Source organism: Lolium rigidum, chromosome 7 (genome assembly GCF_022539505.1).
Source record: "Lolium rigidum isolate FL_2022 chromosome 7, APGP_CSIRO_Lrig_0.1, whole genome shotgun sequence".
NCBI lineage: Eukaryota > Viridiplantae > Streptophyta > Magnoliopsida > Poales > Poaceae > Lolium > Lolium rigidum.
Genome location: NC_061514.1, coordinates 217,124,559 through 217,196,647, shown reverse-complemented (window position 1 = coordinate 217,196,647; position 72,089 = coordinate 217,124,559). Strand labels below are relative to the sequence as shown.

Below are 72,089 nucleotides of genomic sequence, written 5' to 3'. Positions count from 1 at the left end.
TATTTTGGGGAAACAAAGATACAAGCACAGCCATACATGTGGCAACCTAGGGTTCAGATTGTAAGTGGTCACGACCTCGGCGGCAAGTGCCGGCGTGGGGAGGGCGGCAGCAGCCGGCCCAGTGCGGCAAGTGCCGGCCGTGTAGGGCGGCAGTGCCGGCCCTGGAGCTTCTAGCTCCTCTTCCTCCTTCTCTTCCAAGCTTCCGTGACATCGGCCTTGCGTCCTCGGGTCTCAATGGCATCCTCTCTTCCCTCCGTACTTGTCGTCGAGTTCCTATCATCAATATGTGACGGAGTATGAAGTAGTATATCGTTCCAAGTAGGCGATTCGAGGCACGCGTAAAGTAGAAGATTCACCTTAGCGTGCCGTCTTGGTGATGAAGCACATGATGCGGTGAAGACCGAAGGTCGGGCTGCATCATACTCCCATACATGCAACTATCCGGTTCGCGTACTTAGGTTTCTGTCACTCCGGCAGAACTTCCCCCTTCTAGTATACAAGTACTACCAACCCTATGGTGCTTGATCCATGCACGCACAAATATAATGGGCACCAAGGACGGTAACATATCAACATACAATTCTAATGAACCAAAGAGAAACAACCAATCAATCAAAGAAAAAATAAACTATGGCAACATGACATAGATCATAGGATTACAACTTATAGCATCAAACACCATGTTTACATAGGGCGGTACAGAGGTTTGTGAGAGGATGGACCACTGAATACAATGAGGAGTTGGTGATGGAGATGGCGGTGAAGACGTTGGAGGGCTCAGCGAGGAGCGCCGGGAGGCGGAGGCGTTGGCGGCGCCGGCGGCGGCGCGGGGGACTCATTCCCCGCCGCCGGCATCATGGGGGAGCGCTGCCCCTTAGCCTTCTTCTTCCTTGAGTTGGTACTGGTGTAGATGAGTGTTTCCCCCTCCTTGGCTGCTGCCAAGGAGGAGGATTTTCGTGACAATGCTTGGGGGCCTCCAAAAATAGGGTTTCCCATCAATATATAGTGTTGGAGATGCAATCTAGGCCATGGGATGGATGCCCCTTTGATCCAAGGGCTCTTGGGCACCTCTAGAACCTTCCTAGGACTCCCTCTGTCCTTCATGAGCCTCACAACTTGTGGCTGGGTCGAAATATCCAGGTATGGAAAGAGTTTGTGTCAAATACGTCACCAACTTTCGGAGTCCCGAGACTGCACGAACTTGCGCAGTAATTCTACTCTGCCGGATGCATCGGTTGTCAGTTCTGGATGAATAAGATGTCCAAATTGTTCGGTTTGAAATTCTCTACAACATTGTAGCTTACGACTTTTCCATTGGACGTCATTTTGATGGAGTTTCGAAGCGATCTTTGAAAGTGTTCAGCAGGGACAGATTCCGGGAAATTCCAGATTTCACCATAATGAGCTATTTCCTTCCATATTTGCGTATTTCCTACACAACAAAGTTGAAACCAAGAACTTGTGCACTTTTGCAACTATTAATAGGTTAGTCCCTTAAAACATATAGTAATTGTTGTAAAACAAGCATGGAACATCAAAAATTATAGATACGTTTGCGACGTATCACCTACCACTACAACAACACCAACGTCAAATGAGTCGGACTACCAAGGTAACACCAAAGGTGTTCATGATACCATGATCCTACGAAACCAAGGTTTAATCGACCAGTAGGAGAAAGGCGTGACTTCTGAAGGTGTCGCTGGCTGACTAGTGGCAGGGCGCACTACCGGTGCCAGCAACAATGTGGAACCTGCAATAAACACAACCAAAGTACTTTTCCCCAACTTACAGTGAGGTTGTCAATCTCACCGGTTTGCTGGACACAAAGGATTGGACGTATCGAATGGAAGGAGATGTTTGCAGAAAGTAAACAGAACAGGATTGCAGTTGAATTTATCAGTAAAGGAAATAGGACCGGGGTCCACAGTTCATTAGAGGTGTCTCTCCATAAAGAAATAGCATGTTGGGTGAATAAATTACAGCTGGGCAATTGACAAAATATCGACCATACATGGCAAGATGATTACTATGATATTTAGTATTGGGCATTACAACATAATACATAGACCATAATCCAACTGCGTCTATGACTAATAATCCACCATCAGGTTAGCGTCCGCACCCCTTCCAGTATAAAGTGGCAAACAACAAACTATCACATTAAGCAATGTGTGTAAAGTAAACAATAGAGTTTCTACTAGCAACGGAGAGCATGCAAGATCACAAATAACATATGACATGAATATATAATCAATCTCAACATAGTATTCAGTATTCATCGGATCCCAGCAAAGAAAACATAGAGGATTACATAAATATGATCTTGATCATGTAAGGCAGCTCACAACATCGATACATGAAGCACAAAGTGGAGAAGACAACCATATAGCTACTGCTATGGACCCATAGTCCAGGGATGAACTACTCATGCATCACTTCGGAGGCGGGCATGGCGATGTAGATGCCGCCGGTGATGATTTCCCCCTCCGGCAGGGTGCCGGGAAGAGCTTCAGAACCCCCCGAGATGGGTTCGGTGATGGCGGCCGCGACGAAACTTTTCGTGGACGGAGGCTCGGGTATCCAGGGTTTTCCCGAGAAGATGTATAAATAGGCGGAGTAATTAGGTCGGTGGGGTGCCTGGTGGCCCCACACCTACCTAGGTGTGGGCCAGGCCTAGGCCGCGCCTAGGGGTGGTCTGGGCACCCTGGTGCGTCTCTTCGTCCCCCCTCTGGACTTCGTCTTTGTTTCGGTAAAATATTGACTTCGACTTTTGTTTCGTCCAGTTCTGAGAATATTTCCTGTACAACTTTTCTAAAATACAAAAATAGTAGAAAACACGGAACTGGCACTGTGGCATCTTGTTAATAGGTTAGTGGCGAAAATCATGTAAATGTGCAACGAAGTGTAAGCAAAACACATATGAATTGGTGTAAAACAAGCATGGAGCATAAAAATCATAGATACGTTTGAGACGTATCACGAGGTTCCTTGTTAGTGGTGTCGTTTGTAACGATCCGGAAAAACCCTAATATTAGATTTTTCAACGCTGCTTGTTTTTCTGTGTCGTTCTAAGGTCATCAGCATCATGCATCATATCATCCATGTTTTTACAAAATAAAATTATTTTATAAAACTTAATTATTTTATTTACTCTCTCTGTCGAGGGTACTCCTCGGCAATGCCCTCCGATTGGGGCTTAGGGTTGATGGAATCCTGTAGACTGACACGAGACATCGGTTCGCAGACAAGCGGGGAGAGCAATTTACCCAGGTTCGGGGCCCTCGATGAGGTAAAACCCTTACGTCCTGCTTGTATGATCTTGATTATGAGAATATTGGGTTACAATGGGGTGCCGAAGGTTTCTGCTGAGATCTCGTCGAGAGGCTAAGTGCTGCGGCGACCTAGCTCTAGACTTCTGGTGGCTAAAGTTGCTAAGATTGATCGTGTCCCTCGGTAGCCCCTCTCCTGGCCTTTATATAGGAGGCCAGGTCTCAAGAGGTCCAACCGGGTACGACTAGGTTTACAGGAGTCCTATCTCTAAACTTTCCTTGTTCGGCTCCTTCTTTGTCTTGTCCGTCAAGGAATCTTCTGCTGCATCATCCAAGTGGCCCGCCTTGCCATCGAGTACCTTCATGGGCCTCCAATTAGATTGTACAGGATAGGGCAATGTCGGTTACCCGAAGGTTAATGCCCACGTCAGTAGCCCCGAGTGTCTAGCCGAAGATAATTCTGGTAGAGACTAAAGCATGCCTCCACCTAATGTTCTTCTCTTTGATTGTTCTTGTCCATCTTGTATCAGCATCATCTTGTTCTATCGGGTGCGCGTCCAACGCTCCCGATGGGAGTAGCCCCCGAGTCTAGGTACGGATGCTCGCAATCCGTGCGTAGACTCAAGTTGTACCACTCGAACGTTTTTTACTCTGCCGAAGTTTTTCTGCAAATCTTCATGGGTCATCCGATACATTTGTACCAAGGCTTGTATTCTTCAATAACGCGTAAGGGATAATGCTTAACGTGCCTAACTTTTGCTGGTTAACTGCCGATGGCAAAACAACGGCACCCTACGCAGAATCAAGTCCCCTGGCATGATCTTGGAGTGCAAAAAAGTTCTATCGGGTGCGCGTCCAGCGCTCCCGATGGGAGTATCCCCCGAGTCTGGGCACGGGCGCATGCAACCGGGTGCAAACTCGAGCTGGGCATTCCATCCTTTTCTTCAAATGTTTCTTCACAAGATTATCTTCGAGTTCTCATTTTATCGGGTGCGCGTCCAGCGCTCCCGATGGGAGTACCCCCGAGTCTAGGTGCGGATGCTCGCAATCCGTACGTAGACTCAAGTCCACCATCCGATACTTTTTATATTTCTTCGAATGCTTCGAGCGTTCCTCACGACGTCACTGATGACGTTATTGACACTTTGATTTTGACTGACAAGACGCGACTTGTTGGGCCTATCCTACCTCTGCTTGGCTCTGTTTTTAAGTAATATCCGCCTTTCTCGTACGGTTACCAAGGCGCCTCCTCGATTTCCGCGATCAACGATGGAGAAGGGGTCCTCTTAATGAACTGGAAGCAACGACACGTGCCCACGCAATCCTCAAGTTCTCCCCTACTTAAAATCTCTCAGAACAAAATCCTTAGCATTCTCGCATATCATCGTAGCATCCTCCTGTTCTTCTTCCACCTTCTTCTTTCATAACCGCTGCGCCGCCACCATCGTTTTTAGATCTTCTCCAGATCCCTCGATGGTGAAGAAGAAGAACCTTGCTACCGCCGCCAGTTCCGCGAGTGGTGGCGCCGCCGCCAAGGCCTCCTCGAATCTTCCGAAGAGGAGCAATCCAGATGCTCCTCCCCCACCTCCGGCGCCGCCAGCACCGCCAAGCTCGGCAACCGTGACCAAACCTGGAGATTGGCTAGCGTCCTCCATCACGAAGCGTGATGAAAAGAGGGCCCGAAGCCTTGGTCTAATCTCCTCCGACGAGGGGAATGTGATTCTCCCAGGTGCGATCTCTCGGCCCAATCCCCCTGCTGGTTTTACCGTGATGTTCTTGTCGTTCTTGTATCGGGGTATCTCACTTCCTGCTCACGAGTTCCTTCATCGCCTTCTGCGGACTTACCAAATCCAACTGTGGCAACTTACCCCTAACTCAATCCTTCACGTTGCTATGTTCATCACCCTTTGCGAGGCGTTCTTGGGCATCGAGCCTCACTTTGGGTTGTGGAAGAAAATCTTCTTCGTAAAGAGATACAATAGTAGCAATGGACCCTTTGTCATTGGGGGAGTGGGGTTCGTTGTCCGTTCAGAGGTCAACTATTTCAGTTTCCCAATGAGAGAATCCATGCAAGGATGGAGACTGAAATGGTTTTATGTTAAGGATTCCTCAACAACCGAGTCCCAGCTTCCTCGCTTTGCCGACGTCCTCGAAGCCAAACCTAAGCATTCTTGGAAGAACATCCTGTTATCACCAGAATTTGACCAAGTCAGAGGTGGGCCGCGATCAAGATGGACGTGAAGAATATATATATATAGGAGAAATACGTGAATCGGCCTTTTACTAAGTTGGGCTTAATTGCCCGTGTATCTGTAACATATTAGATCGCATCTTAGTTTAGAAGTTAGAATCTTACTCGTGCACGGTTTGGTGCACGCCCACATTAGAAAGTCCGCCGGACTATAAATATGTACCTAGGGTTTATGGAATAAACAACAACCAACGTTCAACCACAAACAAATCTCGGCGCATCGCCAACTCCTTCGTCTCGAGGGTTTCTACCGGTAGCGTCATGCCGCCTAGATCGCATCTTGCGATCTAGGCAAGCACAAGCCTCGCCTACGTTGTTTATGCGTTGCTCGTACCGAAGCCTTTTTGATGGCGAGCAACGTAGTTATCTTAGACATGTTAGGGTTAGCATTGTTCTTCATATTACATGCTTTCGTAGTGCAACCCTTGCATGTCTAGCCGCCCTTACACCTATCTTAGGTGTAGGGGCGGCACCCCGCTTGATCATAGTTTAGTAGATCTGATCCGTTACGATTGCTCCTTGTTCTACAAGGATTATTTTAATATCTGCAATAGTTAGGCCTTACAATGGGGGGGAGGATCCAGCGGCACGTAGGGTGTCGTTCGTTGGCCCTAAGCAGGATGTTCCGAGGATCAACCTCGTGTTGGTTTTTAGGCCTTGTTTAGGATCGGCTTACGATCGCCGTGCGTGGCCGCGAGGCCCAACCTGGGAGTAGGACGATCCGATTATGCGGTGAAAACCCCACATCGTCGTAGATCTCATTAGCTTTACCTTGATCAAGCAGGACCACCATATATTCGGACACCTCGTCTCGAATCATGGGTGGATCGGCTCTTTGAGCCGATTCACAGATAACCCGAGAGCCGATCGAGGCTCGTATTTAACGTTTACGTGTGTGCCCCCGCAGAAACTAAGCGAGGCATCATCCACACCTTCCCCGACCGGTATAGGTCAGGTGGCACGCCCTTGTGATAAACATCGGTGCGTGCGACCAGGAGGCTTTGCGGGCCGTCGCTCGTAGGGACTAGGGCCAGCCGCAGCCCTAGTTGTTCCCGGCTCTACGGTGCTGCCCGTCTCTCGCCCGCCGTGGGTTTCTCGACGTCAACACATTCTGGCACACCCGGTGGGACTGTCGACGACATCCACGACATCGCCATCTACATCCGAGATGGCGGAAGACACTCCGGTCACGTACGCGGATCTGCCTGATGAGCTCAAGAAGAAGCATGACGAGATCAAGGCGACCCTCGAAGCCGAACTCATCGGCTCCTTCCACCGAACCCGCTCCCATGGCGTCGGTGGAAGGGTTTCGCACCCGAAGGCGCACTCGATGGAGTGGACTTGTCCGCCCCGTCGAAGAACGCACCAGGTCGCCGCGCCAGGAGATCAACTACATGGTGGCTCATTCGCCGCACCGCCACTCCGAGAGCCTCGGTGAACACCTTGGAGCGTGTCGCTCGCGCGTCGTCCAGGAAATCATGAGTCACCGGTACTCCCCGTCGGGACCGGCTCTGGGGACTTTCAAAGGAGAGATGCCGCTCCAGCCTCAGCCGTTCGCATGGGCAGCACCGGAACTGCCGAACTCAGCGGCATACGTCGTCTACAAGATTGGTGGTGATCCTAGTGACTACCAATTCCTTCCTGAGCCACCTAAGGAGGTCCCGCACGGATACGCGTGCGCATACGTGCCGGACGGCAACGCCTGGGCACTCTCGAACCAGGCTGCAATAACAGCGGCCTCCGGAACGGCAGGAGGAACGTCGGGAGCCGATCTCGAGAAGCAGCCGTGGCCGGCTAAGTACGCCGCCCGACAAACCTCCGCAGCCCAGCTCCCGCAGCTTGGCTTAGAACCAGAAAAACAAGCATGGCTTGTTAAGTATGCTACCCCGACGAATCTTCAGGGTTCGACACCTTCAGCCATCACAGCGGATCAGATTTGTACAATTCTAAAAGATCAGTTCGGTATGATGCCGAAAAGGAAAGCGTTCGGCTACACCAAGCCGTACCCCAACAGCTACGAACCGATCCCGCCGCCACCCAAATATCGGCTCCCGGACTTCACAAAGTTCGGTGGGTCGAGGGGTCCAGCTCCATCGAGCATGTGAGCCGATATTTGGCACAGCCGGGCACGATCTCAGCCGTCGATGAGTTGCGCGTGAGGTTCTTCTCACAGTCCCTCACAGATCGGCTTTCGGGTGGTACACATCGCTACCACCGAACTCCATCCAAACTTGGAAGCAGCTTGGAAGAGCAATTCCATGAGCAAGTATCATTCGAAGCTTCCGAGTCTAGCATTGCCGATCTAGCACAACTACGTCGAAGCGCGGAGAAACTGTGACAGAATACATCCAGCGCTTCAGGAATCTTAGGAACCGATGCTATTCGGTTCGTATAACGGAAAAGGAAGCAGGCGAGTTGGCAGTAGCGGGCCTTGCAACACAGCTCAAGGACATGGCCTCCCAAGCGATTATCCCTCGCCGGCGCACGTGGTTCGAAACTTTCAGCATATGAACAGCGCCACCCGGACCTCGTACCAAGACAAGTTCAAGCGTGCAAGAGCCCCGGTCGATGCAGAGGAAGACGAAGTTCCTGCGGGAGACCAAGAAGTAGCAAGTGGCTGAGTGGACTCGGGGAGGAACCCCGTGTCCCGCAAATGGGTAAAGCCACCGGGCCCGCCCGGGGATTTGATTTTGACGTGACCAAGACCGAGCAAATCTTCGACCTCCTACTCAAGGAAAAGCGCTTGAAGATACCCGAAGGTCTCAAATTCCCCACGGCGCAAGAGCTGAATGGAAAGCCATACCGCAAATGGCATAACTCGCTCTCCCATGCTACCAACGACCGCAGGGTGTGGCGTCAGCACATCCAAGCGGCGATAGAGAACGGGCGTCTAATTTTCAACCAAGTACGCCATGAAGGTCGATACCCAGCCCTTCCCCGCCGTAAACATGGTGGAGTATGCTTGCCATGCGGTGGTGCCAGCCGGGTTTCCGTGCAATATCAACATGGTAGATCTTGGACACCACGCCGGCAAGGATGGAGATGAGGGCAGCTGCTCTCATAGCAAAGATACGGAGGAAGCCGCTCCACGCGATCGGCTCCGCCAAGACGCGCAAGCGCTACGTCGCGAGGGAGAAGTGAAGAACATAAGATATCAGCCGACCTCTCTCTCGATCACCTCCTCAACAAGTATGTGGGTCAAGTACGACCAACGCCGACGGTCCAGCGATGATGATGAAAGAGTTCGTCCGGCCGTAGAAGCCGAAGACATCGTCGGCAGAATCGCGATGAGGAGGAGCACGAGCGTTGTGCCAAGGGAAAGGCAAGGGAGCAAGACGACGAGGACAGGCACCGGGATTGTCCTTTCTTCGAGCACCGCTGGGATTCAGGAATGAGCCGATTGCCAACAATCGGCAATTGCCCGTAATGCAACCGGAAGAAGAAGGAGGCAGCCAACGTGTCCGTGTTCGAGCGCTTAGGACCTCTCCCGCCACGTAGCAAACGAGCCGAGTCCCCTCGGTTGGAAGATCTCGAAGATTCGGAAGACGAGGGAGAAGAAGAAGACAGTACCACCGGCCAAGGTGGTGCCCCGACGGACTCAGCCGTTCCCGCAAACGCGAGGTTCAACGATTGCGCGGCCCGGAAGAAGCCGAGAGGTTATACTTGCATACATTGAGGAAGGCAAGGCCTGATCTGGCTGCAAAGGTTCAGCGAACCCTGGATGAAGAGGGTCGTCCACGGGAAATGGAGTGGCGCCCCAAGCAGAGGAAAGCCGATGATGAAGCATCGGCTGGCACAAACATGGTGCTCGTCCTTCCGGCAAAGCTTAGCGCTCCACGATCACACGATGCATTCAAGGTGGGCGACAGCAAGCGTGCCAACATGATAAAATCAGAGATTGGGCTGGTTCTGTCTACCGGCCTGGACGAGTAGCAAGAACACGACAATGAGCAAACATGGCGAGGCTGATCCTTGTGATCGGCCCCAAAAATTTATGAAGGGACATTACAAAACCTTTCGTCGAATAAGCAACATGGAGGCCGATTCCAGCAATCGGCCAAAATTATCCTCACCCACCATTCTGCCTGGGTTCAACATGTTATCCAACAGAGCCGATACCATCAATTCTCTTGACAGAATCGGCTCGGGGGGGCACCCAGGTGGACAGAACACGAGGATATGCAATGGAAGCGTCTCATCCTTTGGTGATGGGTATTGGAGTATAGGGGCCGATGCACAGGTCGGCCGTAAAAAAAAAAATCTGAAAATTCGAAAATTTTCGAGCACAGCCGATGTAGTAGACATCGACTTAAGGATACAAAAGCCGATGCATGGAGGGTCAATGGAGCACGAAGAGGGTTTTTATGAAAGAACTCCTCAATGGAGTAGTTTGAAGGCTCAGATCCTCTCTTCAAGAGCAATGCCAGGAGCAGCCTGGACGTACGGATCAGGTCAAGGATGGATCGCATCAGATCCACCAAAGGAAAGGAGCCGATCTGGCTGGCAAGAACTGAAGAAGGCTCGGGGGGCAGCTCACCCTGAAGGCTCTCTGCTTTGAGAAGCCGATTTATGTTCAAATCGGCTGGCTCTGCATAAGAAGCTCCCTCGTACATGATCAAGCCCAGGTCCATACAGCTAATTCGCGTATCCTCGCCTCTGTTTTGTTTTGGCTGAGACTCGGGGGGCAACAGGCCTATAGGTGCCCTGTGTTTGAGAGCCGATTGGAGTTACCTCGGTTGTTATTGCATCATGATCGTCTCGCGGGAGGAGTCGGACCCGTAGGAAAACTCGGAGGAAGAGGAAGAAGACATGGCGGCACAGAGGGTTTTTGGTGCTAATGCGAGGAGGACGAAGGAGATGCAGGATTGAACTGTGCGGAACGGTTAAATAAAGGGGGTATGAGAGAGATTCAATGCCACAGCAGTTTCCGAGGAGATGTTGCCCAACAGGAAAATTGTACGACCACGTGGAGAAGTGGAAGGGGCAAAGCATCATGATGGGGATTCTGCGGCAGCTCTGCTCTGCCACGACATGACCCGACGAGAGAAAGCGTAATGATTTTGGAAATGTCATTTCCAAAACCAGGGGGGCATGTGTTATCACCAGAATTTGACCAAGTCAGAGGTGGGCCGCGATCAAGATGGACGTGAAGAATATATATATATATATAGGAGAAATACGTGAATCGGCCTTTTACTAAGTTGGGCTTAATTGCCCGTGTATCTGTAACATATTAGATCGCATCTTAGTTTAGAAGTTAGAATCTTACTCGTGCACGGTTTGGTGCACGCCCACATTAGAAAGTCCGCGGGACTATAAATATGTACCTAGGGTTTATGGAATAAACAACAACCAACGTTCAACCACAAACAAATCTCGGCGCATCGCCAACTCCTTCGTCTCGAGGGTTTCTACCGGTAGCGTCATGCTGCCTAGATCGCATCTTGCGATCTAGGCAGCACAAGCCTGCCTACGTTGTTCATGCGTTGCTCGTATCGAAGCCTTTTTGATGGCGAGCAACGTAGTTATCTTAGACATGTTAGGGTTAGCATTGTTCTTCATATTACATGCTTTCGTAGTGCAACCCTTGCATGTCTAGCCGCCCTTACACCTATCTTAGGTGTAGGGGCGGCACCCCGCTTGATCATAGTTTAGTAGATCTGATCCGTTACGATTCCTCCTTGTTCTACAAGGATTAGTTTAATATCCGCAATAGTTAGGCCTTACAAAGGGGGGAGGATCCAGCGGCACGTAGGGTGTCGTTCGTTGGCCCTAAGCGAGGATGTTCCGAGGATCAACCTCGTGTTGGTTTTTAGGCCTTGTTTAGGATCGGCTTACGATCGCCGTGCGTGGCCGCGAGGCCCAACCTGGAGTAGGACGATCCGATTATGCGGTGAAAACCCCACATCGTCGTAGATCTCATTAGCTTTACCTTGATCAAGCAGGACCACCATATATTCGGACACCTCGTCTGAATCATGGGTGGATCGGCTCTTTGAGCCGATTCACAGGATAACCTGAGAGCCGATCGAGGCTCGTATTTAACGTTTACGTGTGTGCCCTCCAGGAAACTAAGCGAGGCATCATCCACACGCCCTTGTGATAAACATCGGTGCGTGCGACCAGGAGGCTTTGCGGGCCGTCGCTCAGAGGGACTAGGGCCAGCCGCAGCCCTAGTTGTTCCCGGCTCTACGGTGTTGCCCGTCTCTGCCCGCCAGTGGGTTTCTGACGTCAACACATTCTCTCTCCCGATGAAAGGATAGCAGCCGATGAGTTATTTGTCAAATTTCTTCGGATCAAAGAAACCGATGGCCAAACCATGATCGGCACAGAGGTGGCTGCGGTGTTTTTGAAACGTCGAGTCCAGCCAGTCATGGCCAGGGTTCGTCCGATGTGGTTGTATTCGGGTCCGAATGATAAGACCAGGATAAATATTGCTGAACTATCTGAAAAGGAGCTGCTTGACGAAGTTTGACGCCTCACTCTCCTCAGCCAGGAAGACTCGATCCCATTGATATCTTCTTATCCACCTCTTGATGTCGATCATCCATTGACAAGGGTAAATTTTCCTTCTCATACTCTTATTACCCTGTTCCACTTGATCGACACAACTATTATTGTTCTTACTTATTTTTTCCTGCGGAAGATCCCCATAGTTTCTGAAAAATTGCATGATCTACCAAATGACACTTTCGAAGGAAGAGGTTCCTCAACCCCTGTTGATTTTCATACTGCCGAGTACATGAGCTCAAAGAATGAACACGATGATCAGATAGATTCTGAAGCTATCTTCACCGATCTTCCTCCCCCAGCCAACGATACTTGCGACACAGCGGGATCAGTGTGTGATGACGACGCTGATCATGATACCTTTGTTAATGCAGCTGTGGAGGAGGTCAGAGCTTCGCCTGCGAAGAGATCAACCGGCGGCTTTGCCGATGAAGACGATCTCTTTGACCTGTAAGTGCCTTTTTCCTAGAATTCGTATTTTGCTTCCATCATTCGCATTTCTTTCATAACTCTTGCCAACCATTCCCTTTCGTAGTGACGAAGGTTTCATCGAGCCTCCGTCTAAGAAGGCCAAATCTAGCGCCATTCTGCCGGATGTCACAGCTTCCGAAGCTTCGGCTCCTACTGCAGCCCCCGCGGCCCAAGTTTCGACAGCTTCCTCCCTTTCTAGGGGGAAGGATATTCCTTCGACTGCTGCCGCCATGACCCCTCCTTCAGGAAAACCTGTAAGTCTTTCTCGATCATAATGCAAACTTTCCTGAATGTGCCTTGATTAATGATTCTTCGTTAAATATCTATTTTCCTCTTTCCTTAAGGATCTGCGAGCCATTATATCTTCTTTGGAGGCCTTCGCCTCCCAATTTACTTCCCTGGAGGCAGACAAGGTTCGGCTGCAGAAGGAAGTTAAATCTTCGTCCTCGAAACTAGAAGGTGCAATCAAGATAGCCGCCGAGGCTCGCCAAGAAGTCGACTCTCTGAAGGAGGAACTCGGTAGGCTAAAGGAAAAGCTGAATGATGAGGATATCTAGGCCTGGTACACTAGGACAGCCATTGATATGATGATTGAGTCTAAGGTTAATGTAGCCAGGTCATGTGGTGGGCCAAATTAGGGTTTTAATAGAGTCTATTTGACTTGGGCCTGTCCAAGTCGAATTAGGGTTAGGCCCATGAGTGGGCGCCCCAACCCAATAGGGGTTGGCCGGCCGGCCACCCTCCCCCTCATATAAGGAGGTGGGGCGGCTAGGGTTAGGGGAGATTAGATTGAATCCGAATATGTAGAACCTTGAGTTCCGAGCTTATCACCGTTCCTATGGGATCGGCGTGTGTGACGGCGTCTCGGACGTTCGTCCAGTTATCTATCAATAAAGGTGTGAGAGTTCTTGAGTCTGTCAAGGGTGATCATGCGTGCGAGAAGGTCCTCGAACTGTCGAGGGTTATCGAGCTTGGCGTGTCTATTCTGCAAGAGGTTCGGCGTTCTTCGTCGAGTTGCTCGCCGGATTGGCGTTCCCCATCTTCAGGCTGCGTGTATTGCACACGTGGTTGGGAGACTTATCGGATCCTATGGATCAAGGAGGTGCACCGTGAAAGATCGGGCCAAGTCACCGTATCATGTGGTATCAGCTTTCTGGGTTGCTCACGGCGAGGCTTGAGGATGAAGACCGGCGATGTTACTTATCTGACGTCACCCTTTTTCTAGCAGACCCACACGCGTTGGGGACAACGCTTCTTGAAGAAGGGGAGGATGATGAGGATATCTAGGCCTGGTACACTAGGACAGCCATTGATATGATGATTGAGTCTAAGGTTGTACCGAGTATGTTATCATAATCTTGTTATTAGGAAATAATAATGTAGCCAGGTCATGTGGTGGGCCAAATTAGGGTTTTAATAGAGTCTATTTGACTTGGGCCTGTCCAAGTCGAATTAGGGTTAGGCCCATGAGTGGGCGCCCCAACCCAATAGGGGTTGGCCAGCCGGCCACCCTCCCCCTCATATAAGGAGGTGGGGCGGCTAGGGTTAGGGGAGATTAGATTGAATCCAGAATATGTAGAACCTTGAGTTCCAGTTATCACCGTTCCTATGGGATCGGCGTGTGTGACGGCGTCTCGGACGTTCGTCCAGTTATCTATCAATAAAGGTGTGAGAGTTCTTGAGTCTGTCAAGGGTGATCATGCGTGCGAGAAGGTCCTCGAACTGTCGAGGGTTATCGAGCTTGGCGTGTCTATTCTGCAAGAGGTTCGGCGTTCTTCGTCGAGTTGCTCGCCGGATTGGCGTTCCCCATCTTCAGGCTGCGTGTATTGCACACGTGGTTGGGAGACTTATCGGATCCTATGGATCAAGGAGGTGCACCGTGAAAGATCGGGCCAAGTCCCCGTATCATCTGATGATGAGGATATCTAGGCCTGGTACACTAGGACAGCCATTGATATGATGATTGAGTCTAAGGTTGTACCAGTATGTTATCATAATCTTGTTATTAGGAAATAATAATGTAGCCAGGTCATGTGGTGGGCCAAATTAGGGTTTTAATAGAGTCTATTTGACTTGGGAACCCTAATTCGACTTGGACAGGCCCAAGTCAAATAGACTCTATTAAAACCCTAATTTGGCCCACCACATGACCTGGCTACATTATTATTTCCTAATAACAAGATTATGATAACATACTGGTACAACCTTAGACTCAATCATCATATCAATGGCTGTCCTAGTGTACCAGGCCTAGATATCCTCATCATCTTGTCTGCGAACCGATGTCTCGTGTCAGCCTACAGGATTCCATCAACCCTAAGCCCCAATCGGAGGGCATTGCCGAGGAGTACCCTCGACAATTGGCGCCGTCTGTGGGAAATCTATCGGCACAAGATCAGTCATCGGCAGATCCAGTCATGTCATCGGCAGCTTCATCGACGCCATCGTCACCAAGTCTAGGAAGCCCGATTCGATTCGGCTCCTATGAATTCACCCCGCAGCGACTCTTCTCGCTCGACCTTTTCTGATCTACAAGGAAACATGGAGATGACCTTCGGCAGCGTCCACTACAACGTCAACTCGGAAGGAGTCCTTCGGCTGCTAGAACCACTCGCCTCCAGATCAACAGGTTCAGGCACGTCGTCATCGGCCGACCTTTCGGCTGGTCCGACGGACTCAACGAACTCGCCTCCGCCATCAACTCCTCATTCGACGTCTTCGATGTCGGTTGGATCCGATAGTCCCACATCTTCGGAGATGACCTCGTACTACTGCTTGAACTGCGATACCAGGCACGGGCTAGGATCAAGCGACACACCGTTCATCTGCAACGCCCAGTATTCATCGGGAGAGGATAGTATCAACATCATCGTCCCAGGTACAACCCGGAAAACGGCACACCACCAGGTTTATGCCGCCAATAACACAGGAAACACAAGGAACAGGGGAGATGGAGATCACACCCCCCGCTCCAGCAGACGAGCAAGTTTTGGAAACAGCGCCAGTAACAACAACAGCGATTACACCATCGCAGAGGAAGAGTGGGCAGCAGCCAAGGCAGCCGTGCTTAACAACACACCGCTCCCCGCAGGAACCTCGGTTGGAACCCTCAACGCTTATCGCTCTATATTGGAGAAAACCGGGAGCGCCTATCGAAAGAGCAAGCCACCCTTGAGAGACGCCGATCCGCTGCAGACCAATCTAGTGAACGACGGAGGGGCTCGCGAGGAAGCGCCTCTCGAAGCACTCAAGGAGCAGTGCAAGCACCGATCAAGGTTATCCGGACTTTCGGAAGATGACGCCGCAGAAATAACGTCGAATCCGACCAAGTCCTTCATGACCACGGACACCGCGGGCATGCCACGGCCAAAAACCGTCGCGGGAGCAACCGCCAATCTCGCAAAGCATACCTCATCAATCAGCGCCCTGAAGGTTCTATGGCCCAAGCCCATCGGGGTGCCCTAGAAAGTCTCGCAATATTAGGAGACAACCTGGTCCCGCAGAAGGAAAGGACCACGTTACAGGCCAGCGGCTCAAAGCATCGTGCGAGAGATGCTCGAGATGAGATCACCCAGAGTAGAATCGACAAAGCAAGACGACGACACGCCGCTAGGGAGGAATATGACAGTGATTCTTCGGATGAAAGCCCGGAGAACGACGGCGAGTTAAGGGGGGCCGATTGCTTAAGCTACAAAATCCGCGAGGCGATGCCACCCAAAAAGTTCAAGCCCACCCCTACTGACGCCGCCAAATACGATGGACAGCAGGAGCCAAGGTCCTGGATAGACGACTACTTGCAGACTGTGATTCTGCACAAGGGAAATCAAATAGCAGCAATGCAATGCTTGCAGCTTTACCTGAAGGATTCAGCACGAGCTTGGCTAAGAGGCCTGCCGAAGGGTTCCATCAAATCATGGGACGACCTAGTAGACGCTTTCGTTGCCAATTTCCAAGCAACATACAAAAGGCCCGTCGGGATTGAGGAATTACGGCATTGCCAGCAAAAGCAGAAGGAATCGATGCGTGCATACATCGGGAGATTCACCAAGCTCTTAAACGCTGCCGAAGATGTCTCTGTCGATAGAGCAATCGATGCTTTCAGCGATGGCATCCGACGTGAAACCTACATAGAGGAACTCGGGTGCAAAAAGCCAAAAACTATAACCAAGTTAATGGAAATCGCCAACAGCTGGGCTGATGGCGAGGACAACGTACGAAGGCTGCGACAGTGCAGTGACGACGAAGACGACGACCAGCCGAAACACGACTCGGGTGGACGAAGGAATCGCCATAAGAAAAGAAAAAACCGCAGTTACGACGATAGTAACCTGGTAGCCGCAGGATACTCTGATCGGCAGGACGATCGGTACGACGACAGACGAGACGATCGGCAGGACGGCAATCGGAACAACTCTGGAAACCGCGGTAACTACAAACCACGACCACAGAGGACTCCCGAGCTACCCTTCGCCGAGCAGATAAACGCGCCATGCTACTTGCATTCGTACGTCGACTCTAAGGACAACAAAACGAAGTCAAGCCACCTGCTCAGAGATTGTAGGCAGTTCATTGAAATGCAGAAACTCATCCAGCAGCAGCCACAGCCACCACCACCACCACCCCCACCGCAGCACCAGGTCCAGCAGGCTCAGCCTCACCAACCCAATGAGGCGTTTCCACCACCACGTGGGCAGATGAGCATGATCCACAGGACGGGTGTTTCAAGAAGAGAAATGAAGAAGCTCACCCGAGAAATCAATCTGGCAGAAAGTATCATGGCGAACATCCCTGAGTATGTCGAGTGGTCGTCTCAGAACATTACGTTCAGCCGAGCAGATCACCCGATGACCATACCAAAACCAGGACACGCTGCCTTAGTAGTCGAGGCGCAAATAGGGGGGGTTCAAGATGAGCAAAGTCTTCATGGATGGTGGAAGCGGACTAAACCTGATATTCGTCGACACAATCAAAAGTATGGGGATCCCCATGAGAATGCTAGAGGATACTAACACCTGTTTTCATGGGATTCTCCCCACTTCACCGGCGTACTCTCTTGGCAAAGTTTACCTGAACGTCGTCTTCGGCAAACCCGACAACTTCAGGAAGGAAAAGATCGAGTTTGAAGTCGTGAACTCGGGAATCACAAGTACCACGCTATACTCGGAAGACCAGCTTATGCCAAGTTCATGGTTGTACCGCACTACGCATACCTCAAGCTGAAAATGCCTGGGAGCAACGGGACAAACATCACAGTCTATGGAAGTTTCTCACGCTCAGACAATTGTGATCGCGACTTTCAGAGGATTGCTGCAAAGTTTGGGTTAAAACAGGAAATCACCGATCTCCCTTCCAAGTCATCGTCACGCGATAATAAGGAAGAAAAACACGTCAGGGAAACGAAGAAGAAGCAAGCCGAACTTGCCCCATAAGTTTCGGCAGTTGATGGCACATCAGTCATAGGAGAAAGCAAGACACTGGCAATCGCCGTCGAGACCCCTAGTGAAATCAACGACGCTTCGAAAACCGCTAGCGTGGTGGACAAGCCGGAAGATAAGAAGAACCCTTTTCTTGCTTAAGCAGATGAATAGTGTTTAGTTTCCTTTTCTTTTCAACAGGGCCCTCATTTTTTCGCCCTTCAGTCCCGTGCTTACTTTATTAATGAGAACTTAAGTTTTGATTCCTTGAAAAGCATTGCAGTAATTCGGAGCACCCAAACCGCATCATCGTAAACCTTGCTTACGCCCCTCGGCGAACGATGGTGCAACGTAGTACGCGGCAAAAGATTGTGCTCCGAAAAAGCCTCTGAAACTACGAGTGCTAAAGGATGCAAAACAAACAAGGACGCTGACCTTTCCCTCTGCTACAGATGCCTCTACGAGCGCCGTAAATAGCAAGAGTCTGGAAATACATATAAAACAACCCACGTTCGATATTTTACTTATGGAAATATCAAAGAACAACGGGCTCATCGGCAGAGTTAGTGCTTCCGATACATTCGGGAGCTGCTGTCGTAACATACATCGGTTGAAAGCAAAGTTGCACATACAACGGGTTTAGCAAGACCTGCAACACGAGCTGATCACTCAAACAATTTGCTGACCAACGAATACACATACGCTTAAACGGGCAATTAAGATTTGCTCCTTCAAAATTTGCCAACGGCATTGACACGGTAAAAGTACATATATATGTACCTACCGAAAAATAAGTTTCAACTACACAATCCAAACGCTTGGATGAAGTAGCCAAATTACCTATTTACAATAAGAACTTGACCCTGAATTACTCTTGCAAAGTATCTTTTTCTTTAGGTACCTTCGAGTCCTTTTCCAGCCTGTCGACAATTATATTGGACGACAGTATCACCTTCGGGTACAGAAATTCCAAATCGCCCATTGCATTGGCAATGGATAGCAAGTCTGCCAAAGGATAACGCGCAAGGACGAGGGCAAGCGTAAATCTAGCTCCCGCAAACACGTGAGCTCGCACCAAGTCCCGGATCTTCTTGGTGTTTCTAAATTCAGACATCAGAGTCAACAGTGTAGGAGGGACCGCATTCAAAGGGAACATCGTCCTCCAAATTACTCTTAGGACTTTGTAGCACTTGTCGAAGAAGTGGTGGACTTGCTGGACCCGATCTTGGAACTGTGCGACAGCCGAAGCTTTCGAGTGCTCCCTCCAGAAAATCTCATCGGCTGATGACAGCTGGGTCAATGCGTTCACGCGCTCGTGAATCCGCTTGTTCTCTTCAGCACGGTTCAGAGCTATGACTAGCAAAGGAATCAACGGAAGATCAGACAATGCATTTTTGACAAAGAGTAATGAGCACAAGGACCAGGGAACTTACAGTTCAAACTTTCGGTGGCCTTATGCAGTTCAGTAAGAGCATAGCGCTCTATGTCGGCTGCAATCTCGCTCTTCTTCTTGATAATCGCAGCCAAGGCATAGGTATTGCGCAAATCCTTTTCCATATGCGCGATCCGATCCTTCATACGCTGGATCCGATCACCTTCAGAAAGAGCACCCGAAGAATCATCGACAAACGCAGGCACTGGGAAAACCTGCAAAAACAGCGTCAAGGGTATGACGGATCGCATCGCTTCAGCATTGGAAGTAACTCCCATCGGGAGAGTGCAAGTAAAAATGTCATAACAAGAGTGTACTAGCAACATTGCTAGCATGGAATTTATTACAACCACAAGTTTTGCGACAGAACATTGTTTCACATCAATTTAAAACAGAAGTTTGTTACAAGAATCAAGGGGCTTGGGTCTGGGTCGATAAACTTGGGCTAGCCGATGTTTTCTTTGATGAAACCAGCTCAAGGAGCTGGCGTGCACACTTAAGAGCTGACGTTTTGAAGATGCTTAAATCGACAAACTTCCCATCTTGTTCGTTCTGCAGCTCCCTAGACATCTCTTCGATATCGGCCTTGAAGCCATGACCCATCATAAGTTGGAAGGCTAGGAGGGCACCATAGGTACGTGAAGTACGTTTGAATACCTCGATAACCTCCTTGGTGTGGACTGCGAAAGCATCAATCAGCTGCCCCAGAGTCCTGTCTTGATTAATCTTGGGAAGATCATCGAGTGCATCCGCGCCATGGCACCTTTGCCCTTTTCAAGGAGCTCCCGTGTAAGTTGGTGTGCGGCAAGAGTCATTGACACACCGTTTGCCGGAGAGTTGTTTGGAAACTTATCCAAGGCATCGGCAGGGATGTCAGCGGCCTCTGCAAGAGGATGAAATGGGAAATATTACTAACAAAGGATCAAACTCGCAAAGTAATAATCGACAAGGAAGCATAAATGGAATTACCAAGCAAAGCCAAGGAAGACTGGCGAAGAAGATCATCTTTTTCAGCCGCCCAAGCTTCAGCGACCAGCCTGGACGCTTCCTCCTCCTTCAGTGATGAGGATATCTAGGCCTGGTACACTAGGACAGCCATTGATATGATGATTGAGTCTAAGGTTGTACCAGTATGTTATCACAATCTTGTTATTAGGAAATAATAATGTAGCCGAGGTCATGTGGTGGGCCAAATTAGGGTTTTAATAGAGTCTATTTGACTTGGGCCTGTCCAAGTCGAATTAGGGTTGGCCCAAGTCAAATAGACTCTATTAAAACCCTAATTTGGCCCACCACATGACCTGGCTACATATTATTTCCTAATAACAAGATTATGATAACATACTGGTACAACCTTAGACTCAATCATCATATCAATGGCTGTCCTAGTGTACCGTGCCTAGATATCCTCATCATCGATGATACGGGGACTTGGCCCGATCTTTCACGGTGCACCTCCTTGATCCATAGGATCCGATAAGTCTCCCAACCACGTGTGCAATACACGCAGCTCCGAAGATGGGGAACGCCAATCCGGCGAGCAACTCGACGAAGAACGCTCGAACCTCTTGCGTGAATAGACACGCCAAGCTCGATAACCCTCGACGGTTCGAGGACCTTCTCGCACGCATGATCACCCTTGACGGACTCAAGAACTCTCACACCTTTATTGATAGATAACCGGACGAACGTCCGAGACGCCGTCACACACGCCGATCCCATAGGAACGGTGATAATCGGAACTCAAGGTTCTACATATTAAGGATTCAATCTAATCTCCCTAACCCTAGCCGCCCCACCTCCTTATATGAGGGGAGGGTGGCCGGCTGGCCAACCCCTATTGGGTTGGAGGCGCCCACTCATGGGCCTAACCCTAATTCGACTTGGACAGGCCCAAGTCAAATAGACTCTATTAAAACCTAATTTGGCCCACCACATGACCTGGCTACATTATTATTTCCTAATAACAAGATTATGATAACATACTGGTACAACCTTAGACTCAATCATCATATCAATGGCTGTCCTAGTGTACCAGGCCTAGATATCCTCATCACAAGCGGGGAGAGCAATTTACCCAGGTTCGGGGCCCTCGATGAGGTAAAACCCTTACGTCCTGCTTGTCTGATCTTGATTATGAGAATATTGGGTTACAATGGGCTGCCGAAGGTTTCGGCTGAGATCTCGTCGAGAGGCTAAGTGCTGCGGCGACCTAGCTCTAGACTTCAGGTGGCTAAAGTTGCTAAGATTGATCGTGTCCCTCGGTAGCCCCTCTCCTGGCCTTTATATAGGAGGCCATGTCTCAAAAGGTCCAACCGGGTACCACTAGGTTTACAGGAGTCCTATCTCTAAACATTCCTTGTTCGGCTCCTTCTTTGTCTTGTGCGTCAAGGAATCTTCTGCTGCATTGTCCAAGTGGCCCGCCTTGCCATTGAGTACCTTCATGGGCCTCCAATTAGATTGTACAAGATAGGGCAATGTCGGTTACCCGAAGGGTAATGCCCACGTCACTCTCTCACCACTTTTTTTTAATTCGAATTGTATTTGAGTTTAAACTCTGGTTTCAATTATTTTGCAAAAAAAATTTGAAAAAAGAAAAAGGTTTAAAACAAAATAAAAATAAAAATAAAAACCCTAAACCCTCCTCTTTCCCTGGGCCTCTCCCTGCTTCCCTGGGCCTTCTTTTCTCTTGTTCCCGAGCAACCCAGCCCATCCACCGCTGCGGCCCAAATCTCTTCTCAAGTCCATACCGTTTCAATCCTGCCTTTTCCTTTTCTCTGTTTGTTCTCGTCAACGATGGACAACGGAAGCAGTGGACAGCGACCGCGCCGTGCTCGCCACCATCCCCTCTACGCGCGTGGGCTCCCCTCGCCCTCACTTTATCTGCAGCTGCAATCACCTTCCGTCCCCATCTAGCTTCCCCCCTCCTTTTCTTCACTCCCACGAAAGGAAACGAAATGCACTATTTACTTCCTGTTGCCTTCCGGTGTTTATATTCTGTACTATACTGCATATTTGCTAGACGACATGTCTAGTCCTTGGCCATTAGTGCCCGCATAGACGCCTACGCAACCCTGAGTCCGCTTTGAAGTGCGGTCGAACTTCATTACGGGTAGCTTAGTGGGGTGGCCCACCTAGACTTTCTTGTTGAACTGGGAACGGTCTTGTTGTGAGACATCCGCCTGTCGTAAGTGGGTCTAGCATGCGTATGGTTACATTTGGGCAACCCCTGCAGGATGTACATTTTTTCGAAAAGTCGTGTCCACGGTTATGGACGACTTGAAATTGTGTAGCTCGATCATAGAACAACTTACACCTTTGTGTTTATGTTAATAACTTGCTAATAACTTTCATAGTAGTTTTGAATTACTACAACGGTTACTAAATAAAACTTGTCCACCGTTTGAGTGCCTTTGTAAGTACTTCCTTTGCGAAGGGGGGAACACATCGGTCGGGTTATGTTTGCAGAGTATAGAACTGTTAGCTTATGCGCTCTCTCAAATTTTTTGATTAGACCAATGTTGTAGCGTGTCTCTATTGGTTAGTACAAGCTTTGTTGCCGCTAAACTCCACCATATAGCCGAGCAATGTTTATACCGCCCACCAGCGAGCACAGCTGGTCTTGTCTCGCAAGTACGTGCTATTGGTACTTACCCTCGCCTTTCTTTCTCTTTTGTCTCTCCTCTTCCTTTTATCAGCAACCCTTGGCCCGACTTTTGCAGGTTTAAGATGATGATGTTAGCAAGGTTACCCTTTCGGCTTGGCATGGGCAGGGTTATGGACACCACTGGTTATCTTCAGGACTCTTAGGTCTATTTGTATCTTGTCCGTACTCGAACGTATTCGATCTTCTGTATAACTTGGATCTTCGTGTTGTAAATTTGTATTCTTGACTCGTTGGAGTCGTTCTTGTAATATATGTTTTCTTGTGGGATATATTGTAAACATGTTGTAATGTTACTGCTCGTGGTAATCCTCCTGCATCACATGTGTGATTCGTCGCGCACGTCGTGTAGAGGGCGTCTCAGAATCGATACTGTGCGGATTTTCGCTGCGAAGAAACAACACTCGACGTGTTCAATCGTCCTCCTCATCCTTGTCGCCGTGGTAGTGCCAGCGGCAGCGCGTGTCGTCGAACACCTTGATGCTCATATCCGTGTCGCCAAGGTAGGAGAATGTGAGCACGAAGCCGGCTTAGAGGTCGTGGTAGCGCACGAACTTCTCTCAGCCGGTGTGGAGGTACATCTTGTCGCTCTCGTCGAAGAGCACGTCCACCAGCCATCGGCAGCAGTCGCAATCAGCCTCCCGCAGATGCAGCGCGGCCGGCTCGTTGCCGGTGAAAAAGTCGGCGAACTTGTTCAGCAACTTCTGGATGCCGAGTGGGTCGCCCTTGAGGACGACGACGAACTCGAACATCACTTGGTCCTCCTCCTGCAGGTCCAACGATGAAGATGACGACGTCGCAGGCGGCAACGACCGTGCAGCTCTGACGCGGCCACGACCACGACCATGGTCGCGACCTCGGCCTCTGCCTTTACCAGCCATGGCGTCGACTCTTGAGATGGTGGCCGCTAGGGTTGGGGAGAGAGACGCTAGGGTTTTTGTGTGTGAGGGACGATGCGAGAGCATCCTTTTTATAGGCCGGAGGGAGGCGAGGGAGCGATGGCGCTCATTAACGCCAGCACGCAGAGCTAGGCGCGATGAGACACTTCATTGCGCCTCTTCGAAAACTACACCGTCGCTGTGCGCCAATAACTTCCATCGCGAGGCAGGCGACAGTTAGGTTAAACATGAATGTGCTGCTGACGCGTCGGGCCCGCGTCTCCTCGCCTTGTTTTTCGTTGTGTCTAGCGTGCCCGGAGCGTCCCCTGTGTAGCGGGGTTGGGCTCGGGGCGGCGGACACCATATTGGGCCACGCCGGACAGAAGGAGGCTTTGGGGCGCGCGGCTGGGACGAGATTTTGTTCGGCGTGCCTTAAATCCCTATGGGGGCCGCTTTTGGGGACGCGGCTCGAGATGCTCTTAGGGCATCTCCAACGCGGTGACCCAAACCGGATGCGTTGGCCCGTCCAGATGGGGTCGTTTGGGTGGCCGCGCGGACACGCGGACCTGCCCGATGGTCCGTTTGGATCGCGCAGTGCGCCCAACGCACGGACGCACCGCAAAAGTCAAAGACACCAAAAAAATAAGAAAAAAATGAAAACAATTAAACCTAAAACATAGTTCGTTAAACATATGCCCTATTTTGGGCAAATTTATACTACAAAAGAAAGCCCTCTATATGGGATTTAAACTAAAAAATATACAAAATCCTAGCCTAGGGTTTGAGGAGGACGAGGTGGTCGCCGGTGTGCCGCCTAATCCATATGGACCTCATCGTCGTGTGCGTCGATGACGTCCCCGGGCGGCGATGCGCTGTTGTGGCTCGAGAGCGTCGGGGACTCTGGCCACGACGACCACTAGGCCTCTTCCCAGGCCGAGTGGGGGTCCGGAGCCGCCCGCAGCAGCCCGCAGCTCCGCCTCCTCCCTAAGGCGGAGCTGCCTCTCCTGCTCTGCCAGGCGCCTGGCCTCCTGGCGCATGTCCTACTCGTGTCGGCTCCTGGCCTCCTGGCGCATGGCCACCTCCTGCTGGAGCCTGGCCTCGTCGCGCCGGCGCCAGGCCTCCTCCTCCCGGCAGGCCTAGCCGAGCAACGCCTAGGCCTCGGCATCCTCGACCGTCTGCCGGGCCTCCTCCTCCATCACGGAGGTGCGGATCACCGCCGTGAGCTGCGGCAAATTGGCCTCCTCCGTGATGGACAGCGCCAGAGCAGCGCACATGTCCGGGTCGTCGCCCTCCTCCGGCTTCGGCACCAGCGGCCCGGGTTGTGCCAATGCCGCGCCGACACGGCCCGCATCCCCGATGTAGAGACCGCCGCGGTGGCCGGCAACCCTCAACGCCGACGATCCGCCGGCTGCAGCCGACCTTGTCGTCGTTGGTGCCGGGAGCGAAAGCTCTCTTCGAGGCCATGGCGGCGGAGTGGGGCGTGTGGGGTGGAGTGTGCTAGTGGGGAAGTAGACTAGATAGGAAAAGTCCCCTCCCAGTCCACATTTAACAAGACAAGCACCCACATCGACAGCTGGGCGCAGGGATGCAAGCAAGCGAGCATGCGGACGCGCGAGGACACCGCGTGCCATCCGCGGCCACACAAAACCTGGCCCATGTTTAGGCCGGGTTTGGGTCGTCCCGGACACCGTGGCCATCCGCATTTGGGATGCGTGGCCGCGTTGGGCCGCGACTTTGTCCGCCGCGACCCATCCGGACGCGCGGCCACGGGATGGGTCGCCGCGTTGGAGATGGCCTTAGAGCATCTCCAGTCGCATCCCCCAAAGCGTCCCCAAAGGGATTTGGGGCGCACCGAACCAAAAAACATTCCCAGCCGCGTGCCCCAAAGCCTCTTTTTGTCCGGCGTGGCCCAATACGGTTTCCGACGCCCCGAGCCCGTCCCCGCTACACAGGGGACGCTCCGGGCACGCCGGACACCACGAAAAGCGATGCGGGGAGACGCGGGCCTGATGCTTCAGCGGCTCGGAAGTCTAAAACCCCGTCGCCTACCTTTGGTCAAGCAACGATAATGGCGTCCCAGATTTCCTAGGTGACGCAGGGACGCGTCTCGTCGTGCATGACCATGTGGCCGTCCGCGCCGACGTTATTGCGTCCAACGACCCGCTGCCGCTTCGCCTACCTGCCGTCGCTATACATTAAGAGCGCCCCTGCGGTTCTTGTTGATCCCAATCTCTCGCCACTCCCAACCTCTATCCAATGTTGTCGTCCTCCCGCAAGATCGCCGCGGCGAAATGCTTCGGTCGCGGCAGCCTCACCGTGGCGGAGGCGTGGGCGCTGTACCGCGCGGGATATCCCATCCCGCTGGACATGCGCCTGCCAAGTAGAGGCGGGTGGAGGATGGCCGTCAATGGCATAGGTGTCCCGTCGCCACCGTCGCCAGGCACGGATCGCTGGAGGGATGCCATCAGGGCCGACTGTCTGGCCTCACCGTCGACGAGCGGGCCGATCCGACCTGGGCGGCCACCGGCAACGACGCCTGGTGGGTCGCCTACTTTCAGGCGCAGTACGACATGGAGATGAACAACACCACCGGCCTCGTCGGCCGACAGGCGCGTCCTCTTCTGGGGCGTTCTGACCGCACCCTGGATAATGTCGTCGACGACATCCACAATGGCCCTCCAAGGTTGGAGACGCCGTCGCCGCCACCACCATCTCCCGCAGCACGTTGGCAGCCAAGGAGGACGTACTCGTCCTCCTCCAACTCTTCCTCACCAGGGCCGGTGAGATCGGCGTCGTCCTCATCGCACCACGCCGCGCCCTACACCGTCCCCAAGCGCGAGGTGAAGAAGGAGGAGCCGCAGTTCACGATGCCGCCACTCATCCCGAGGCGCGGCGGCGACGCCCTCCTCATCCCGAAGCCGGATGTGAAGGAGGAGCAGGACGACGAGGCAATCGGGAACATTGCCTCATCACGAGCAGCGACGATCCCGAGGACTGCCCAGGGCTGCGAGCGGCGTGCTTGGCGTCGCTGAACGACAAGGACGCCTGGAGGGCCGACCTCGACGCGGCGATCGCCATGTACATCCGCGACACTGAGAAGCCGCTCGTGGAACTCACCGACGATGGTGAGGCTGGACCAAGCGGCGCGGTGAAGGACGAGCCCGACGAGCGCGGCAAGGAGGAGGTCGTCACTGGTGACATGTATAACTTTCACCAGTACTACGACGGCCCCGGCCGCCGCAAGTACTACTAGATTAGATTTAGTTTAAATTTCATCGAATTTTATTCAAATCTATGTAATATATAGCAAGTTTAAATAAATTTGCTTAAATTTTAAATATATAAAATTTTACTTGGAGACGGGGCTAGAGAGCGACCTCCCAAACACGTCGCAAACAAAAACAGGTCCCAAATGCTCGGCACCCCGTGGACACGTGGGGTCTGCAGGACCACCCAGCTCCACCGTCGCACGCGGGCCAGGTCCAGCGCCACACCACTGCCCCCTTTCTCCCTCGTTCGTCGTTCATCGCCCCGAGGACTCCGCGCCGCACACAAAATGGCTAACGACACGTTAATTAGCAAGTTCAACCTTCGGGATGTTTCTCTCTTCCGTCTTTTCTCCTGTTCTCTCTCCCTTCCCGCGCGCGGACGCGTTCAGCTTCACCCAGCTGGCTTTGTCTCTCTCTGGTGCGTCTCCTGCCTTCGATGCGGTAATGTTTCTCTCTCCTCCTTTTCACATTGTTCCTCTAGCCACATCAAATACAAGGTCTTGGCTAGATTATTGCTTGAATTAGTTAAACACACCTACTATCTTCTAGCCTTTTTTCATATGAAATTGAATGTTTTCACGAAATGAAAATCTGATAGAGTATTTGAAATTTTTGCCCGCTACCCCGTTGATATTTCCGGTATAACCACGAATCTTGGCGAGCCCATTTTTTGTTGTTGAAGTTTAATCTATTTTTCGCCATTGTCTTGATTGAACAAAAATGAATAGCCTGGATTTAATCTTTTATCAAATTAATAGATTGTGAGCACACGACATCAATCGAACAAAAAATTCGACTGGGCAAATTTTCATTTTATACAAACGGGGCATGGCGAGAGCGCTTACATGAGGGTGTTGGTTTTGTTGAAGCTTGTGAATTTTCAAGTATAACTTACTATGGTGTCATATCCAGTGGATCTTCTAGCAAGCTACAAAGTAATTCTACAAGAGACAAAAATTGCATAATGAGCCCATGTACTCCTAAGGGTATGTACAATGGGGTGACGTCAGCCTTCCCTTACGGATGACACATCAGATTTTTGCCTAGTTGGAGGAGAGAGATTGAAGAAAAGAGAAGGCTTCCTTCCCTTAGCTAAGGGATGATCCCTAAGAGAAGGCTATTTTCTCCATTGTATCATTTGTCTTCCCTTAGCAATCCAATTTCCTTCTTAAATTTAATTGATTCTTAATTATTGCTAGGGATGACAATAAGAGATACTTCCCCGTTCCTTTCTATAGTGCCTATAGATTTTTGGCATTTGTTTCACAATATAAGGTTGTAGCTTGCCTTTTTTCAATTGCCCCCTCCACCGGTCAACTCCCGCACGACATGCATGAAAAAAATCCATACAAAATAGGAAATAATTAATTGAGATTCCTAATGCATGGCCTTAAGGATTGCTTAGATTTAGGAAGAAATGTTTTTTCTTTCCTTAATTAAACCTGACTGCACATATATGGAGAGTCAACCAGACAGATTTGTGGGATTTGTTATGGTAAGTTAGGAAGTTACTGATTTCCAGTCTGATCTCAAATCGTTCAGCTAGGGGTCTTGTGTAAAAAAAACTCTTGCGCTAATTTCCGTGCCAAAAAACTATAAGCACTATAGAATGAACGGAGAGAGTAATACATTGTACCACTTATATTTAGTGTTTTCTCTAGATAAGACATGCTTTCCCTACCGTTGTACATGCCCTAACGGTACTTGAATCCAAAATAGACACATCTTTTTATTTGAAGTAGAGAATAATTGACTATCATTACCCAAACAAGGGATTCCGGAGTATTGTTGTGAACATTAGGGCATCTCTAGCCAATCTGATTTAGCCCTGATTTAGCCCCCTATCTGGGCGGACATCTTTTAACTCCTTAGAGCATCTCTAGCCGATCCCCTAAAATATAGAGGAGCAAACGCCGCCGCAAAATAGACGAGCAAAAATTTGCTCCTCTAAATGGTGGCCACCAGATCCGATTCCCTGTATTTCGATGTATTTCGATGCCGCATTTCACAAATTTCATAGAAATGAACTAAAACTTGCACATAATTCATACATTTCACACATACTTCATACAAACAAACTAAACTTAACCGAAAATTTAAACTAAAACTTAAATGTAGCGGCCGCCGTCGTCGTCGAAGACGGAAAAGTCGAGGTCGTCGTCGGCCCCGCCGCCTCCTCCATTGCAGCGCAGCTCCTCGTACCTCGTGAAGTCCGCCACCTCCTCGGCGACGCGCTCGGGGTTGTTGCAGCAGAGGTTCGCCATGTACACCTCGAGGCGTTCCTGGGCCTCGTGGTCCTCCCATGCGAGCTGCACCACGTGGCCGGGGGCAGGAGGCGCGACGAGCTCCGGAATGGGCTCGTCGGTGCCGAGGGGGAAGTTTAGCTCCCCACAGCCGCCACCGTGGAGGCGGACATTCTCAATGTCGTGCCTCCACACCGCCTACATCGCCAACTGGAACGTCCCCAGCCAGATCCGGCGGCTGGTGTTCCGGTCGGTGATCTCGGAAACCCACGTCCCCAACTCGCGCTGCCGCACGCCGTGGTAGCGGCTGTGCGGTGGCGGCGGGAGGTCGATGGGGTGGTGAGTACGGCGCATCTGCGCGCCGCGGTTGCCGCCGGCGCTGTGGATGAGCGGAGGGGAACGACGGCGGGAAGAACCTGCCATTTTTCGCGGCGGCCGAGAGGTGAATCGCAGCGGCGATGCGGATGGGGGAGGATATGCGAGTCGCACGGCCACCGAGCAAATCGGGGCGGGGGGGGAGCTCGCTCGGCTGTACTAACCGTTTCAGGGTTTCGGCTAGAGGTGGCCCAAACAGGTAGTGCCGCATATTTCCTCCTCTAAGTCTTTTTTGCACTTCTGCTACAGATGCTCTTATATCTGCTCCTCTAAATAAAATGGGCTCCTAGCTGATCCCCTAAACTTAACTCCTTAAAAAAATTGTGCATACAAATCAATAGCAGAGTAATACAATCTACAGCATAGTCAACAAATCAATAGCTAAGTCTTATATTGCATAGATCATAAAACAAATCGATGGCATAGATCATAGTGCTCTAAACTCCAACATTGGAACGCACAACAAGAATATGCCACCTATTTAAGAGTGATGCTAGTGATCTACCTTCTCCACTTGTGTTGGACTTGAAATGGTCATGAAGTTGTTGCCAAAATTCCTCGAACGGTTGCTTTCCAGTTTTCTCGTACAATGCCTCTTCAAGAAGATTTTGATCATTCCATGCGAAATACAATGCATTGTCCTCATCCTCGGTCCATTCAAGTTGTCTCCTTCTGGACTTCACGGGATTACGGATTTCAAATGAAAATTTATAAAAACGTCTGCATATATCCCCTAGCTCATTCACAAGAAGAAAAAAAGGCAAACAATACCTTGTAGGCATTGTGCCAAACGCCAGTGGTGTGGGCTCGGGATGAGAAGGGAAGGACACCGCTGACGCCAGATCCGGTGCTCCAATGATGGCGAGAGCTTTTTACTGCAACCGGCTCGGCCTCCTCCATATCCATATAACGGAACAAGCGGCTGATGGGTATAATTTTTACTCCTCTAAACCGTATAGGGGTTTGACTATGTGCACTGCTAGGTGCAGTTTAGAAGAGTAAAACCGCAATTTTACTCTAACCGTTTATAGGGATCGTCTAGAAATGCTCTTTTATAATTTATTCATAATTTTTATGCCTTATTATGAAATTGTTTTCTCAAAGATTCATGTCCCTCTCCAGGTATTTTTTGGATCATCCAATAATGTGATTTGGATTGCAAAGGATGTCCTCTTCAGGAGAATGGTAGTATAGCTTCTGGTTCACCTTATTGTGGTGTTTTTTTCTCATCCCTCATACAATGGGGAAACATGCTGCTGAATCAGGGACTAGTTTGCTCCTACATGGAGACTTGGACATACAGATAGTGGAAGCAAAATGTCTTCCCAATATGGATCTCATGACCGAAAGGATGCGGAAATGCTTCACTGGCTATGGTGCTTGCAGGACTGACTGCGGGAACTCTGATGCACATCCAGACGTGAGGAAGATCATCACTAGTGATCCCTATGTTTCGGTTTGCCTCTCGGGGGCAACAGTGGCACAAACTAGAGTCATTGCGAATTCAGAGAATCCTAAATGGGATGAACACTTCTATGTTCAGGTTGCTCATTCAGTTAGCAGACTCGAGTTTCATGTAAAGGACAATGATGTCTTCGGGGCTGAGCTTATCGGTGTTGCTTCAATACCGGTTGAACAGATCACACCAGGGGATATGGTCAGTGGCTGGTTTCCAATCTCTGGTCACTATAGTAATCATATGAAGGCATCCCCTGAACTGCATCTGTCTATCCAGTATAAGCCATTTGACCAGAATCCATTGTACAAGGATGGAGTTGGTGCTGATGGTACTGAGAATATTGGCGTGCCAAATGCTTATTTTCCTCTTCGCAAGGGTGGTAGGGTTAGTCTTTATCAAGATGCCCATGTTCCTGATGAATTTCGTCCTAACATTGAAATTGAAGGTGGGAGGGCGTATGAACAAAATAGATGCTGGGAAGACATTTGTCATGCCATTGTTGAGGCACATCACCTTATTTATGTAATCGGGTGGTCTTTATATCACCCTATCAAGCTTCTAAGAGAATCAACAAAGCCTTTGCCCAATGGAGTCCCGCAGACCGTTGGGGAGGTTTTGAAGAGCAAAGTTCAGGAGGGAGTCCGTGTTATCGTGTTGCTTTGGGATGACAAAACATCACATGACAAATTTCTCTTGAAAACGGTAGGCTTTATTCCGCATTGTCTATTTTCTCACCCTTGAACCTCTTCATTTGCTGCTTGCCTGAAATGGCTATGTTTCAAAATCATGTTACTGCTTTGAACTGTTTGGCATTACATTTGTAGTTAAAATAACAAGAATGAACTGAACGATCTTTTCTAATATGTCGTTACTGGTTTGGGAGTTCTGAAGAATTGGGTGAATGATGCGTAGTTTCTGTTGTGTGTGGGTAATCTCTTGGTAGCCTCCGGCGTAGGGGTTACAAAGGACTCAGCTTTGGCATGTATTGTGCTTGGCAACATGCCATGAAATGTTCCTTTTCCTTTTCTTCCCGTGTTTATCGAATTTGTGCCGGAATCTTAGTTAACTTGTTTTTTTTTGTCTCTCCTTGTTTTTTTTCCTTATGTTTCCATTGGGTTTCATATCTAGCCTACCCCAATTTGCGTGGCAAAAAGGATTTGATGTTGTTGTTGTTGTTGTCATCGAATTTGTAATAATATGGTTGTATGCATTCTTAGTTTGTGCAGAGGCTGGTGGTAATGAAAGCTTTCAATTTCTAAAACTGATAATTAATAACTTAGAAGATAGAATTTTTTTATACGCAACTATCTTCCCTCTTGTTTGATGTATCTGGTGTAAGTATAATCACTTGAACTTAGATAAGATTATTGTCAACATAAATATTTAGGGAGCAAGAACCTGCAAATGCCTGTTGTCATTGTAGCTCTATACTTAAATAAGTTTTTTGACTAGGCAAATATCCAATTCGGGAACAAAATCCGTATGTCCAGATTGTTATGTCATTCTGAATACATGAACTTGTTGTTTTCTTCAGAAAAAGAATAGTCTGATAGAAATGGTGTAGGCTGCATGCAGGATGGACTCATGCATACACATGATGAGGAAGCTCGGAAGTTTTTCAGGCATTCAGGTGTCCATTGTGTGTTGGCTCCTCGGTATGCTAGCAACAAAATGAGCATTTTCAAGCAGCAGGTGTGGATGTTGCGTCTCCCTTCCCTTTTCACATAAATAAACTGTATCTGGAATCTGCATTTTTGCATATGAAGCTGTCACTTTAATTTACTGTCATGTGCGTTGACATATTAGACAGTCAAATAAATAAAACATCTTATTTGAGGTTGATGTAAGTTTCTATATTCTTTTGCAAACAAAGGGAATTGTATTGATTAAATCATGGGAGTACAATCTGGCAGCAGAGGTCCAGGACTTCATCGGGTCTTGAATGAGGCCAACACATAGTTCTAGTCGATGAACTGCCAAAGTTTCTCTATATAAGGGGACACACATCGCATGTATCAATATATCAAGCTAATCAACTAGAACATATCCTCCCTTGTTCATCGCCCTAACCTCTGTGCTACCACATTCCCTTACTTGTGATGTTCGGCTATTCCGATGGTGGTAGTTATTCCGTTATGGCTTAACCACCCATGGATGCATACATTTACTATGTGGGATATTTATTTTCTTCTTATATATTTATCTTGAAAGTCCTAAACATCTTGCATGTTATCCTATTGAGAAAGTTGCAGAACATCCCTACTTACCAAGAATATGCATTGCCATGCATCACAAGTGTAATGAATTCTTTTTTTTTTGCTCGATTCGGAGAGGCCTATATTAGACTCATTGCATGTAAAATTATTTTCATATTATGTTCATAATTCAAAAAATGAGAGTTGAACCTTGAAATATGTTGTCACTTTGAAAAATACTCAAATAGATGTTTCAGAATATTCTGTACAAAACATAGGGTAGAGTGATCACAGTAAAATCTATCTCCAAACTATCTCCACAAGGCCAGATTATCTATGCACGGTGGACTTGATTTGATGTGACCATATGAACAGGCTGCATAGGTACCACTGGTATGTCTTCATAACTGAATTTGACAAAATGAACATTCATAATGTAGTTGTTGGTTCGGACACAGAAAATGTGTGGGCGCATTTTGGTGTGTCCTCATTCCCAACTTTTGAAAATTTCGAAGAATAATCATATGCTTATGTTGGATGAACTGGGAATTTTAAAATTATGTGTTTCATGTCTGGTCAGTTTGTTGCTCTATGGCGCATCTGTTTATTTGCTAAAAAAATAAAAAATATATATACCAATGTAGTCAGTTTACTTGCTCGGAAATGGTAACAGAATGTGGAAATGATAAAAAAATAACCAAGGGGAAGCGAGTTGATAGAGAAAAGTTTGGATTGAGATAGTGGTAGATTCAGACTAACAAGAGAAAGGCGTACTGTGGGAGAAAATAATAAGGTTGGGCAAATAGTTGATGAGAGCAGAGAGATGAAACATCTGAGATAAGGATTGAAGGAACATATCTGCCTAACAAAGAGGAATGGTAGGATATACCTGAATACACAAGCCTAAATCAGTTCTGGGTCCACTCTCAATGGTTGAGCAAAGTGTCTTCAACTCTCTTGATCTCACATAGGCCCCATCATTTATAGGTTCACATATCATCCAACAATTCATATAAAAAATCTTCGAAATATCTCTGAACTTCGGTGTATGCTTTTTTGCTTTGTTCTCGAAGCACCTAGGTGCATGTGCACAGTTTGCGCTTGTTCAGAGTTATAATTCATGATACAACTTATCTACAACGAACCTTATGTATTCTGGGTTTCTAAAGCAAATTGTGTTATCCAGGTTGTAGGAACTTTATTTACGCACCATCAGAAATGTGTCATAGTAGACACTCAAGCCACAGGAAACAATCGAAAAATAACAGCTTTTATTGGTGGTCTTGACTTGTGTGACGGCAGATATGATACACCAGAACACAGGATTTTCAAGGATCTTAACACTGTCTTCAAGGATGATTTCCATAACCCCACATTCCCTGTAATTTCTCTAACATCTGACTCATGTTTGTTCCCTCACTATGTTTCCAATTCTTCTAAGCATAAACCCTAGCCGCAGCTAAGAAAACATCCTTTTGACATGCCTAATATAAAACATCCTTCTTTCCACATTTGCAGGTGAGTAAGTCTGATGGACCGAGACAGCCATGGCATGATTTACATTGCAAAATCGAGGGTCCAGCTGCATATGACATACTTACAAACTTCGAACAGCGATGGAGAAAATCTGCAAAATGGAAAGTCAGTGTCAGAAGAGCTGTAAGTTGGCATCATGATACCTTGGTCAAAATAAACCGGATGTCATGGATTGTTTCGCCCTCCGCAGATGAGTTAAATGCGCATGTTTGTGATGAAAAGGACCCAGAAAACTGGCATGTACAGGTATTATTCGTTATGCATACGTAAAAATCATAGATGAATCACCTTTGTGCAATTACTCCTTTCTATTAGTCTATTAGATAAATCTCTACAACTTCATTTATTTTGGCTAGATTTTCCGATCCATTGATTCAGGATCAGTGAAGGGATTTCCTAAACTTGTTCAAGAAGCCGAGTCACAGGTAGTGCCTATTTTACCGGCCAGAATAGCTATGTAATATGATATGTTCATTTTCTTTAAAAAAAAGCTTGGATTTTCAACTTATCTAAACTTCAAGCTTTTTGTCAGAAGGTGTCTTAGCACTTGGGTTGCTCATTTATCCTGTGTTATGCAGAACCTTGTCTGTGCAAAGAATCTGCAGATAGACAAGAGCATACACAATGCATATGTAAAAGCCATCAGATCTGCACAGCACTTTATTTACATTGAAAACCAGTATTTTATTGGATCTTCATACTACTGGTCTTCACATAGAAGCGCAGGTAATGAAGTTGTTTCAGTTATATTAATCGCATTCAAATGTTAAATACTTGAGTCACCATTCTTTCTGCATTGTTACATGATTTGGGTTGTGGAATCTTCCAGGCTTCACATGTTGCAGTACTAGAAGCATTGTTTAGTTCTATGATGAGGCTTAAGCCTCTAGTTGTTGTCCCAAATCACGAATTGACCCAAGATTAGTGGATGAGGGGATGGGAAAAGAGGGGAAATAAAACTCCAAAAGCAAAACACACTCACACAACCCAGATACAAGCCAAATTGAACTCCCTTAGCTGGTTAGACTACGCCAATAGAATCATCCCATGAAAAGACACAAAGGTAGAATTCATGGGGTGAGAGATTGGTGTAGGAATCAAACCCTAGAACATGAATGAAAGAGTGGATGCACTAGAATCATTCATGCAGAAAGTTGGATCCACAAGAGTAGCCTTGATTACATAGGATTTAGGGATCCCAGAGGTATGTGAGACAAAGCTCAAGAGTAATCTCAAATCTTAGTCTAGCCCTAGGAAATGGGGATACATGAGCACATATAGCCCAGATTCAGTCAAGGGTAGTTTGGTAAAAGTGCTACTTAAGTTACAGCCACTCAGATGACGATCAACGGTCCAGATCTGAGCTCGAAATGCATGGAGCGGTAGTCTCGGTGGTACTACTAGTGAGAGTACCGGTAAACAACAACTCCTCGCGAAAACATACTCTGGGCTTGGTGGCCGGTAGTACCGGTCTTGCTCAGCGCGCGCGGGCGACGTGGAGGCTTGGTGGAGTCTGGCCGGTAGTACCGGTCCTTGGTGGCTCCTGGCTTGCTACCGGCCACCCTCTTCCCTCCTCCTCCTCCTCCTCTTCTTGTCTTCTTCTCTTCTCTTCATGTCTTCTTCTCTTCTCTTCTTCTTCCTTGAGAATGGTGAGTTCCTCCTTTGCTGAATCTTGTCGAAGCTTGTACCTAACCACACATAGCACATCGGCATGAGGTAGTATACCATTCAAGTTTGTGTCGAGGTCGAGTGTAGAGAGGATTGAGTTCACCTTGTCGTGTATAGCTTTCACTCGGGCTCGTGTCACCGATCCACTTGGCATTGGTGTAGTGTCGTCCTTGGTGGGGCTACATCATCCCCCCCCCCCTTGGGAAAGAGTCGTCCTGGACTCTAGTTCCTCCTCATCTCCATGATAAGGTAAGAGATCCGATATGTTGAAGGCGTTCCTCACCAAATACTTTGACGTTGGTATGTCGATGACGTAGGCGTTGTTGTTGATGCGCTTGAGCACCTTGAAGGGATCATCTCCTCATGGCTTGAGCTTGGAGTTGCGTTCATGTGAGAACCTTTCCTTCCGCAGGTGTATCCAAATGAGGTCATCTTCTTCGAATGTCCTTTCTTTCTTGTTGGTGTTGAGTCTTGTCGCTTTGCAAAGTACATGTTCTTGTATTGTTGCGCTTGTATCTTCATGGAGTTTCTTCATGTTCAGGGTGCGCTTGTCGAAGTCCATGTTGGTTCTCTCATGAAGTGGTAGAGGATGTCGAGTGTCGTTGATGGTTCGAAGCCATAGACGATAATGAATGGACTCCTTAATGTTGTTGAATGCTTTGCTCGGTTGTATGCAAACTCCGCATGAGGGAGACATTCTTCCCAAGTCTTCAAGTTCTTCTTCACGAGCGCTCAGGGTAGAGTGGAGAGGTTACGGTTGACAACTTCCGTTTGTCCATCCGTTTGTGGGTGTGAGGATTATGAAAACAAGAGCTTGATTCCGAACTTGGCCATGAGAGACTTCCAAAGATAGCTCATGAACTTGACGTCTCTGATCCGAGACGATGCTTGCGGGTATCCCATGTACAGGAACAACTTCCCTAAAAAACAAAGTAGCAACATGTGAAGCATCGTCGGTCTTATTGCATGGTATAAAGTGAGCCATCTTAGAGAAACGATCAACGACAACAAAAATGGAGTCATGACCATATCTAGTGCGTGGTAAGCCTAGTACGAAATCCATGCTAGTATCGGACCAAGGAGCATATAGAATTGGTAAAGGGGTGTAAAGGCCATAGCAGTTTGTGGTAGACTTAGCTTGTAGGCACGTGGTGCAACGGTTGCAAGTCGTTCCACGCCTCGCTTCGTCTTGGGCCAATAGTAATGGGTGGAGAGCATGGAAAGAGTCTTGTGGCGCCCGAAGTGTCCCATGAGTCCATCTCCATGTGACTCTTGCAAAAACAACTTTCGAAGAGAAGACTCGGGTATGCAAATTTTATTAGCTTTGGACAAGAAACCATCATGCAAATATAAATCATCAAATCATTTTTCAATGTAACACTTGGCAACAATGGGGCCAAAGAATGTGTCGGCGGGGTAAAGTTCCTTTATCTCATCAAGCCCAACACATGAAAATCCAAACGAGTAAGCAAAAGGTTATTCTTGGGGGAAAGAGCATTCACCACTACATTGTTTTTTTCCTTTTTGTATTTGGTTACATAAGAGAAAGACTCAATGAATTCAATCCATTTAGCATGCCTTTTGTTCAAATTGGCTTGGCTTTTCAAATATTTCAAAGATTAATGGTCGGAGTGAATAACAAATTCTTTTGTCAAAGATAATGTTGCCAAACTTCAAGGACACGAACTAGTGCATAAAGCTCCTTGTCATATATAGGGTACTTTAGACGAGCACCGTCTAACTTTTCGCTATGATATGAAACGAGTTTGCCATCTTGCATAAGCACACCACCAATTCCAAGTCCACTTGCATCACATTCAATCTCAAAGGTTTATGCAAAATTTGGTAGAACAAGGAGTGGTGCCTCGGTAAGTCTCTTTTTCAATTCATCAAAAGCGTGTTGTTGAGCCTTGCTCCAAACAAACGGAACATTCTTCTTAGTTAGTTCATTCAAGGGGAAAGCAGTGGTGCTAAAGTCTTTCACAAAGCGACGATAGAAATCGGCAAGGCCATGGAAACTTCAAACTTGGCCAATGGTGGTTGGCGTAGGCCAATTATGAATAGCCTCAACTTTTGAAGAATCCACTTCAATGCCATTGGAGGAAACAACAAATCCAAGGAAGATCAACTTGTTTTGTGTAAAAATGCTTTTAGGAAGATTGGCATAGAGTTTCTCATTGCGTAAGATGCATAAGACTGCTCTCACATGTTGAACATGGTCCTCAAGATTCTTGCTATAAATGAGGATATTATCAAAATACACAACACCACTCTTGCAAAATGAGGTCTCAAGATATGGTTCATAAGACGCATAAAGGTTGAAGGAGCATTGGAAAGATCGAAGGGCATGACAAGCCATTCATAGAGACCAAGCTTGGTCTTGAATGCCGTCTTTCATTCGTCACCAATGGCCATTGATGTCTACGCACGCTTCTATTCTTGTAGACAGTGTTGGGCCTCCAAGTGCAGAGGTTTGTAGAACAGCAGCAAGTTTCCTTTAAGTGGATCACCCAAGGTTTATCGAACAAAGATATCCCCCTCAAGCAACCCTGCAATTACGATACAAAAGTCTCTTGTGTCCCCAACACACCCAATACACTTGTCAGGTGTATATGTGCACTAGTTCGGCGAAGAGATAGTGAAATACAAATAATATGGATGATAATAAGTAGTAATTGCAATCTGAAATAAAAATGGCAGCAAGCAAACATGTAGCAAAGCTGGTTGTAAACGGTGTTTCGATGCTTGGAAACAAGGTCTAGGGATCATACTTTCACTGGTGGACACTCCCAACAATGATACCATAATTGAATACATAGATATTATCACTTTACTATGCTACTCTGAACCACTCTCCAAACACAAATTCACTGCGTAGGTCTGCATAAGCATTCTTTAAAGTTCGCATTCCCAATATATAGACGTCCCACGCTGTCACTTTGAGCATACAAAGATGGTACTAACTAGTCACCACAATTCATAAGTATTTCTATAAATTAAGCTTAAGAAGCAAATACGGTGTGCACACTGTCACCTTCACATCATTGGACAAGGTGTTCCCGAAGATCGCATAATAAAACCACTTGAGTAGCACACTAGTTGAAGAATAACATCTACTTATTCAACTAGATTACAATGCTCATGATCATATAAAGATCATACATGGAAAGGTAGATAGACCACATAGCTACCGGTAAAGCCCTCAGCCTCGGGGGAGAACTACTCACTCCCCATCATGGGAGTCAGCAATGGCGATGAAGATGGCGGTGGAGTCGATGGAGATGGCTCCGGGAGCAATTCCCCATCCCGGCAGGGTGCCGGAACAGAGACTTCTATCCCCCGGATCTTGTCTTCGGCGACGACGGAGCTACATAATCTTTCGTGGACGAAGGTTGATTGATTTAGGGTTCACGCGGTCGGGAGGCTTCTTATAGGCGGAAGGGAGAGGTCGGTGGAGGCCAGGTGGCCCCACACCACCCCTAGGCGCGGACAGAGGCTAGGCCGCGCCTAGGGTAGGTCTGGCCGCCTTGTTGCCTTTCTCCGTCTCCCCTGTGGACTTTGTCTTTGTTACGGAAAAATATTGACTTCGGCTTTTGTTTCTTCCAATTCCGAGAATATTTCATGTACAACTTTTCTGAAATACAAAACAGCAGAAAACAGGAACTGGCGCTGTGGCATCTTGTTAATATGTTAGTGCCGAAAAATGTATAAATATGCAACGAAGTGTGAGTAAAATATATATGAATTGGTGCAAAACAAACATGGAGCATAAAAAATTATAGATACGTTTGCGACGTATTAGCATCCCCAAACTTAACTCCTACTCGCCCTTGAGTAGGTAAGTGATAATAAAATAATTTTTGAGGTGACATGAAGCCAACACAATCTTGATCAAGTTATTGTAAAAGCATTGTGAGAAAGTACTCTAAACATAAACATGATAGATACAATTCTAATAATAGAACTTTGCAATTATGTTACAACATGAGAAGTAACTCAAACAAAGGATCGTGAATAATTATGCATTGAAAGCAACTGTTTGTTTATGAGCATAGAGAAAACATAGAAAAGTGGTACTCAACATGTCCTTTATGAAGTAGCAAAACAGAAATGCTAGGACACCTTCAAGTTCAAAGGGTGACTAGATACAAGTAATTTAAGAACAAGCAATAGCATAATCATGAATCAATCAATAATAATTTTGGAACTATGCACATTGCACTAAGAATAACAACTATGCTCTCTTAATTGGTGCATAAGAATAAACCTTTCAAAAAGTATGATACTTATTAGCTTTGAGCTCTCATTGCCCCTATCATAAGCATCTTGAATGGTTAAAGTTAATGTGATGGCAAATATGAGCTATATGCTTGATAAATCAGTGCCCCTTGAATACGAGTACGTAAACCTCATGCTACTCAACTTAGGTCCCAAATATTCTTGTCATTGTAAGTATACATGTACATCGAGAACCGCCAACGGGGTACCTCTTGCCCCATGATATGGAAGTGCTTTTGTAGGAGCAATCCCATGCCAAAATGACAAACAAATAATGAGCATCTCAGCAATCTTTTTATTTAAAATGCTTCATAGAATGCTCACTATGGTTCGCTGTAAATTACCACCATGAATGATGCAATGGCTTAGATTAGCGGCCCAGGCGTTGCTCTAACACATATACAAACTCCATGGATGTACATGTTTCCATTTTGTTTCGTACCGCTAGGCATCCATAAACAAAAGAACCCGACGTCAACTAAATATGAATAAGTACAATGTTGAAAGTGTTCCCCATGAAAGCATGGTTGTGCTAACTCCCAACTTGCAATTTGCAAACATATAAATGTCATAAGATAGTCACAATGATCAAGTTTATTAAGTGCAAGAAAGTATATGTGACATCAAGTTCATGAGAGCTTTACTAACTTATTTTCTCATGACAAAATTTAATTTGAAGATAAATAAAAACATGATGAATATACTTGAAATAGCAATAATGCTAGTAGGTAGATATGGTGAACATATTTGGCAAAATTTGGTTTTTGGGAGTTGGATGCACGAGTAGAGCTCACACTCAGTATAGACGAAGGCTAGCAAAAGACTGGGAGCGACCAACTAAGAGAGCAATAATGGCCATAATCATGCATAGCGACAAACCATTATTACTCAAAGCATAAAGTGATATTACAAGTCAAAAACTAAATGATCATAGAGGCTTTAGTTGACTGGTTTGTAGTCATAACATGGTATAAGCATGTGCCAAGTCAACCCAATAAAGCATCAAAGGAGAATACCATAATATTATGCTTTGTATGATGGAAACAACACATGATTCTTTCAATAGCACATTATGCACTCAGCTATTTGAGACAAGTCATGCTACAACAATAAATACTAAGCATATAATAAGAATAACATCCAACATGACATGCCAAAGTCTATGCCACAGTCTAGACAAGCTTCCTTTTGCATCACTATAAACATGAAACATTTTACTCGTCTCTAACACCAATCAAATTATTTGAAATAACTCTCAGAGATGAAAATCAATATGGACCAGAGAGATAATCATACATAAATAAAGAAAACTAACGAGCTCTGAACATAATTTGAGTGAAAGAACAAGAGCTAAACGCAGTAGTAGAAAACTAGAATACTCGCAGAACAATACGAGCGAAAACTAGAGCGTTCTATGCAATTAAAACGGAGCGTGTCTCTCTCCAAAATAAATATGCCGGGATCCAACCATATGATACAGCAAAAAAAAAACAAAACTGAACAAAAACAAAAATAAAGACGCTTCACGAACAACACATAGTGTATGAAGCAATAAAAATATAGCGCATGGAGAGATGACCTGTTGCTTTGTTGATGAAGAGGGGGCATCCCCAAGCTTTGACGCTTGTACCTCTTGGATATTTCTTGGGGTGACATGGGCATCCCCAAGATTGAGCTTTTGTCCATTCTTCATCACATTACATCAATCTTCTCTCCCTACACTTGAAAACTTCCTTTATACAAAACTTCACACAATTCTTTATTAGCAGAATTAGTACAATCAAAATAAACGAATCCACTTGGGTTCAGTTCTAACATATATCAAACATCTATTAAAGCACTAGCTACTGTAGCAACCTCTTCAAAAAGCCCTTTGCTCCAAAGAACTCAAAAAGGAAGAGATTAAGAGGCAAATGCAAATAGTGGCAGAAATCTGTCAAAACAGAACAGCAGGTAAAGATCGATTTTTTCGAAAATCTTCTGTTCCTCAGCTCGAAAAGTGTACAACTGACGAAAGTTAGATAATAACCTGGGGCATATTCAAAAAAATTGGCAGCTTAAAATTCCGGTCTGGCTGTTCATACGAATTTTTATGGTGATAGCACGGAATCTGTTTTCAGGACAGCAACTTCCCCAAATCATACTTTCTTCCAATTAGAGGCTATTGTTGGCACAAAAACGAAAAAAAAATGATAAGAAGAGGTTATTACAGAGGTAAAAACTTCCAAGACTCAAAAAAAGAAAAATTACAGAAATTAAACATGGGTTATCTCCCAAGAGTGCTTTTCTTTTATTCCTTTTAGCTAGGCTTGTAGTTTGAGAAGATGCTCACATAAGAATAGAAAATGAAGCAAAAGGGAGCATAAAGGAGCAAATATGAAACACATTTAAATCTAACCCACTTCCTATGCATATGAATCTTGTACATAAATAAATTCACAAAGAACAAAGTGACAAGCATAAGAAGATAAAACAAGAGTAACTTCAAAACTTTCAGCATATAGAGAGGTGTTTTAGTACCATTAAAACTTCTACAACCATATTTTCCTCTCATAATAACTTTCAGTAGCATCATGAATAAACTCAACAATATAACTATCACATAAAACATTCTTATCATGAGCCACATGCATAAAATAATTATTACTCCCCACATAAGCATAATCATTCCTGTTAATTTTAGTGGGAGCAAATTCAACAAAATAGCTATCATTATTATTCTCATCACCATAATTATCAAAGGAGCCATATTGTAATCATAATTAATTTTCTCCTCAATAGTAGGTGGACTGAAAATAACATAATCATCATTGTAATCATCATATATTCGAGGCATAGTATCATCATAGCAAATTTCCTCCTCTAAAGTTGGGGAACTAAAAAGATCATTTTCATAAAAACTAGCTTCCCCAAGCTTAGACTTTCCATAGCATTAGCAATAATGGTGTTCAAAGAATTCATACTAATAACATTGCTACTAGCATGCAAGTAAAGTTCTATAGGTTTTTTAATTTTCTCTTCAAACACCTCATGTCCTAACTCAAGATAAATACTATAAAGCTCTCTATTTTTTGTTGTTGTTTTCCATTAAGCCTAACTAGTGAAAATAAAAACAAGAAACAAAAAGATGTAATTGCGGAATCTAAAGGAAATAACTTCGAGCACTCACCAGCAACTAAAAGACTTAGTAGTCAGAGGATGCGAGTATCTTTTACCTTACCTCCCCGGCAACAACGCCAGAAAAGAGCTTGATGTCTACGCACGCTTCTATTCTTGTAGACGGTGTTGGGCCTCCAAGTGCAGAGGTTTGTAGAACAGCAGCAATTTTCCCTTAAGTCGACCACCCAAGGTTTATCGAACTCAGGGAGGTAGAGGTCAAAGATATCCCTCTCAAGCAACCCTACAATTACGATACAAGAAGTCTCTTGTGTCCCCAACACACCCAATACACTTTTCAGGTGCATAGGTGCACTAGTTCGGCGAAGAGAGGATAGATCGCAAAAGGAAGAGGGGCTACAAGGAATTGCAAGTTATACCTAGATGGTTAGTAGGCGGTGATGATCGCACAACTTGCGAAGATGGTGGTGGTGTCCAGAGTACGGTTGCAAATCCGGGGTGCCGAGGTCGTCTTCGCCTTTGCGTCGTCGCTGCGGGTTAGTTTCACGAACAAGGCACTCAAACCAAACAAACAACCACAAAAGCAAATTTGGCAGAAAGTTGGTGCAGTCAACAGGAATTCCGGTGATGCCGGTTCTGTGGCCGGATATTTCCGGTGGCGGTTCCGATGATGCCGGTTCTGTCGCCGGTTCATTCCGTTGGGAGTTCCGGTTTGCCGGTTCTCTTGCTGGTTTGTTCCGCCGGTTTCACCACTAGATCTGAGTTCGTGATGAACTTGACGAAAGTTAAAACGTCGGATTCGAAGGGAAATGACCAAATTGAAGAAGGGGAGGGTTAGGGATGGGTAAATCAACACCAAAGACAAGTTTCTATTGGATCATCCATCCAAGGCAAATTTAGGCTTATTTTTTGGGATTTTTTTTGGAAATTTTCTAGAAACGAAATTGGGGGGTGGGGGTCAAATTCGTGGTTGCTGAAACCATATGATGAGACTTGAGCCTCTAGATGTGGTCCCAATTCAGGAATTGACCCAACAATTCGTGGATGAGTGGATGGAAAAAGAGGGAAAACAAAACTCCAAAAGCAAAATACACCCACACAACCCAATACAAACCGAATTTGAACTCACTTAGTTGGTTAGACTAAGCCAATAGAGTCATCCCACGGAGAGACAAAGCTAGAATCCATGGGGTGGAAGATTGGTGTTGGAAAGCAAACCCTAGAGCATGAGCGAGAGAGTGGAAACACTAGAATCACTCATGAACAAAGTTGAATCCAGTAGCCTTGTTACATAGGATTTGGGGGTCCTAGTAGTAGATGAGACAAAGCTCAAGAATAAACTCAAATCTTGGTCTAACTCTAGATCTGGCTGACCCAGCAGTATATATAGTACGGAGGGGCAAATAGGTAAAACACAAGGTAGAATCGTAGTTTGAATCACAGGAATCGACGAGTTCCGGTGTTAAAACCGGCACAGCCGGGCTGTGCGCTGAAATGGTTGCGGTGAGGTGCCAGTGGAGGTTCCGGTTTACTGGAACGGGCTACTGTAAGCCGTTCCGGCTAATCCGGCTTGATTCCGGCAGACCGGTCTGGTTCCGACGCAGGGGCCGGTGCTGCCGGTTCTGGCGCCGGTTTGCTTCATCTCTTCTTTTCCTCGTTCTTCTCCTCTATTGATGGCTCGGCTTTTTCTTGGGGGTCTTCTGATTACACATAAGGTATTTGTATGAGGTAGCAAGCCATTTAAAGGGAGATTAGGATCAAGCATGGTAAGAAGCGAATTCACCTCTTGTTATTGGTGCGTGCTCGCGTCATAGGTCCACTTGAAGGACTAGTTGGTCTTGGTGTAGTCTTGACCTTAGGAGGGGCTACATCAAGAAGTAATGTCCATTAAACACACCGTGTGCAGCATTCATAAATTAACTGCATGTACGAATGTACCAGATTTCTGACATTGCACAGCCTCGTGGTCATGTATTTCATCTCGTATCCAACCAGAACCAAAAAGGTAATTCAACCATATTAACTACATGCTATATTATGTGCTAATTGTAGAGCAGACTTCAACGCCAGTGATATCAACCTCGCGCGTTTCCATGTTCGAAAAGTCCGCGTCGCAAACTAATAAGCTTATATTAACATGTATGAAAATCGGCAAACGAATAGTTGAACATTTCACAACTTTTATGATGAAAAAGAAAACTATCTCCTTAGTTTATTTGTTGCGGGTAAGTAGCGTTTCAGTATGCATTATCTGATGATATCTCATTAGGCCAATATGGGAATCCAGCTCATGTTTGAATACTCTTGTGGGAACAGGTGCAGAGAACCTAATACCAATTGAATTGGCCATAAAGATTGCAAGAAAGATCAAGGCAAGGGAGCCGTTTACAGCTTATATTATTATACCAATGTGGCCTGAAGGCAATCCGACAACAGCTGCTATGCAGGAGATCCTGTTTTGGCAGGTTTGTGCCGCTTCGTCATATTTCAGTTTTGTCATGAACTCAATCTCACTGACCTGATATGTTGGTCGTTTTATACCTTCAAGGGGCAAACCATGTCCATGATGTACAAGATTATCGCAGACGCTCTCCGAAAGGAAGGGTTAGATGATGCCCATCCACAGGAATACCTGAACTTCTACTGCCTTGGTAAACGTGAAATCACAAGTGATTCTTCGACGACAAGCCATTCTAATGAGAATTCCCCCATGGTAATTGTCTTCTCCTTGATAAGTCGCTCAAAATATATCTAACAGATGAGCTTAGTATGAAACGGTGGTTTTTTTCCGGTCCAGCGTCTGGCTCAGAAGTTCAGGAGGTTCATGATCTACGTGCACTCGAAAGGGATGATCATCGATGATGAGTTTGTGCTTATTGGCTCAGCCAATATAAACCAGAGGTCCATGGATGGGTTGCGGGACACCGAGATAGCCATGGGCGCCTATCAGCCTCACTACAGCTGGGCAGGAAGCAGAGGCCCTCCACGAGGACAGGCAGGCCTCACCTATGAAACTCTGCAAAATTATGGTTAGAGTTGTTGAATCTCTTTTAGCTATTGTTTTCTATCTGCAGGTGTATGGGTACCGAATGTCGCTGTGGGCAGAGCACCTGGGCACGGTAGAGGAGTGCTTCCGCCGGCCACAATCCATGGAGTGCGTCCAATTGGTGAACCAGATGGCAGAGGATAACTGGGCGTGCTATGTGTCGCCCCAGATGGTGGATATGAAGGGGCACCTCATGAGGTACCCCATCAAGGTCGAGAAAGACGGACGGGTGGGGCCGCTGCCTGGGCATGAGAGCTTCCCGGACGTCGGCGGCAAGGTGCTCGGCACTCACTCCTCGCTTCCCAACGCTCTAACAACGTAACAGATGATCCTTGGCATGGGAAAGAATAATATAACTAATCGCTGGAGCTTGAAGAAGCCCTTCAAACGTGGCTACCGACCTTCAGAAGAGGGAGACGAAGTTGTTTGTGAGAAACTCACAATTAGTTTAACTGTTGCATATACCGCCTGACTTTTAGCGCTGACCATTGTATTATGGGCATGTTTAGAGAGCGCCCGGGCGCTCGTTCATAAAGTTGAGCAGACCCTCTGTATTAGGAGGGCTGCTCCGGTGCTCCCCCCTAAATGAAGTTGGAGGATCATAGTTAGTTATTTTTTCATGTGTTGGATCTGCCGAAACTCATATTCAGTCCATGTATACTCATCTGTATTGATACAATATGTGTATATCGCGTAAGAAAAAAAAAGTCACGTGAGCAAGATCTTTATAGGACTTTTATACTTCGGCACACGCACGTGACCGTAGATACGTACAAAAACGAGGTACAACACAACACGTGCCATACAGGTCTATATAGGGTTGTACGGACGGTGGACATATAATGAAATTACGATCGTGCCCCCGCTTACGAACATGTATGAGAAAATCTCCACCGTTGTTGTGTTTGACGCGCCAAAAGAATTCCAGGGGAGGAGCACCGGAGCAGAAGTGCTGTATTAGAAAATTCATCTTCCCCACTAACGAAAACGCGCACACACGCCGGTTTTTCTTCCTAAGCGCGCAGCGCATGCGTCGATTTGGCCAGCTATTAAACATGGTAGGCCAGCTAGATGTTATGGAACATTTTCAAAAATTCAAAAGGCTATAACTTTCAAACTGTGCGTTAAAATTACGATCCGTTTACATTTCTGAAATCCTTGCGATAAGTTTCGACTAAAGTTTCTAAGAACCAACTTTAGTGCGCGATAGAGCAATTTTGATTCGCGACTAAGCAACTTTGGTGCGCGACGAAAAAATGATAATTTCATGGGTTGGAGAGAGGAGACAACTTCACCGCAACATAGATAACAACAAATTCGGTGACATGCAACTATACACCGACGATCGACAACTTAGAAAACAACCACAAAAGCAAAAAGCAACTTCACAACAATAGACAAGTTTACAACAACCGATGGTACTACATCAGAAACAACAGTAGGCAACTTCGTAGCAGCGGCAGGCAATTTTAAAGCTGCGTGAAGCAACTTCAAAGCAGAGGTAAACAACTTTGCAGCAACATGAGGCAACTTCATGAGGCAACTTCAGTGCAGTAGTATGCAAATTTGGATAATAATAGACAAGCTCACAACAACAATCATTGGTATTGAAACAACAATAGGAAACTCCCATGGCAGCAGTAACTAAAGTTGCTTTGCAGGGTATCAAAATGAGAAAATTCCTTCTATGACACTGCCTTAAAATCACATGCCTTATTTGACACTGGCCAACATTTTCTTCCCTACATGACATGTTTCCTTAAGTTTTTGCCTCTTATGACACTGCCGTCACTCCCGTCATGTTTTTCCATTAGTTTCCTCATGTGTAGACCAAAATATCCCTCTATGTAGAAGAACAAATTTCAGTAGCGTCCAGGAAACCCCTCCATCCAGTTCCTCTCCCAGGTGCGACTGAACCCTAGCCCTGGCGGCGGAGACTGGAGGTTAGGGTGGCCATGGGTCGTATTGCAACAGAGGGTGTTGCACCAATCGCCGTGGCTCCGAGCGGCCATGCCACGGCGTCGGGCGGCCAGGACGCGGAGGCGGGAAGCCATGGCGCGGCGTCGGGCGGCCAGGACACGGAGGCGGGCGGCCATGGTGCGGCGTCGAGCGGGCAGGACGCGGCGGCGGGCGGCCATGGCGCGGTGGCGGGTGCCCACATGCAGATCAAAATCCGACCCAAATACTGCTGTGAAGGTGGGAAAAGGCAAAAAGAAAAGGTGTGCTGAAAATATTATTGTGGTGCCACCTCACAGCCCAGCTATGTGCACTAGAAGCAAGTTTCTAAACCTTCTGAGCCCTGCAATGAACACAAGGAGCAAAAGAAAGCTCAGCTTTTGATTCTCATATTCTTAAAATAAAACGTACTAGTAATTGGGAGAGGTTCTTTGGTGCTGATCGGTTGCATGTATATTTGACCTCACGCATGTGTGAACCGCTTCAGGTTTTACAAAGAGTGTCTTGACTACAAAGTGCACTTGGTGCTATTCACGGCGCTAGACAATCTTGGTGGCGGTTGTTGTGGAAGCAGTTGGGAAACCCCAAGAGGAAGGTGACAAGGAATTAACTTGTCAATGCCTACGGATTGTAGACTTAGGGTTTCGTAGAAAGTAGAGGGCAAGTAGATCTTGAAGGTTCAGCCGAAAAGGTGCTCGACTAAGAAAACTAGGGTGTATGTTGACAATAGATTCGATCCTTTCTCCTCCCCTCGGCTCCCCTTTATATAGGAGGAAGAGCCGGGGGATTTCGTGCCGTACAAGTTACAAGCTCTCGGAAACTATCTGAGTCTTTCCCATATGATTACATGATTCAAGATTCCTGATATAACTCTATATTTCTTATCGATATTCGCCGGGATTCTGGGCCCTGAAAGTTTCGAGTCGTGGTCCTCCAGATAACCTCGGGTACTTTATTCGGTAGGCCCATTCGGGATGCCTATGTCAGTAGCTCCCAAGATTTTGTTTGAATCGTAGAATCAAGCAAAATCTCCATCGTAGAATTGAGTCGCATCTTTATATATCATCGAGCCGAATATTTTTACTTAACATTTATTTTGTACATGGATATTGGTAGATGGGGCTGGTTCATCTGACGGATCAGGTACTAGTTAACTGTTCTTGCCGCAAACCCGCATAAACCTACTTCCAGCTCAAGTCCCTGGACTTGAACCCGGTATACTGGCGTAATTCGACACACACCGCTTAAGGACTTATCGTGAATCGAATCCCAATTATGTTTTATCGAGTACCTAACGCGTCCGCTAGGATTTTTCTTCGTATATGTTGATACGGATGAAGTGGTAGAGCGCATTCGGGTGCGATACCACACCACACAGGACGGATCCTGGGGACTTACCTTCGTAAAATTTTACGGCATTCAGAGTTTTTACCGCGGTGGAGGTGCTCTTAGAATATATTATCGAGTGACTTTGTTGGCTGTTGGAATTGTGAATTTCTTCGAGTTATCTGATGACAATATCTTGATCTCCCGATGGGAGTACATGACAAGTTATTTGTAATTCAAAGATGTACGATAAAAATACTTCGTCTGCAACTCTATATTGTCTTGTCATTCTCTTCTTTCTTTTTCCTCATATTTCATCGGGTGCGCGACCAGCGCTCCTGATGGGAGTAGCCCCCGAGGCTACAGCCGAGTGTTTGCACTTGGCTGTAGGCTCAACTTTTGCTACTTTGGTCAACTCTGTACTTTTTCTTTCGCCTCATCCTCTTATCAGAAGTATAAATAATACTTCTGATAAGAGTAGCCCCCGAGCATATGAACATATGCTTGCATTTGATCATAGCCTCTCGAAGTTTCTCTTTTTAACCATACACCTTTTTACAACTCGAAGTTTTCTGGTCACTATATTTTTGTGATACCACTCGAAGCTTTCTTGAATGACGTCGCTGCTGACGATAGCCACGTTTGCCCACCTTGGAAGCCACGTCTCCTGTCAACCCACTGGGTCGTGGGTCCAAAACTTGCGCCATCGACACGTCGCGCAAGTGGGGGACACACGTCCTCCGTAATTTCCGGCACGCGCGAAGTAACTTCCTTTCGGTAAATTTGGAGCGGTAAGACCCTTTTACCCTTTGGACACGCGTAGGGTTTGGAACACTTCCCCTTTTCATCCAACGGCCGGACGCATCATCTTCTCCCTATAAATCCACTTCTTACTCCTCATTCATCCCCTTTGTTGCGCTGCGCATCTGCTCTTTCTCTCTCTCAGCCATTGCTGTTTCTCGAGCTCCTTGCACACACGCTCTCTTTCCCCTTGTTTCTCCACCACAGTGTCCGCCATGGCTCCGTGCACCAAGCAGTGCAAGAACCGTGCCCCGGGCACCGACGAGGTCGTGGAGAAGGTCAAGGTCTCAGGTTGGGAGTGGTCTAAGATCTCCGCTCAAGACCAAAAGCTGCTGAAGAAGATGGGCCTGCTCTAGAAGGAGGGCCTGAAGATCGGAGATGAGAGCTCTCCTCATCCTCCCATTGGATTCCGGTTAACTTTCGTTGACTTCCTCGTTCGCGGCCTTTCCGTTCCTGTCCACGAATTCCTTCGTGGCTTGCTTTTCATCTACGGGATCCAGCTGCATCAGCTGACCCCAAACTCTCTTCTCAACATTTCTGTTTTTATCACTCTTTGCGAGTGTTTCCTACGCATCCATCCTCACTAAGGCCTTTGGAAACACATCTTTTATCTCCGGTGCAACAATTCGAAGAACATCATCTACAACGTAGGTGGCGTTTGCATCTGGGTCCGTCCTGATGTCGACTATTTCAATGTGAAATTTGCCGACTCCGTTCAAGGCTGCGCAAGAAGTGGTTGGTACATCCAGGACGAGTCTTCTGTCACCCAAGATTATGGTCTTGCGCCTTTGATCCTACCGAAGAAATTTAGAGGCGCAACTCCTGGGACGCGGAGGCCACAGCCGAAGAAAAAGCGGCCACTAACGCCCTGATTACCTGCATCCACGAGCTTCAAAACACCGACGAGGCAGAACTTTTGGGTGTGCAGATCATTGCGTACTTCCTTCGGATTTGAGTGCGGCCCTTGCAGGCTCGCAAAAATCCTTTCTAGTTGTATTCGGGATCTGAAGACGCCGACCGTATTTCCAAGGATCTCTCTGTGAAGGACTTGGAGAAACTCATCTGCCGCTTCACCTCCTTGAACAAAAACCATGAAGTTCCATCATCCTGTTGCGTGGAGCCATATAGTGGTAGCCACGCCCTTCCAGAAGTAAGTACTTTCTTTCGAGTTGTACTTTCTATTTTTCTACTGCTTTTGTTCTCCCTTTTGTGTATTTATTTTCTTGTCTTTCCTTGCGTTATACCTTGCAGAGCCGCCAAACCCTCTCTTCTCTTCCCCCATTACCTGAAGGTGGGGAAGTGGATGAGCGAGTCGTTGCTACCGACGACTCGCAAGAATCCTCCCTTCCTGAGAGTGAACCCGCGGGATCTCATAGATTTGCGGGTTCTTCTGACAAAGACACAGAATCAGAACAACGTTCTGAGTCTACTCACTCCGTCTCTCCTCCTTCTGCCACTTCTCCAGATGGGCGCAAGTGGAAGAGAAATGATGTCGAAGATTCCGACGCATCCAAGCTTGCCGAACCAGCTGCCGAAGAATCTTCTCCAGATGACCAAGATGCCTTCGAACCTTTCACCATGACTGGCGCTATTAGCTCGTAAGTTTCTCCCCTTTTTGTCTTTTTCTATCTCCTTTTCTTCTGGTTCTCTCATATTTTTTTTATTTTGCTGCTATGTCGATAGAGCTAACGAGGGGGAACAAGAAGAACCCGCAGCTCATGGGCCAGCTCCTAGGAGCACCTCCAACATGTTGGTTCTTTCCGAAGAACACCGTGTTGTTTCAGAAACCTCGCCTCCCCCGCAGCATAACTCAGAAGCACCAACTCCCGTGCCCAGCCCCCAAGCGACGAAGTCGAAGAAAGCTAGAACCGGGGCAGGGAGCACACATGAGCTTGCCGCTGGGAGTACGTCGGGTCCTCTTCTTGAAGATGTATGTTCCTTTTTTGTTGCTTGTTGATACGTCTCCGACGTATCGATAATTTCTTATGGTCCATGCCACATTATTGATGATATCTACATGTTTTATGCACACTTTATGTCATATTCGTGCATTTTCTAGAACTAACCTATTAACAAGATGCCGAAGAGCCGCTTCGTTGTTTTCGTTGTTTTTGGTTTCGTAAATCCTAGTAACGAAATATTCTCGGAATTGGACGAAATCAACGCCCGAGGTCCTATTTTGCCACGAAGCTTCCGGAAGACCGAAGAGGAGTCGAGTGGGGCCACGAGGCGCCGCCACCATAGGGCGGCGCGGCCCGGCCCTGGCCGCGCCGACCTATGGTGTGGGGCCCTCGTGTGGCCCCCCACGTTGCCCTTCCGCCTACTTAAAGCCTCCGTCGCGAAACCCCCAGCATCGAGAGCCACGATACGGAAAACCTTCCGGAGACGCCGCTGCCGCCAATCCCATCTCGGGGGATTCTGGAGATCTCCTCCGGCACCCTGCCGGAGAGGGGATTCATCTGCCGGAGGACTCTTCACCGCCATGGTCGCCTACGGAGTGATGAATGAGTAGTTCACCCCTGGACTATGGGTCCATAGCAGTAGCTAGATGGTTGTCTTCTCCTCATTGTGCTTCATTGCTGGATCTTGTGAGCTGCCTAACATGATCAAGATCATCTATCTGTAATGCTATATGTTGTGTTTGTCGGGATCCGATGGATAGAGAATACCATGTTATGTTAATTATCAAGTTATTACCTATGTGTTGTTTATGATCTTGCATGCTCTCCGTTATTAGTAGAGGCTCTGGCCAAGTTGATGCTAGTAACTCCAAGAGGGAGTATTTATGCTCGATAGTGGGTTCATGTCTCCGTGAATCTGGGGAGTGACAGAAACCCATAAGGTTATGGATGTGCTGTTGCCACTAGGGATAAAACATTGATGCTATGTCCGAGGATGTAGTTATTGATTACATTACGCGCAATACTTAATGCAATTGTCTGTTGTTTTGCAACTTAATACTGGAGGGGGTTCGGATGTTAACCTGAAGGTGGACTTTTTAGGCATAGATGCAGTTGGATGGCGGTCTATGTACTTTGTCGTAATGCCCAATTAAATCTCACTGTACTTATCATGACATGTATGTGCATTGTTATGCCCGACTGTAATTTGTTCACCCAACATGCTTTTATCTTATGGGAGAGACACCTCTAGTGAACTGTGGACCCCGGTCCATTCTTTTATACTGAAATACAAATCTGCTGCAATACTTGTTCTTTACTGTTTTCTTGCAAACAATCATCTTCCACACAATACGGTTAATCCTTTGTTACAGCAAGCCGGTGAGATTGACAACCTCACTGTTTTGTTGGGGCAAAGTACTTTGGTTGTGTTGTGCAAGTTCCACGTTGGCGCCGGAATCTCCGGTGTTGCGCCGCACTACATCCCGCCGCCATCAACCTTCAACGTGCTTATTGACTCCTACTGGTTCGATTAAACCTTGGTTTCTAACTGAGGGAAACTTGCCGCTGTGCGCATCACACCTTCCTCTTGGGGTTCCCAACGGACGTGTCAATTACACGCATCACTTGTCGCCTTTTTTGCTTGTCGCCTTTTTTGCTTATCGAATTTTCTCCCCTCACATTATTTTTCTACCTTGTCAACTTTTGTGCAGCCTTTAATGAAAGAGCTAGTCAACCTGGGCTCTCAATTTATCGGGTTCTGCGACAAGGCCGCCACTTTAAGAGGTAAAGCTTTGACTCTCTTAACGTGTTACACATCCTCATCTTGATTCTGCATACTCTTAACATTTTCCTTTCAGATGCACTCCGCCGTGCCGAGCAACGTGCCGACGATTTGGAGGCCAAGCTCAAAGCCAGCGAGACAGCTCGCAAAAAGGCTAAAAAGGATGCCACTACTATCGAAGGTCTTCCCCAGACGCGTCAAGCCACTGAAGACGCTTTGAGCGAGAAAGAGGCCCAGCAAGTCGAGCGCGAGAATGCTATAGTGGAGCGCTTAGAAACGCAGAACCGAAGATTTTTTAGTAAGCCGTGCTTCCATTTACCTTCTGCTTTTGCCTGTTTTGGTTTATCTCTAGTGTTGACGAACTCCTGTTTTTGTCCAGCAGGGAAGATGGGTGAGCAGTATACGTTGAACCAAGAATCTGATGATCGTCTTATTGACGCTCTCGATATTCTTGAACTGAAATGTGACTTGGCGCGCACATGCATTTCTTCTGCACGGGCCGCCCTGAAGCGCATCTTCCAACACTTCTTCCCAAAGGATACCTAGCCGGAGATCTTCTCCCAGCTCACTCAATATTTCTTGGCGAAGGAAGATCCGGCTTTGGCCTATGGTCAGGCTAGCCTGAAGATTGGAGTCGAAGGGACCATCGCCATTGTCGCGGCCAGCGGCCGAGAAGTTGACTGGGTGAAAGCTGGCACTCCCAAGGGCTTGAACTAGCGAAGTGGAAGGTTCTGGTGAAGGACGCCAAGGCCTTCTCGAAGAAAGTCATCGCCTTCCTTGACCCGACGTCCTCCGCTTCTGCTAGCACTGCTCGGACGGAGGTCAAGTAGACCAACCTGCGTCTTTTTTTACTTTTCTCTTTTGTAGCTATTTCTGCCTTTTGTTGGTCCCGACAATTTGTATGGGCTCTCTAGGAGCCATATTTTGTAAGGTACAGGGCGGTACATTCAGCGACACAGTTGTGTCCGTTTGAGGTGGTGTATTGATGAGGACATCCCATTTTTTGATACAACCGTTGTACCTACAACCACACAAATACAAGTACCAATCACTCGAGCTCGTGCCAAACAACTTAACTATCAGGTACTTTCATTTCTTGGAACTATTCCTCACATACATGAGAATATGATGCTACCTAAATCAGATGTGTTTCTTACTCTTAGGAATGATGGACCTAGCATGGATGAGAAGGACAAGCATTGGAGCATGATCACACATGGAGGAGATGGCAGCAAACATACGAGGATTGAAGAGGACGATGCAAGTGGAGATTTCAGAACTTTGAAGCCACCATAATAAGAGATGAAGACATGGACAAAATATAGAGATTTCCACTTCATAATTTCGTCCATATAGTTACATGGTGCAGCGTCACTTTTAAAGTTTGGGCTAGGCCCATGCAATTCTAGCAGGAATTAAGTCGGCCCCCATTTAGAGTCAGTATTGAAGGGGGAAAGGTCTTCTAGGGTTTGGTTTGGCCACCATATGCATGGCTGGTCGAAACCCCACCTTTACCTCCGTTAAATACCCCCATAGTCGTCACATTTAGACTCGGATTTTGATTAGACTAAAATTTAGCCATTGCTGCAACTCTTCGTGTACTTCTTTTGAGGCCAAGGCCCAGAACAAGACTGACTATTCGGAATCCCACCTTTTCAATAAAGCTTTCATCTATATCCGCAATAATTCTGATTGCATTATTAGTTCTTACTTGTTCTCGATTTCAGGAAGGAATTAAGACCTTTTGGTCAGGCTGATCATGCACCCGCAAGATCAGTAACTCCCAGAGATTGTCCTAGCGATTGCATTGGCGCACGAGCTTTGCACGTGTAGTCGGATCATCAACCATGAACTCCACCAACAAATCGATGCTATCATACTCTCATCAAAATATTGGACACTTTGCCCTATCAAGTGGTATCAGATTTCAGGTTGCTCAGTGATATTTCACAGCTTTTAGTGTAGATTGCATCTGCCATCATACCGATAAACCCACGAAAAAGCCAGAAATATATTAGGTTTAGATCATCCGTCCCATAGCCCCTGCCACGCCTTGCATTGTCTTTTCAGTTTTGCATAGTTGAATTTGTGTCTGCATCTTCGTGTCGAGTTGCTGGTCTTAGCGTCTAGTTCCTTTAGAGTTTCGAGTTCTGGTCATAGTAGTTACGCCACCGCCGCATACTCGCATCGCTCGCAGATCATCACCACCATATACTGCCGCCACTGCCATATACACCCACCATATTGATACTTCCGCCACTGCCATATACACCCACCATCATATACATCTGCCATATACCATGTTTCCTACCGCGACATAGATTCGTGTTGTTTCTCTACCATGACAGAGTCCGAGTAGAATTAGGTTTTCTTGTTTTTCCTTATTAGTTGTTGCCTTCTAATTTCGTCCATAATGTAGAAAAAATTTCCGTGAGATAAGTTTCGGCCGCTGGTAAAGAATTGTGGAGAGCTAATAAAAAGTCTGGAAATGCCTCCGAAATTTTTTTCTTCCTACACTAGTTTTCGACCTTGGAGATCACTTTTCGCTACTGTAGCGACATTTTTTTGGCGCCTGTGCGCTTTCCGGAGCACCTTTCAGAAATTTTGACAAAAACATTTCTGAGGCTATACTGTTTTTAGACCTTGGGAATCATTCTAAGACACTCGCCATCATAGTGATTTTTCGCTTTTTGGTCGCCACCTCATCGCTGCTGGTTGCTTGTGTGCCACGCCGTGACCTTGTTAGTGTTCTAGGCTCGTGTCTCTAGTACGGTCTTGCCTAGGACCAGCACAGTACCGTTGTTGAGCATACTATCAATATTGCATTGCTGTTTTGACGATTGTTGTTTGTTACCATATTAGCCTTCCTACAACTCTACATATTGTCTCCACGTGCTCTGTATCAATACCTGGTAATCGCTTTGGCAATCTTTCGTGCAACACTAATCCTTCCTCCTGTTTGGTAAGAACTTGTAAGAGCTTCGTATTTTCCTTGACGGATTTGTTGGAGATATGCCCGAGAGGCAATAATAAAATAGTTATTGTTATATGTTAGTGTTCATGATAAATGTTTACACTCCATGCTATAATTGTATTAACCGAAACATTAATACATGTGTGTTGTGTAAACAACTAGAGTCTCTAGTAAGCCTCTCATTTAAATAGCTTGTTGATTAATAGATGATCATGGTTTCCTGATCATGAACATCGGATGTTATTAATAACAAGATCATATCAATGGGTGAATGATGTGATGGACACACCCATAGTAAGCATAGCATGAGATCAAGTCATTAAGTTCAACTTGCTATAAGCTTTCGATACATAGTTACCTAGTCCTTCGACCATGAGATCATGTAAATCACTTACACCGGAAGGATGCTTTGATTGCATCAAACGCCATTGCGTAAATGGGTGGTTATAAAGATTGGATTGAGTATTCGGAAAGTGTGAGTTGAGGCATATGGATCAAGAGTGGGATTTGTCCATCCCCATGACGGATAGATATACTCTGGGCCCTCTCGGTGGAATGTCGTCTAATTAGCTTGCAAGCATGTGACTAGGTCACAAGAGATGACATACCATGGTACGAGTAAAGATTACTTGTCGGAAACGAGGTTGAACTAGGTATGGAGATACCGATGATCGAACCTCGGACAAGTAAAGTATCGCGTGACAAAAGGAATCGGTATCGTATGTGAATGGTTCAATCGATCACTAAGTTATCACTGAATGTGTGGGAGCCATGATGGTTCTCCAGGTCCCGCTAATGGTTATTGGTCAGAGAGGAGTCTCGATCATGTCCGCATAGTTCACGAACCGTAGGGTGACGCGCTTAAGGTTCGATGTCGCATAAGTAGATTCGGAATATGAGATGGAGACCGAAGTTTGTTCGGAGTCTCGGATGGGATCCAGGACATCACGAGGAGGTCCGGAATGGTCCGGAGAATAAGATTCACATAAGGGAAGTTGATTTCTAATTTTCGGAAAAGTTCAGGATTTTTCCGGTGGAAGACTGGGAAGGTTCTAGAAGGTTCCAGGGTCCCACCAGTGGGCCCACGACCCTAGGAGGCCTAGCATGGGCCGAGGGGATGCACCCTAGCCTAATGGGCCATGGGCACATGCCCCTCAAGGCCCAAGTCGGCCAGCCCACTAGGGTTCCCCAAAACCCTAGGGGGGATCAACTTGGGGGGGAAAAAACTTCCCCCCCTCCTTGGCCGCCGGCCCTAGATGGATCTAGGGGGTTGGGGGGTCACCCAAACCGACCCTCCCCCCTATATAAAGAGGGGAGGGGGCAGGGGGGCGCACACCCTTGAAATCCTTGCCCTGGCGCCCCCTCTCTCCTCCATTACACATCTGCTCCGGCTTGGCGAAGCCCTGCAGATTTTCTCCTCCACCACCACCACCACGTCATCGTGCTGCTGGGATTCCGAGGGGATCTACGACACCTCTGTTGCCCGCTAGAACGGGGAGAGGACGGGCTTCATCGACACCGTACGCACGACCGAGTACGGAAGTGCTGCCGGGTTGCAGCACAGGATGATCGACTACATCAACAACGAGATCTAATCTCGTAGGCTTTGGAATCTTCGAGGGTTAGTCTCACATACATCTCGTTGCTTCGATCTTGGTAGAGTAGATCTTGCTTCTTCCAAGATTGGATCTTGGTTTTTTTTCATGTTCACGGTAGAAATTTTTTGTTTTCCATGCAACGAACCCATCAGTGGTATCAGAGCCTTGTCTATGCATAGATCTGTTGCACGAGTAGAACACAATGGTTTTGTGGGCGATGCTCTTGTTGTTTTTAGTTAGTGTACTTTTCATCTTGCGGGATGGTGGGATGAAGTGGTCCGGGCTAACTTTACATGACCGCGTCTCATGAGACTTGCTCCACGCTTGGCATGCAACTTGTATTGCATAAGTGGCTTTGCGGGTGTCTGTCTCTCCCACCATAGTTAAGATTCAATTTACTCTTTCAATTGAAAACATTAGTATCACCGTTGTGGTTCATGTTCGTAGGTAGATTGGATCTTACTCGAAAACCCTAAACCACGTAAAATATGCAAACCAAATTAGAGGCGTCTAACTTGTTTTTTAGGGTTTGGTGATGTGATATGGCCATGATGTGATGATTATATTTGATGTATGAGATGTTCATTATTGTATTGTGGCAACTGGCAGGAGCCTAATGGTTGTCTTTAATTTTGTTAAGACCTGCATGTCTATTCACCATGTAATAGCTTTATTCCATTACTACGAGTTAGTAGTTGTAATAGTTGCTATGGATGGTGGACAACCATGAAGCGGCACCATGGACCTTGGTGCAATGCTTGTGATGATGGAGATCATGCTTGTGTGCTTTGGAGATGGAGATCAAAAGCACAAGAAGAAAGACCATATCATATCACATATTATGAATTGCATGTGATGTTAATCCTTTATGCATCTTATCTTGCTTAGATCGCGACGGTAGCATTATAAGATGATACCTCACATTAATATCAAGATAATAAAGTGTTCTCCCCTCGTATGTACCGTTGCTAAAGTTCATCGTTTTGAAGTATCTCGTGATGATCAGATGTGATAGATTCTACGTTCACATACAACGGGTGTAAGACATGTTGCACACACGGAAATACTTAGGTTTGCTTGACGAGCCTAGCATGTACAGACATGGCCTCGAAACACAGGTTGAACACGAGTCATATGGATGATATGATCAACATGTTGATGTTCAGCATTGAAGCTACATCATCTCACGTGATGATCGGTTTTGGTGTAGTGGATATGGATCGTGTGCCACTAAACAACTATGAGGGATGTTGTATTAAGTGGGAGTTCATTAGTAATTAGATTAAAACATGAACTAATTATCATGAACATTGTCTGAATAGTATTTTGAATTAAATTTGTAGAATTGGCATCCGTTATCTACCATGCGCTAGTCTTATAATTGAGATAGAAATACTGTTAAGTCTGACAAGAAACTTTACGGACTAGTACCGTATTGTTAAAGAATCAAGAAATGATTAAGTCCTATTGCAAACTTTTAGTAAACCTCACATTGCTGATTCAAAGAGCAATGGTTTCAATTAGTACCTAAAATCATCTTGTCTCCGTGAAACTTGAAGTTCAAATCCGTTTGAAAAGTAAGGAGCTGGAAATTTTGTTTTCGGAAATAAGCAAGGTATGAGATATATGTGATACCTAAGACCTTATTGAAAGTTGATAGAATATAATCTAGTGAGACTACATAAACTCATAAGTTTTATGGGAATGTACGAAGGTTGAAGACGCCAGGCGTCCCAGTCCTCCAACTAGTTGGGCACTAACGATATTCGCATATCCATGAAGTGATCGTCCTTAGTATGCACCGTTGCTAAGACTCGTCGTTTCGAAGCATCGTGTGATGATCGGGTGTTATAGATTCTACTTGTGCATACAACGAGTGTAAGCCAGATTTGCACATACGAGTACTAAGGTTAAACTTTACGAGCCTAGCATGTACAGACATGGTCTCGGACAGTCGTCATGATTTGATGGATAAAAATTATGAGTGAAATTGTTCATCACATTAAAAGGTTACTAATAGTGAAATCTGGAACACTTGTCATGTGATGATCCACTTCAAAGTAAGAACCTCAAGGTTATTAGTATTTGACCAATGGACCTAGAAGTTATTGAAGGTGAAGTGTTTTCTGAGAATGAGGAAAGCTAAAAGATAAACTACAAAAGATTTTGGCAGAAAGAAAGAAAAGACTAGAAAGTCTAGCTCAGGTGTATATAGATGATATACATGTTATGAATGTATTCCTTCTTTGGTCACACAATGAAATTCTTGGGTATTTATACCATATTGGTTGGTATGAGGTGTCATACAAAACAACGCAATACAAGAATACAATGGCCTAAATGACTGACAAGGAATATGGTAGGAATGCACGTCTCGAACAAATTAAAGTGTTATTGTGTTCTTCGTTGGCATTCTACCTAGCCCTTCAGATTTATAATAAAGAACTTCATAATTGTTATTTTTTTCTGGTCAAATGAAAACAATGAGTTGTTCAAATTATGACAGTATTCCATGTACGATGGATAAGTTATTATAAATCTTTATGGTGAAGCACACATGCATAACACTGACGCTAAAATGCCATAAGGAAAATGATGTGAATTCCACTTATTAGTGGAACCGCCATTTAGGTCATGTTAGAAAGGAATGCATGAAGGAACTCCATGCAAATAGATTTTTGGAGTCATTTGATTTTTGAATCGTTTGGCGCTAGCAAATCTCTTCTAAAGAGAATGACTGAAATACCGTTCATAGGCCAAGAGTTGAACGGGCAACTAACTTAGTGGAAACATACATGATGATGTATGTGGTTCACTGGGCATAGTTGTGTGCGGGAGATTCTTCTACTTCATGAAAACTTCCAACAATGAATTGAGTATATATATGTGGATGTCTTTATTCGATAAGGAAGAAGTTTAAAACATTTGAATGGATTCAAATAAATTTCAGCATGAAGTGGAAATCATCGTAATAGATAAGTCAAATATCTATGATTGGAACATGGTGGAAATATTGGAATTACGAGTTTTAGTGAACATCTAAGAGAGTTATGAAATTGTTCTACAACTCATGTTTCTTGGAGTATCATAGTGATGATGGAGTATCCGAGAGACGTATCCAAACCTTGTTGGATTAATGATGAGATAAAATAAAATGACGCCATTATATTTTTGTGGATTATGCTTTAGAGACTACCGCTTTTACACTGAATAGAGCATCATCATAATCCGTTGAAATGACACCATACGAGTTATGGCATGGGTATAAACCCTAATAGTATTTTCTTAAATTTTGGTATGCGTAGCATAAGTAAATGAGTTTACAACCAAAACCGGATGAATGTCTTTGTTGTTGTCCCAGAGAACAAATTGGGAATTCTTTCCACTATGAAGTAAAAGACAAAAGTGTTTGTTAATGTTACTTGCTTATTTCCAAGAATTTTTTTTCTAGCGAAGTATTTGAGTGGGAGGACAATGTGTCGCGACCCCGGAGGTCAGGGCTAGACAAACCCAGATATCACATCTGGCATAAGCCTAACCTAGATCTCTAGGGCCTACAGGGTGAGAATCGGTAACACAATAGTGACTCTACGACTGAAAGCAAATATATTACAACTCTTAGCAGAGTTAAGATCCAAATTTATTACACGCAAAGGTCACTGACCACAATTCAACAAGCAACGGAAAGCAAATTATGTTATCTAGACAACAAGACTGCAAAGGGCCTAAGAGGCCATAACATAAGGCGACGTCCCAGCCCATAAGTTTCAGGCTACCGCCTTGATACGTCTCCGACGTATTGATAATTTCTTATGTTCCATGCCACATTATTGATGATATCTGCATATTTTATACACATTATATATCGTATTTATGCATTTTCCGGCACTAACCTATTAACGAGATGCCGAAGAGCCGATTCTTGTTTTCTGCTGTTTTTGGTTTCAGAAATCCTACAAAAGAAATATTCTCGGAATTGGACGAAATCAATGCCCAGGGTCCTATTTTTGCACGAAGCTTCCAGAAGACCGAAGGGGAAAGGAAGTGGGGCCACGAGGCGCCGACACAACAGGGCGGCGCGGCCCAAACCCTGGCCGCGCCGGCCTGGCGTGTGGGGCCCTCGTGTGGCCCCCCGCGTTGCCCTTCCGCCTACTTAAAGCCTTCGTCGCGAAACCCCCGATGCCGAGAGCCACGATACGGAAAACCTTACCGAGACGACGCCGCCGCCAATCCCATCTCGGGGATTCGGAGATCACCTCCGGCACCCTGCCGGAGAGGGGAATCATCTCCCGGGGGACTCTTCACCGCCATGGTCGCCTCCGGAGTGATGAGTGAGTAGTTCACCCCTGTACTATGGGTCCATAGCAGTAGCTAGATGGTCGTCTTCTCCTCATGTGCTTCATTGTCGGATCTTGTGAGCTGCCTAACATGATCAAGATCATCTATCTGTAATTATATATGTTGTGTTTGTCGGTATCCGATGGATAGAGAATACTATGTTATGTTGATTATCAATCTATTACCTATGTGTTGTTTATGATCTTGCATGCTCTCCGTTATTAGTAGAGGCTTTGGCCAAGTTTTTACTCTTAACTCCAAGAGGGAGTATTTATGCTCGATAGTGGGTTCATGCCTCCATTAAATGCTGGGACGATGTGACGAAAGTTCTAAGGTTGTGGATGTGCTTGTTGCCACTAGGGATAAACCATTGATTCTATGTCCGAGGATGTAGTTATTGATTTCATTACGCACCATACTTAATGCAATTGTCACATTGTTTTGCAACTTAATACTTGGAAGGGGTTCGGATGATAACCCTGAAGGTGGACTTTTTAGGAATAGATGCATGCTGGATAGCGGTCTATGTACTTTGTCATAATGCCCAATTAAATCTCACAATATTCATCATATCATGTATGTGCATTGTCATGCTCTCTTTATTTGTCAATTGCCCGACTATAATTTGTTCACCCAACATGCTAATCTTATGGGAGAGACACCTCTAGTGAACTGTGGACCCCGGTCCATTCTTTTACATCTGAAATACAATCTACTGCAATACTTGTTCTTTACTGTTCTCTGCAAACAATCATCATCCACACTATACATCTAATCCTTTGTTACTGACAAGCCGGTGAGATTGACAACCTCACTCGTTTCGTTGGGGCAAAGTACTTTGGTTGTGTTGTGCGGGTTCCACGTTGGCGCCGGAATCTCTGGTGTTGCGCCGCACTACATCTCGCCGCCATCAACCTTCAATGTGCTTCTTGGCTCCTCCTGGTTCGATAAACCTTGGTTTCTTTCTGAGGGAAAACTTGCCGCTGTACGCATCACACCTTCCTCTTGGGGTTCCCAACGGACGCGTGCTGTACGCGTATCAAGCACTTTTTCTGGCGCCGTTGTCGGGGAGATCAAGACACGCTGCAAGGGGAGTCTCCACAATCCAATCTCTTTACTTTGTTTTTGTCTTGCTTTATTTTATTTACTTATTTGTTTGCTGCACTTATATCAAAACACAAAAAAATTAGTTGCTAGCTTTACTTTATTTACTTGTCTTGCACTCTATATCAAAAACACAAAAAAATTAGTTACTTGCATTTGCTTTACTTATTTCAACATGTTTCCTTTTAATTTTACTTGTAAAAGATATACACGTGGGACAAGGGTCTATAATTGGAAGAGATAATATAGAAGAATTTTTCACCCATGTTAGTATGCATGAAGATCTTAAAGACATACCCCTTGCAAAAGCTGTCCCTACTTATGAAGATGCCTCTGTTTGTTTGGTACGCATGATGGAAGCTAGATTTATTAGTCTCAACCCCATAATACAACACATGTTTCTTACACTTTCGATATGGAGCGGGGAGAGAAGAGAGATTTTATTCTAAAAGTCTTAGTGCGGGAATTTGCGGATATAGCTAAAGAAGCTAGAAAAGTTTTTAGTAAGCATGAGAGGCTTGGTTTGATCACCGATTTTAAAAGAACACTTGAAAAAAATGGATATGGATAGAATAAAGTACACTAATAATGTTAATAATGGTGGGGAGATTAAAGCACCAATACCATGTAAGCTCCTAGCGATGCATGAAGCTCTAGATGATAATTATGCTTGGCTTGTTCCTGAAAATTTGTTTGATGAGAGTAGCAAGCCCAAGACTAATGAAAAGGGAGCCGCTGAAACTTATGTATCCATCATACTATGCATGGTTGAGAAAACTCCCAACACCCAAGGTAATGTCGATGCTTCATCTCTTGATAATACTTGATATACACTTTTCGCGCCTAGGCGAAAGGCGTTAAGAAAAGCGCTTATGGGAGACAACCCATGTTTTTACTACAAGTATTTTGTTTTATATTTGAGTCTTGGAAGTTGTTTACTACTGTAGCAACCTCTCCTTATCTTAGTTTTGTGCATTGTTGGGCCAAGTAAAGTCGTTGATAGTAAGGTTCATACTAGATTTGGATTGCTAGCGCGATACAGATTTCTTTGCTTGTCACGAATTTCGACCTGCCTCTCTCTAGGTAGCTCAGAAAAATATGCCAATTTACGTGCGTGATCCTCAGATATGTACGCAACTTTCATTCAATTTGGGCATTTTCATTTGAGCAAGTCTGGTGCCTCAATAAAATCCATCTTTATGGACTGTTCTGTTTTGACAGATTCTGCCATTTATTTCGCATTGCCTCTTTTGCTATGGTGGATGAATTTCTTTGTTCCATTAATGTCCATTAGCTTTATGCAATGTTCAGAAGTGTTAAGAATGATTGTTTCACCTCTGAACATGTTAATTTTTATTATGCACTAACCCTCTAATGAGTTGTTTCGAGTTTGGTGTGGAGGAAGTTTTCAAGGATCAAGAGAGGAGGATGATACAATATGATCAAGGAGAGTGAAAGCTCTAAGCTTGGGGATGCCCCGGTGGTTCACCCTGCATATTTTAAGAAGATGTAGTTATTGATTACATTACGCACCATACTTAATGCAATTGTCTCGTTGTTTTGCAACTTAATGCTCGGAAGGGGTTCGGATGATAACCTGAAGGTGGACTTTTTAGGCATAGATGCATGCTGGATAGCGGTCTATGTACTTTGTCGTAATGCCCAATTAAATCTCACAATATTCACCATATCATGTATGTGCATTGTCATGCTCTCTTTATTTGTCAATTGCCCGACTGTAATTTGTTCACCCAATGCTATTTATCTTATGGGAGAGACACCTCTAGTGAACTGTGGACCCCGGTCCATTCTTTTACATCCGAAATACAATCTATCGCAATACTTGTTCTTTACTGTTCTCTGCAAACAATCATCATCCACACTATACATCTAATCCTTTGTTACAGCAAGCCGGTGAGATTGACAACCTCCCTGTGTCGTTGGGGCAAAGTACTTTGGTTGTGTTGTGCAGGTTCCACGTTGGCGCCGGAATCTCTGGTGTTGCGCCGCACTAAATCTCGCCGCCATCAACCTTCAACGTGCTTCTTGGCTCCTCCTGGTTCGATAAACCTTGGTTTCTTTCTGAGGGAAAACTTGCCGCCGTACGCATCACACCTTCCTCTTGGGGTTCTCAACGGACGCGTGCTGTACGCGTATCACGCCTGAGGAACTCCGAACTACTCGTCAACATCAAGGTAGAAGCCACCATCAGTTGGAAGAACTTCGTCTGAAACAAAGCATGCAAGGCTGAGTAAAGGGACTCAGCAAGACTTAGTACAACCTGTTAGCAAAGCGGGTATGCGAGGCTTTATGTGGAGCTTATTTTGCAGAAAGCCAGTTTTCCTTTGTAAACAGGGGGAGCAGAAGCTCGTCTATTCAGACCATTTTCAAAAGGGATAAGAGAGCGATATCAACTCTAGCTCTAAGATCATCATGTTGAATCCATCGAATCTTCATCATCACCTGAACCTGTCACCTAGGATCACCCCCTCGACACCCTGAGAAGGGATCCTTAATCACACATAGATATCAGGTTTTACGAATAGGTTCAAGTTGTCTATGATCATCACATTCTTTCCCAAGTCGTCCTTAACCATGGACACGGCTTTTCAAAAAGATTTACCCTGCAGGGGTGTACAACTTACCCACACGCGCCGACCGAATCTTAGCGCCGTCATGTACACGCTTCCTTGGCGTGCCGGTAGAGTGTGGTCGACCAAAACCTTTCCCTTACTTCGCCTATCCCATGAGTCAAACTAACTGGGGAGCTGCGTCATCGTAGGTAGCCATTCTCCGAGGCGGTCCCGGTCATTGTGCGCAGGGGATCCAGGTTCAATGCCTCCAGCATCCTTCACCCCGGCCACGCACCGTATGATGCACTTTGAAAACCTTTTCCACCTTTTCCCCATGCGTATGGCAAATGGAACTCGCAAACTAATTGACTCATGGGTAAGCTAGGCAAGTTCGGGCCAAGGGGTTCCCATGGGCCCCGTGTGGTTGTACGCTCAGTCTTGGTTCCGAAGGCGAGAACCTCAGGTCCTAGTATCGGCGAGAACGAGTCAAATCACCACATCCCCATGTGGCGGTCCATCCAAGCCTTTAGCATGTTTATTAACATCACCACTGATCTTACCACGTCATCCTGTCCAACTAGGTTCATTCGTAGATCTGATTCATCAACCGGATGGATCAGACTTCATTAGCTAAGCATGGCTAAGCATAACACATATACAGCTCTAGCGACGCGAACAAGCTCAGACCTAGTTTTGCTGGGAGCGGTGGATCAGGAACTTTGGGCTACAAGGATGGAATATGCACACATAGGATATCTACAACTGTCGATAAAACATATTTGAAGCGGATGCAATATGTAAGAACCAGAAGTAAAGCATTTCGAAACCATATATGAACCAGGTTAGGGCTTGCCTTGTCCCTCGTTGTTCTGGTGCTGCTCTTCGGTGGCGTTGATCTCAGGTTCACGTTCGGTCCCTATCGATGAAGAACCAAACACCGGAAATGGAAGAACACAATCAAGATAAGGTACAATGCAATGCACATACAATATGATGACATGTCATATTAAGGGGGTTCGGTTAAACCCTAGGTGCATCGACGAGAAAAGAGGGGGTTCGGCATCGACTCTGACACATGAGAGGGGTCGAATTAGGGTTTCTACTAAGGCTCATATTTAATTGGGTCAATCATGTATGACACATTGATAAACAATTAGGAAATGTTTTTCTGATCAAATTGATATATAATTTTGTATTTTTCTGAATTAATATGAATTAGTTATTAATTACAGAAAATAAAACAAAAATAAAAGAAAAAGACTTATGGCGTCATGCTGACGTCAGCCGCCATGAGCTCGAAATTGAGCTCGGGCTGAGCTCAATCGGCCATTTTGGCCGCGATTGAGGACGCGCGATGTGGGGGGAAAGATTCGGGGCAACGCGGGCGACCTAATGGTGGTGGCGCCGCCCATTATTGGCCACCGGAGCATGGCCGGCGGCGAGCCTATGCGGCGGCCGGGGCGAGTGCCGCGGCGCTAGAGGGCGAGGGGAGCGGGGCGAGGGCACGGGGAGAACCGCCTGCTCACCGTGAGCACGAGAAGCTTGGCGGTGAGGCCGGAGGTGGCCGGGAACGCCGGCGAACGGTGGTGGCCGGGGGCGGAGAAGACGGCTCGATTCCGGCAATTCCGTTGTCCCCGGGAGGCGCGCGTTGACGGGGAGGCTTCTGGTGATGAGGCGGAGCTACTGGGATACACTCCGGTGCTCGGGGGTGGCCGTAGTGGCGGAATTCGGCGACGGTCGGAGCTACTGTAGGTAGCTTGGGTTAGGGTTTCATGTGGCGATCAAGCGAGAGGGGGAAAGTGAGGTTCTAGGGTTCATCTGCGGCGGCTCGAGCTACTTGTAGACAACAACGGCGGCGGCGAAGATCTTGGTGCAAGGCAGTCGACGGGGGCGTGACAACGAGCTGCTTCCGTGAATGGAGGAAGGAGATGATCCTGGAAAATTTGCGAAAAACCCCCTGTGGGTGGGGTTGGGCTGGTGGGTTTGCTTGCTGGGCCACTTGGGCCTCGGCCAGGAAGAAAAGAGATGGAGGGAGAGATGGGCTGCGGCCCAAGGAGAGGGAGAGGGAAGAGAGAGCTCTCTCTGTCTCTCTCTTTTTCTCTATTTTCTAATTTTTGTTTCTCTTCTCAAATTCTAATTTCAAACCTGTTTTGAATTTTGTTTGAACTCAAATTTTGCAGAGAAGATATTAAACACACATGGCCTATTGAAAACAACAAAACCATGTGACTTAGTGTTGAAAATATTGAGAGATTTGAATGAGAAAGAAAAGAGAAGGGTTTGCATAATTGGAAAATTGAGATGCAAATTTTGCTCAAATGCAAACTAAATGCATGAAATGCACATGATCACTCCTTTATTTAGATAAACAAGGTTGGGATGTTACAACTCTACCCCCCTTACAAGAATCTCGTCCTCGAGATTCCTAGATTTTAGAAAAGAAGGAAGGGTACTCAGATCGTAAACGATCTTCTCGTTCCCAGGTTGCTTCTTGCTCAGAATGATTAGACCACTGAACTTTAAGGAACTTGATGCTCTGACGTCGAGTTTTACGCTCGGCTTCATCAAGGATACAAACATGATGTTCTCGATAAGTTAGATCCTCTTGAAGGTCAAGAGTCTCGTGATCAACACCAAGGATAGGATCTTTGAAGCAACGCTTGAGTTGGGACACATGGAAGACATCATGAACTTCAGGAAAATTGGAAGGTAACTCCAACTTGTAAGAAACATTACCACGTTTGGCAAGGACGCGGAAAGGACCAACATAGCGAGGTGCTAGTTTGCCTTTGATACCAAAGCGACGGACACCCTTGAGAGGAGTGACTCGAAGATAAGCTTGATCACCAATTTCATACTTCATTTCTTGATGACGGCGATCATAGTAGCTCTTTTGACGTGACTGAGCAGTTTTCAGACGCTCGCAAATGATGCGAACTTGATCTTCTGCTTCATTGATTATATCTGGTCCAAAGAATTTTCTTTCTCCAGCTTTCGGACCGAGTTCAAAGGAGTTCTACACCTTCTGCCATACAAAGCTTCAAAAGGTGCAATGCCCAGGCTGGATTGGAAGGTCTGTTGTTATAAGTGAACTCGGCAAAGGGAAGGCTCTTTTCCCAATCTTTACCGAAGGATATAACACGGAGCCCCGAGCATGTCTTCAAGAATTTGATTCACTCTTTCGGTTTGACCACCGGTTTGAGGATGATAGGCGGTCCTGAAGGAAAGACGAGTTCCCATAGCTTTCGAAGACTTTCCAAAAATTTGGAGGTAAACAAACTTCCACGATCAGAGATGATCTTCTTCGGAACACCATGAAGAGCGACTATCCGGGATATGTATAGATCAGCCAGTTGACTAGCACGAATATCTTCCCGAACAGGAAGGAAATGAGCAACCTTGGATAGACGGTCAACCACTACCCATATAGCATCTTTTCCATTTTTAGTCTTGGGGAGACCGGTAATGAAGTCCATGCCAATTTCATCCCATTTCCACTCTGGAGTAGATAGAGGTTGGAGAGTGCTAGCAGGTCTTTGATGTTCAGCTTTTACGCGACGACAAACATTGCATTCAGCAACAAACTTAGCGATCTGTTGCTTCATCCCAGACCACCAGAATCTTTGGCGGAGATCCCGATACATCTTGGTACTACCAGGATGGATGGAGAGGGGTGATTCATGAGCTTCTTTAAGGATTAGCTCTTTGAGATCCGATTTATCCGGCACGACTAGACGCTTACCGAAATAAACGGTACCTTGATCATCAATGGAGAAACACTTAGCAACTCCGCTAGCAATGTTCTTCTTGATCTCGGTAATATCAGAATCTTGTTTTTGAGCCTTATTGATCTGGTATTCAAGAGAGGACTTCACCTCTAGGTTAGCAAGGAATCCACTAGGAGCAATCTCAAGGTTGAGTTTTGCAAGTTCCTCATAAAGAGTAGGTTGCGCTTGCTTAACCATCAGATTGTTGCAATAGGACTTCCGACTTAGCGCATCAGCAACGACATTGGCTTTGTCGGGTTTATAGTTGAGACCCAAGTCATAATCTTTGATGACTTCTAACCATCTTCTCTGTCTGAGATTCAGATCCGGCTGGGTGAAAAGATACTTCAAACTTTGATGATCCGAGTACAACTCGCAACGGTTACCATAAAGGTAAGGTCGCCATTGCTTAAGAGCATGGATCACAGCTGCAAGCTCGAGATCATGAGTAGGATAATTGAGCTCATGTGGTTTCAACTGTCGAGAGGCATAGGCCACCACATGGCCATCTTGCATCAACACACATCCGAGCCCTTGAAGAGAGGCATCGCAATAGACAATGAAGTCTTTGCTTGTGTCCGGAAGGACGAGCAGAGGAGCAGTAGTCAGCTTGGTCTTCAAAACCTAGAAACTTTCTTCAGCCTTTTCTGACCATTCAAACTTCTTGTCTTTCTTGAGAAGATCGGTCATTGGCTTGGAAATCTTAGAGAAATTTTCAATGAATCGGCGGTAATAACCCGCCAGACCGAGAAAACTTCGAATCTCCTTGGGCGACTTAGGTGTCTTCCAGTCAAGAACGGCTTGAACTTTATCTGGAATGACTGCAACACCTTTTTTCAGAGATAACATGACCAAGGAATATGAGCTCTTTTAAGCAGAACTCACATTTG

At 46.4% G+C, this 72,089-nt stretch overlaps 1 protein-coding gene across 3 annotated transcripts; it reads left to right on the top strand.

The window, feature by feature from the left end:
* The first annotated feature begins 27,404 nt into the window (after positions 1-27,404).
* Positions 27,405-47,868, top strand: LOC124678799 (phospholipase D delta-like). Of its 3 annotated transcripts, XM_047214651.1 has the most exons (11): positions 27,405-27,602; positions 30,902-31,940; positions 32,814-32,930; positions 34,620-34,814; positions 34,952-35,215; positions 35,326-35,394; positions 35,548-35,695; positions 46,349-46,497; positions 46,581-46,745; positions 46,830-47,027; positions 47,107-47,868. In XM_047214651.1, the coding sequence occupies exons 2-11, from the start codon at positions 31,020-31,022 to the stop codon at positions 47,398-47,400; spliced, it is 2,520 nt and encodes an 839-aa protein (XP_047070607.1). In that variant the 5' UTR covers positions 27,405-27,602; positions 30,902-31,019; the 3' UTR covers positions 47,401-47,868. The 3 variants fall into 3 exon arrangements, with proteins under 3 accessions (XP_047070607.1, XP_047070608.1, XP_047070609.1); XM_047214652.1 differs by lacking the exon at positions 34,620-34,814; XM_047214653.1 differs by lacking the exon at positions 27,405-27,602 and having other exon boundaries at positions 31,828-31,940; positions 32,803-32,930.
* The last annotated feature ends 24,221 nt before the right edge of the window (positions 47,869-72,089 follow it).

Bases quoted from the DNA above. Each gene is read 5' to 3' on its own strand.
- LOC124678799 (XM_047214651.1), top strand. From the start codon at position 31,020: ATGGGGAAACATGCTGCTGAATCAGGGACTAGTTTGCTCCTACATGGA. The intron at 35,696-46,348 runs GTAATGAAGTTG...TTGTGGGAACAG, and splicing joins GTCTTCACATAGAAGCGCAG to GTGCAGAGAACCTAATACCA. The intron at 46,746-46,829 runs GTAATTGTCTTC...TTTCCGGTCCAG, and splicing joins CTAATGAGAATTCCCCCATG to CGTCTGGCTCAGAAGTTCAG.